Genomic DNA, 71,298 nt, shown 5'->3' with positions numbered 1-71,298 from the left:
TTAGAAGTCCCATACCCCAAAACTGAAAATAAAATGCCCGGCTGAGAATGAGACTGAACCAGAGCAGAGCTAGTGCCCCACTCTCTGTCCCAAGCAGGCTAGCCAGCAGGTACCAAGAGCTGCTCTGCTGGTGGAGGGGTAAGTAAATGAAGATACCTCTCCATGAGGTTCTTCCTATTAGAAAATTGCAAGTCCAAAATGATCTCATGAAGTGAGTTCCCACACTAGGCTTCACACCCAATCTAAATAATTTAACCCCATTCCTCCAGAAATATGGCCTTCATGAGTCAGTGTCAGTACATTTTTCTTTCCATCAGAGCCAATGAGTCTGTCACCAGGGTCCTCTCCACCCAAAAGGCAGATGAGGTCATGTGAATGATAAGATCCCTTGCTCCTCCACCTAGAAAGCAGGCTGGCAGTTGGAACACTTCTCTTTTGCTAATAACTCCCTGGTCTCACTTTCTGTTTATAAAACATTCCATTTTGTACAACTCTTCCAAGTGCCTCCCTACTTGCTAAATGGGGGCTGCCAATTCATGCTTCAAATAATAAAGCCAATGAGATTTTCAAAAGTACACCATTAAAATTTGTTATTTAGCAGGCTTGGTGGTAGCACTGGGATCCAAAGTGAGCTTCCAGCAGCATTCAGGGACCCGGAGAAACACAGACAGGTACCCAGGTTCCCATGTTTCCAAAGACTGTGGGTAAGCTCCTGGATCTGAGCTCAGCTGTGTTGGTGCTTCCAATCTGGTTGGTTTCTTTGACAAGGAGGGTCAGCTGGAGCTTACGCCCAGAGCCACCTGCAGTTTTGCCTGGAACATGCTGAGTTGACAGAAGAGTATGCCCAAAGCCAAGTCTCCAGCCTTTGAGACTACAACTCCTGGGGGGGAAACCTCAGCGAGGTTGCCAGAGAATTGGTGATGCACATAGGACCTTCTTATGGCGAGATGCAGTACTGCTAGTATATTAACGTACATGTCTGTTGTCTTATTTTGTGTAAATGAAGGCTATTACTAGTGGGATCTCAGAGGTCAAACATCCCCAAAGTTGGTGGGTGCACGTCAAGCACTAAAAGGCTGTTAAAGCCCTCACCACCTCTAGAAGGCTCCAGAAACAGGATAAGTTGGTCACCAAATGGATTCACACTAGGTCACCTGCCAACCTCAAGAAAACTTCTGGGCAACAAGGTATACTATAACCTATGCACACCCCAACCCCACAGCCTGTCCCTTGTAGGTATTACCACAGCTTCAGAAAACCTAAAGGCTTAGTTTGGAGGGGATCCTTAAATTCCATAGAGTCAAGCATACCACCTTTGGGTGTGGAGGCCGAGAAAATCAAGGCCATCCCATCTCAGGTTTAGCCTTAGCATAAGTACAGCCATCTTAGCTCAGGCAGCCATCTCAGACCCCTGTGCCCAAGGGCTGAACTTTCCCCCACCCTGCTTTAGTAACCCCCACCCTGCTTTGGTTCCAGGAAGCCCCACCCTGCTTTAGTTCCAGAGACCCCCACCCTGCTTTGGTTCCAGAGACCCCCCCACCCTGCTTTGGTTCCAGGAATCCCCACCCTGCTTTAGTAACAGGAACCCATAAATACCCCTGCCTTAACTAAGCTCTGGGCCCAAGTCCCTACTCCGCTGTGCCAGGTATACTTGGGCCCAAGCTTAAGCTTGTCAAATACACCCTCGTGTGATTGCATCGGTGCTTGGCTTCCTTGGTGTTCTCTCAGACGTGAATATTCGGGCATAACAGGGTGCATCTGCTCAGTTCACATCTAAGGACTAGAGTCCTGGAAGTTGTAGTCATGGAGCAAGATTTTTTTTTTTTAATTATTAAAAAAAAAAAAAAACAAACAAAAACCTAGAATTACAGTGGCCCCTACAGGGAACATTCCACTTAGACCATTGTTCATTTAGGAAGTGCACTTGAAAGTAAAGGTTCTTAATTTCAATAAACAGAAATGAATGCCTGTTTTAATTGGCTTGCAGAAAATTCCAAGCATCAAGATTCAAAGATAGTCTCATCAGAAGATTCACCACAATAGTCTGATAAAAAAATCTAAAATGCAACAGGTGCCTAAGAGAAAAGAGGAAGGCTGACGTAGCTCCTACTACCCCTCTACCCTTCTTCGCCTGAGGACTCAGTCTAATTTTCCATCTCAACCACCCCTCCCCTCTAAATCACAGCTCCCTTTCCAACAAAACCTCCTGAGGTCACAGATGATTCTCCTCAGAGATCTTCTACTCCTTGATCAAAGACTGAAAAAAGGGCCGTGGCAAAATAGTTCTTTAACCTAGGTAGGGTTCTCCAGAATCATTTTAATAGATTACCTGTTGAGTCCAGTAAGTCGAGGAAATAAATGTTCACATTAAGCCCTTCCTTTCCAAATCCAAACCCATCAACTACTAATCCTTTCCTGAAATAACTATCTCCTTCCTGTTCATAGCCTTTGACATCCTAAGAGCATGGTTTGTGGCTTTCTGCTGCCTGAGATATGCAGGTTGTTGGTTCTTTCTTGGTGATCTTGGGGCGTGGCTCTAGATCTGCTAAAAGTAATACCTTGGTGGATGCCTCTTGGGTCCATAAGTTTGTAGTGCCGGAAATCTCTACTGTTTGTCCCAGCTACATCCTGATAAGATACATTTAAAAATTTAGTAACTCCATGATAGAAAACTAAGCCAAATTAAAACCTGATATTCAGAGCTTGATAGAAAATGTTTTAGGCCTCCTCTCCTCATTGAAAGGTATCCAGAGGGAAAGAAGACTTTCTCATAGGTGGATGGATATGTCAGTCCTTTGATACATTTCAGGCAATTAGGACATTCCTTGAGAAACTAAAAATACCTGTTCTTGTTTTACACATCTAGTCTTTATGGGGTGAGAAGTGTGGTTCCAAAAGCAATTCAAAGACCAAGGATCTTTTTTTATCTGAAACTCCTATATGTATTCTAACCATTCTATCCTTGAAAGATCAAGTCATTCTAGAAAGGGCTTGCATTTATTCTCTGAGTCTTTCAATTGCAAATATATAGATTTCTGCTTGGTTCTTCTCCAGGAATTCCTTTCAAATGCAAATGTTAAATCCTTATCAAGTACAAAATGAGAGGGGAAAACCCATTTAAAAAGTTGACTTGCCCAGGTTTTGGGGTGGCTCAGTGGGGAAGCTTCTGACTCTTTCTGGCTTATGTCATGATCTCAGGGTCATGATCTCAGGGTCATGAGTTTAAGCCCTGTCTGGCTTTGTGCTCAGTGTGTAGTCAGTGTGTGATTCTCTCTCTGCCCCTCTCCCTGCTTGTGCTAATTTTTTTTCTCTAAATAAATAAATAAAAATCTTTTTAAAAATTATTTAAAAATTTTTAAAACTGAGTAAAACTTGACTTGTCAAGGACAAATACAAATCTTAAGTGTCTTTACCACAAGTACCTTAAAAAGAGTCTTTAGCCATCTAGACAAATCATGTTGATTTATTCTGATGAGGGAGCAGGAGGCTGGCTGAGGACAAAGCAAAAGCTGGCACCTTGCACCCCATCTCCATCCACTCACCTGGGTAATATGTGTGACATTCCTCAGGCACCCCTGACTACCATAAATGAGAAACAAATAGTTAACTTGCAGAGATCACAATCCTGCAAGACAGGAATCTCCCAACTATCTTGATGTTAATGGCTTGCTAAAAGACAACATTAATCAAGCTGGAAGACCTCTGGTATCCCAATCCAGCACCTTCCAGCACCTTAGACCTCCTTTAGCATATGAAAACTCCATTCAAACCTCCCTTTCCCTCACCTTCCCCCAACCACAGGGTACATAACCTGCCATCCCTCACAACCCAGGGCAGCAGCTCTTCCTGCCCACGGGTCCTGTCCCCGTGCTTTAATAAACCACCATTTTGCACCAAAGATGTCTCAAGAATTCTTTCTTGGTCATCGGCTCCGGATCTCAGCCCACTGAATCTCACCTAGGTTCTAGAACTTCATCATATGGTGCCCGAATGTGGGGCTGTGAGTCTTTACATTTGGACTCTGAGCTTCAGTGCAAAATTGGTGAGTACTTTCTCTCTCCTTTTCCTTTGATCTCATTTCAGGGGCTTTTCAAGGAGTATGGTCTTATTGGAACATTTGCATGTCAATTGCTCAGGCTGTAATCCTCTAGCCCGTGGCTGTTCTATGGAGAGGAGAGCGTCTGCCTTTTGGCTGTAAGTTAGTACCCTGGCCGGAATGGCAATAAGACCCAGAAACTTGATACCCTCTCTTTATTCCTGTTCTTATATAAAGTTGTCTCTCTTGGGCACGGGACAGCCATCTAAGTCACCAGGACGGCTGCCAATCTTAAGACTCCCGTGTGAGGTTTCCTCCTGATTGATCTAATGTGATCCCCGACACATCCCTGGTCTAGCCACTTCTGGCAGAGAGACCTCCACTGGGAGCCAGCCGAAACCAGGATCCGATTGAATTAAAATGCAATTGGGGACCGTTTCCTGGGGAAGTTGGCTGTAAGGACCACATGTGTTGGAATGTCGCATAGACCATGATGGATTTCAGTCTTTACTGTTTCTTGTCAGTGTCTTCTACAGACTACTTAAAGCTACAAAATTGGGTAATTTCCCCTTGCCAAACTTTTCTAGTATTTCCATGGGTTAAAATGGCAAAACAGTATGCAGTTTTCAGTACAGACGATGGCATGGCATGACACAGTATTTTGGTCCATTCACCAGGCACCCATCAGCAGCCTAGGATGTGATGGGGAAGAGGAGGGATTCAGCACACCTCCAGGGCCTTTTACAGCAGGAATGCCTTCCCGGGGAAGGCAGGATGGTGATCAATATCTTGAGGGACGCCTCTGGTTGCTTTTGACACACGAGAACCTCTGACATATCCTGCGTGGGACGCCACCCAGGAGTCAGGGGGGATTTGGTAATGGGCCTTCTTTATGTTTCTGGGAGCATGGCCTCAGAAGCCTTCTTCCATTCCCAAGGACTCTACCTTGGGGTGCCTTTTAACCCACTGGAAATAATTTGGATCACAAAACTTAGAAAAGGACTGAGCTCCTGTAACACTGCATGGCCTCAGTAGGATCTATCAGTTAGATCTCCTCTGCAGGAAACAGCAAATGGACCTAGGATACCTTCATTGCTCATACCTAGGCCTTCATTGCTCTGCACCAGGACCCCGAACTAAGGGGCTTTTGCGGAATGTGTTTGCCCAAATGAGTCAGCTAGTAAACTTCCTCCTGACATATTGGATGATAATTATGTTAGTAGGACTTCAGATAAACCCAGGTTGCTGAGCCATCACTAGCAAAGGGGACTCTGACTTTATCTCTCTCTGTTTCTCCTAATAGATGTGGGGGCTTCTCCTTTACTCATTTCTCGTGTTAATGGCTATAACTGGAGCCAACTGGGGTTAGTCTTAACTCGAGACAGAGACTGTAAAGAATATTCCCAAGCAGCTTCCGAAATTCCTTTTGTTTTGGGGAAATTTCCATCTTCTCTGGTCCGACTTGGACTGCTTAACCCCTTCCCCCCTTGCTGGTGGGAAAGCATGGCGTCTGCTCCACTGTTGGGGCTTATGAGCTCTAGAACCGGGAATCCTTTCTCTACCTCCTGGCAGCACTTTGTTTCCTCTGTTTCCTCCTTCTCATGTTTCTGCACCAATGTGCGTGCAGCCTGCATGACTAGCCTCTAGATCATGCACCATGGCTCCTTTTCTCCTCACTGTCAAGGAGCAAGAAAAGCACCCCCTGGACCTAACACACTCCACTCCAGAAATCCCCACTCGTGTCTCAGGTAAACATTCAAAGTGGAGTGGGCCCAGGTGGAACGTAAATCAGTATTGGAACTAAGTTAAGTTTGTTGGTTTAATTAAGATAGACGTCTTTTAAGTTATCAGCAGTAAATGTGAAACTTCGAAGTTTACTGAAGATCAAATAAGCTCGTGTTATTTGTTTAAATTTGTTAGCAAAGAAATGACTAAACTGATGGTTGATTGTCTGTCTCAAAGTTTTAATGGTTTATTGCTGAAGTAACTTTCAAAGTCTTTGGTAACCTGAAACTTTAAAGTTTTGGTTGGATGACAAATGGAATTAAATTATGGACATCTAGGTCTTAACAAAACAGGATAAAATGCTAAGTCATTAATTACTGGATGTAGGTTTGTGCTTTTGACTTCTTACTGCAAAGAAACTAAGAGTATTTAAATCTGTTGGTAAACATGTTTTGTGCTTAACTGATTGATAAATTTGCCATCTAAAGAATTCTGTTATAACAGTTCACAATTGGTTAATAACTGATTAAGGTGTTTCTAAGAGTACAAAATGCTAAGTGTAACTAAAACTGATGGAAAATAAGGGAAACAACTCTGGAAAAGTAGATGATATGTAAGAAAGATTTAAGGAATGGAAATGCATTTTATTAAAGGCAAAGGGTAAATTTGTCCTAAATAAGATGGTTGTTTGGAAGGAAATGACTTGGGACAAAACCTGAATGCAAAGGAAAGCTGTAGAAGCTTTGTGAAGGGAACTCTTCAGAAAAGAAATTTTAGCTATGGTCAGGACGGACTAAGATTGAAATGAATGGGTTTTAAAGGTACATTGGTATAAGACTGAAATTCTCTCTTTTCTAAAGGACAAATTTTCTTAGATTAATGGATCTGCTGTTAAGAAAATGTAAATGGTTTTCTCTTTGCCTGCCCAGAAAACCCAGTTTCTATGTTTTGTCTTATCAGGTTTTTAACGTCCCTAATTATATTTAGGCATGTGCTTTAAAACTTTATAAGATTTTAGCAAATGTTGACAAGATTTAAGTTGTAAATCTCTTTAACTCAGGCTTTTCCTTGGTATGCTAAGTTACTCATGAAGTACTGCTAAACCAATGATAAACCTTGGGTCACATTTGGGAAAATGCTATAACTATTCTAGAGATTCTATGCATTTCCTAAAGTTTTAATGTCTTGATAAATCATCACTTGATATTGTAATTATGGAAATGTTATGTGTTACAGAAATACCTGATTTCCTTGCCAGCTAAAGTGTAAACTCTCATCTCATCAGCTCTAACCATATCCATTCTGAGTTTTTGTCATTTATAATTGTTTTAATTCTCTTGTAAAATGAGTTTTATCTTCAAGGAGATTCATATAAAGGACTTTCAGGACAAATACAGATATTTGATATAGTTGAAAATCCTAAAACTGAAATGGATAAGAATTTCCAAAACTAACTAAAGCTGCATTCACCAGATTTAGTAACATGGGACTAAATGAACCAAAAGATTATAGTGTTGTGTCGCTTAATGTTTTGTCTTGTTTTAGACATTGCTGGTTTTTTAATGTTTGCTCTTCCACACTAAGGAAACTTTTTTCTTAAAATGTCTGTGACTTACAGAAATGTAAAATTATTCATTTGTAAACGAATCAAGGCATTCAACTTTTCTCTCTATCTGAACCCTCTGAAACCAAAACATCTCAATAAGTATTCTTTCTTCCTTGGCAATCAGTCATTTGCATAAGTTCAATAAGAATCTGTTCTCCTTGTAACAGGACAGCATTAGAAACTAGTTATTTTACCAAGGTTTTGACTGGATTGTCATATTTGAAAAGCCTCAGATATGACCAGACAGTTTAAAGGAACTAAGGTTGACTTCATGAAACTTGGAGCCGTAAAGCCCCTTGGAACTGTTGGCCTGATACCTTGCTTACAGAGTTCCACCAGTCCCACCAGGTGAGTAAAGAATGTCACTCCCTGGCAGGATACTTTGGGAACCTCAGAAGAGCATTTGCCCAAATCGACAGGTATTGCAGGCATGTCTGATGGCAAGTACACGGCTTGGCTTCTGGCCCAGAGAGGCTACTAAAAGTTCAACCTAGAGATCCCTTATAAGATTCTAAAGCAGATTCTAAAAGATCTATATGATCACTCACTGTTCTTGCTGAGCTTATGTAAATAATTAGGCCAAGTTTGTTAAAACTGGACTTGTTTTTCAAATGATTTAGTCCTGATTTGGCTATCTCTGGAGATGAGGGTTATTTTAGAGAAAAAAATTATGTTTTAATAACACACCTTTATGGATGTTAAATTCTAGGTTTGGTAGTATTTAAATGTTTGTTTACCTAAGCTAAACAATTTGAGGTAAACTTCAGAGAATTTGTACAATAGCTTCTTTAGTCAATCTTATTATTTTATGGAGATAATAACAAGACCCCATGGCATGTGATTAAACAACTAGAAAATGGGATTGATTCCCCATCAACTGTATAACTTAACTATCACCTTGTGTGTGGCTGGGGTAATGAAATTCCCTAAAAGCCAGCATACTGCACTCCATAGGATTAATTATGGACTTGTGGAAATAATGGATGACCCCACTTTTCTTTATGAGTGGATTGGATGATGCATGGGGGACTCCCCTTACTCTTGACAAGTTTTCTCCCACTTGCCAGTGATCCTTTGTAATTAGAATATTGTTAAGGCTGGACCACTCAAAGTGATTCTTAATGGTTTCATCCCTTAGTCATATTTATCCTAGAAGCCACCTCTGTTGAGGTACAATTGCAAACAAATATTTTAGCCAAGCGTAGAACAGCCCTCCTCATAAAAAGAGCCTCAAGGCTACTATGGGACAGTCTCTGACTGTAATAACTTCACATCAGGTCCAGATTTGTCTTAGAAACCAAAGGCCACCAATGGATGATGGAGGCTGACTTTTAAATACTGGGCTACACTTACAGATATGCCCAGGATAATACTTAAAACTTGTCAAACTTTACTTTTCATAGAAAGAATAAGAAAAGCTAGGTATGCCATAGTGCTCACTAGCACTTTGCAATTGCCAAAGCCTAAAAATAAACAACACTGACTCCAAATATGCCTTCCTGGTACAACATGCCCATGGAGCTATTTGGAAAGAAAGGGGATTGCTGTCAAGCCATAACTCCCCAATCAAATATGGGCCCAAATTACAAAACCCTCCTTTTTGCTATACTAAGGATGGTATATATCAAATCTGGGATACATATTTGTGGCTCACACCCACTATTAGACAGCTTAGTCAAAAGGCAGTTTTATGCTGGGAATAAAGAAATCATACATATGATACTTGGGCAAATAACATGACATCTAGGGTGGCTACCATTAGAAATGTGTTCCCAAATAATAGAACTCCAGGTTACTGACTGGTTTGCTACTGATTGGGCAAGGCGACCTGGCATGAGACGGTCAGATCCAAACAGAACCCACTGGATATGTGGAACTAACCTGTGGCCCTGCCTTCCTCCAGGGTGGATAGGTCGTTGTATTTAAGGATTTACCTGGATTCATGGGCACATTACTAAAACCATCACCACTCCAGCTAATCTCCCCGATTTACAAAATAGGATGGCCTTAGATGTCCTGAACAGCAGCACAGGGTGGCACATGCACAATTATCAAAGCAGAATGTTGTGTGTACATCCCAGACTATCACAAAAATGTCACAGGACTAATAAAAGATATGAATGCCCAGATTAAGGCTCTGCAAGATCCTTCTCTCTCTCTCAGTGATTGGTTGAGTTCCTGGTTTGAAGGAGGACTATGGCCAACAATTAGAAATCTCCATTTTGGGCTTCTCATCCTTATTGCCTTATTAATCTTAATATGTTGCTTTGTTCAGTGTTACTCTACTTGGTGCCGAGACTCCATTGCTGCAATGACTTCACAGCAACAGATGATCCTGACCACGCACAGAGACACTTTTCACTGTCAGCGCTGGATTCAGGTGCCTCTGCCTTTCGTAACTCCCCTATACATTCCTCAACTGATCAATGTTGACCCGAGTAGGTAGGGACAGCTCTACACCCCTATTCAGCAGGAAGAAGTTACAGAAGATGAGACCTTCCACCTTCAACTACCTTAAAGATTTAAGGGTCAAAATTGTTCAGGGGGGAATGATGAGGGAGCAGGAGGCTGGCTGAGGACAAAGCAAAAGCTGGCACCTTGCACCCCATCTCCATCCACTCACCTGGGTAATATGTGTGACATTCCTCAGGCACCCCTGACTACCATAAATGAGAAACAAATAGTTAACTTGCAGAGATCACAATCCTGCAAGACAGGAATCTCCCAACTATCTTGATGTTAATGGCTTGCTAAAAGACAACATTAATCAAGCTGGAAGACCTCTGGTATCCCAATCCAGCACCTTCCAGCACCTTAGACCTCCTTTAGCATATGAAAACTCCATTCAAACCTCCCTTTCCCTCACCTTCCCCCAACCACAGGGTACATAACCTGCCATCCCTCACAACCCAGGGCAGCAGCTCTTCCTGCCCACGGGTCCTGTCCCCGTGCTTTAATAAACCACCATTTTGCACCAAAGATGTCTCAAGAATTCTTTCTTGGTCATCGGCTCCGGATCTCAGCCCACCGAACCTCACCTAGGTTCTAGAACTTCATCAATTCCATCTGCCCAAAACAAAGAAACAAAGAAAGTAGTTCAAATGCAACTTTTATAACTAGTGAATTTGCACCTATTTGATGGCAGTCACTTAAAAACAGAAGCTGTAGGGGCACCTGGGTGGCACAGTGGGTTCAGCCTCTGCCTTTGGCTCAGGTTGATGAAGTTCTAGAACCTAGGTGAGGTTCGGTGGGCTGAGGTGCAGAGCCGATGACCAAGAAAGAATTCTTGAGACATCTTTGGTGCAAAATGGTGGTTTATTAAAGCACGGGGACAGGACCCGTGGGCAGGAAGAGCTGCTGCCCTAGGTTGTGAGGGATGGCAGGTTATGTACCCTGTGGTTGGGGGAAGGTGAGGGAAAGGGAGGTTTCAATGGAGCTTTCATATGCTAAAGAGGGCCTACAAGATGCTGGGATACAGGAGGCTTGATCAAAGTTGTCTTTTGGCAAGCCATTAACATCAAGATAGTTGGGAGATTCCTGTCCTGCAGGATTGTGATCTCAGCAAGTTAACTATTTCTTTCTCATTTATGGCAGTCAGGGGTGCCTGAGGAATGTCACACATATTACCGAGGGGAGCAGATGGAGAGGGGGTGCAAGGTGCCAGTTTTTGCTTTGTCCTCAGCCAGCCTCCTGCTCCCTCATCAAGGTCATGATCTCAGGGTCCTGGGATCAAGCCTCACATAGGGCTCTCTGCTCAGCAGGGAACCTGCTTCCCCCTCTATCTCTGCCTGTTTCTCTGCCTACTTGTGATCTCTCTCTCTCTGTCAAATAAAATAAAAATTAAAAAAATCTTTAAAAAAAATAAGGGAAGAGATGTCCCGTCCCTCCTTAAAAAAAAAAAACAAAAAAAAAACAGAAGCTGTAAAGTTCTACATCTGTCTTGTATGTTCATGTCTGTCTATATCTGTGTTGTAAATGTGTTTCTGTCTCATGAAAGTATTGCTAAAATTAATTTGTGAAAAAGCTATTTAGCTTTAATTTGTGAAAGAGCTATACAGTGGATTTGAAGACAAGCAGTTGTGAAAATTGGGCATTCTAAAACTCAAAATATAGAAACAGACCCAAATTTTGTTGAAGTCCTTGTGAATGGAATAATATTTACTATAAAAGCTAGTTTGAGATTGATGGTTTAATTAAAAACAAACATGTTTTTAGAGTTCTCAACCTTAAATGTAACACTTCTACCTTTTTTACTAACTGAATAAGTGTGCCTTATCTCGTATAAGATCCAGCGATAACAACAGCAAAACATATACGATGGTTGACTTTCTCTAATGCCTCATGTAGTCTTGTGGGTAATCTAATCATAATTGCTAAGAACAAGCAATTTTTTTCTACTTTGCATTGATTCTTATTTATAAACAGTAAGTACACTTTGAGTGTATATCATCAAGGACAAAAGAAGGAAACCAAATACAGCTACAAAGAATGGCATTTAAGATGACAAAGTGAAATGAAACAAAAAGTCTACTTGTGCCTTTGATCATTCACTGTAAGTGAGTCAGTTCTGAACCTGCTTTTCTTTTTTTTCCCCCCCTTTCAGCCTTTTTTTAAAAATTTTATCTTATTTTATTTTATTTAATTTCAGTGTTCCAAAATTCATTGTTTATGCACCACACCCAGTGCTCCATGCAATACATGCCCTCCTTAATACCCACCACCAGGCTCACCCAACCCCCTACTCCCCTTCCCTCCAAGCCCACAGTTTGTTTCTCAGTCCACAGTCTCCCATGGTTCATCTCTCCCTCCAATTTCCCGCAATTCACTTTTCCTTTCCTTCTCCTAATGACCTCCATGTTATTCCTTATGTTGCACAAATAAGTGAAACCATATGATACTTGACTCTCTCTGCCTGATTTATTTCACTCAGCATAATCTCTTCCAGTCCTGTCCATGTTGATACAAAAGTTGGGTATTCATTCTTTCTGATGGAGGCATTATACTTCATAGTATATATGGACCATATCTTCTTTATCCATTTGTCTGCTGAAGGGCATCTTGGTTCTTTCCACAGTTTGGTGACTGTGGCCATTGCTGCTATGAACATTGGGGTACAGAGGGCCCTTCTTTTCAGTACATCTGTGTCTTTGGGGTAAATACCCAGTAGTGCAATTGCAGGGTCATAGGGAAGCTCTATTTTTAATTTCTTAAGGAATCTCCACACTGTTTTCCAAAGTGGCTGCACCAACTTGCATTCCCACCAACAGTGTAAGAGGGTTCCCCTTTCTCCACATCCTCTCCAACACATGTTGTTTCCTGTCTTGTTAATTTTGGCCATTCTAACTTGTGTAAGGTGGTATCTCAATGTGATTTTGATTTGAATCTCCCTGATGTCATTAATTCTTTTACATATTTGGGTAATCCCAAGTTGGGTGCATAAATATTAACAATTATTAAATCTTCTTGTTGGATAGACCCCTTTATTATGATACAATACCCTTCTTCATCTCGTTACAGACTTTGATTTGAAATCTAGTTTGTGTGATAGAAGTATGACTACTCTGAAATTTTTTTTTTAAGATTTTATCTATTTCACAGAGATCACAAGTAGGCAGAGAGGCAGGCAGAGAGAGAGAGGAAGGGTAGCAGGCTCCCTACTGAGCAGAGATCCCGATGCGGGGCTCGATCCCAGGACCCTGAGATCATGACCTGAGCCGAAGGCAGAGGCTTTAACCCACTGAGCCACCCAGACGCCCCTGAATTTTTTTTTAACTCCATTTATGTGATAGATGGTTCTCCATCCCCTCAGTTTCAATCTGTGGGTGTGTTTAGGTGTAAAATGAATCTCTTTTTAGCAGCATGTAGGTGGGCGTTGTTTTTTCATCCATTTGGACACCCTTTGTCTCTTGGTTGGAGCGTTTAGTCCATTTATATTCAGAAGGATTGTTAATAGATATGAACTTAGTGTCATTTTATTACTTGTTTTGTCATTGTTTCTGTAGATTTTCTGCTTCTTTCTAGTCTTTGTTGCATTTGATCTTTCCAAAAGAGTCCTCTTTAATATTTTTTGTGGGGATGGCTTAGTGGTCACAAACTCCTTTAGTTTTTATTTGTCTGGGAATCATTTTATCTCTCCTTCTATTCTGAAGGACAGCCTTGGTGGATAGAACATTCTTGACTGCATATTTTCCCATTTATCACATTGAATATGTATCATTCCACTTCTTCTGGCCTGCCACATTTCTGTGCACAGATCTGATCTGCTGCTAACCTTATTTGTCTTCCCTTGTAATTTAGGGACTTCTTTTATCTTGTGGTTTTTATTGTCGCTGTTAGGATTGTTTCTTTATATCTATATTTTGTAAATTTAACTATGATTGTCTTGGTGTTGGCCTGTTTTTGATATTTTGATGGAAATTCTCTGTAACTCCTGGATTTGAATATCTGTTTCCCAGATTAGGGAAATATTCAGCTATAATTTACTCAAATAAAGCTTCTGTCCCCTTTTCTTCTCTTCTTATTCATATAATTTTATAATACAAATTTTATTGTGCTTCATGGAGTCACTGAATTCTCTAAGTTTCCATTTCTGATCCAATATTTTTCTTTCCCTTTTCTTTTCAGCTTCAATATTTTTCATAATTTTATCTTCTATATCACTTCTTCATCCCTCTGTTTCTTCCATCTTTGTGGTTATTACATTTAGTCAGTTTTGAATCTCAGTTATAGCACTTTATTTTCAGCCTGACTAGATTTTAGGTATTTTATCTCTAATGTAAGAAACTTCCTGGTTTCTTCTATGTTTTCTCAAGCCCAGCTAGTATCCTTGTGATTTTTGCTTTAAATTTGGGATCAGGGAGAGGAGGAGTCAAGATGGCAGAGAAGTAGGAGGCTGAGATGACATTAGGTAGCAGGAGATCAGCTAGATAGCTTATCTAACCGTTGTGAACACCTACAAATCCAACGGGAAATCAAAGAGATGAAGGGAAACAATTCTAGAAACAGAAAATCGATCACTTTCTGAAAGGTAGGACCTGCGGAGAAGTGAATCCAAAGCGATGGGAAGACAGACAGCAGTGGGAGGGTCCGGGTCCCTGCAAGCGGCAGAGCAACAGAGCACTAAATCAAGACTTTTAAAAGTCTGTTCCACAGAGGGACATCGCTCCAAAGGCTAAACGGGGGGAAGCCCAGGCGGGGTCAGTGTAAACCCAGGTCCCACGGGGTCACAGAAGGACTGAGGGTGTCTGAGTGCTGCAGAGCTCGCAGGTATTAGAGCGGGAAAGCCGGCTATAGCGACAAAGCCAAGGAGTGAGCTCTCAGCCCGGGGTTACCTTGAGCTGGTCACAGGCTGGTTGGGCTCGGAGCATGGCTAGAGGCCATGGAGATGGAAGCGACCGGGCACTTTTCTCCAAGTGCCAGCAATTGACTGCTTTCCTCCAGGTGCGACCGGAGGCCAGGGAGGCAGGGGCGGTTGGGTGCTTTTCTCTGAGGGCTCACTGAGGAGCGGGACCCCAAACTCTCGGCTCCTCTGGGCCAGAGATTGGGAGGCCGCCATCTTCATTCCCGTCCTCCAGAACTCTACAGAAAGCGCTCAGGGAACAAAAGCTCCCGAAAGCAAACCTAAGCGGATTACTTAGCCCGGTCCCTGGCAAGGGCGGTGCAATTCCGCCTGTGGCAAAGACACTTGAGAATCACTACAACAGGCCCCTCTCCCAGAAGATCAGCAAGATCTTGGCTGGGTTCAGCCAAGACCAACTTCACTCACCAAGAACAGCGGAATTCCAAGGAGGAGAAACCAAATCTTATCTGGAAAAAATGACAAGGAGGAAAAACTCACCACAAAAAAATGAACAAGAGGCAGTACCGAAGGCTGGGGACCTAATCAATATGGACATTGGTAATATGACAGATCAAGAGTTCAGAATGACGATTCTCAAGGTTCTAGCCGGGCTCGAAAAAAGCATAGAAGATATTAGAGAAACCCTCTCTGGAGAGATAAAAGCCCTTTCTGGAGAAATAAAAGAACTAAAATGTAACCAAGTTGAAATCAAAAAAGCTATTAATGAGGTGCAATCAAAAATGGAAATCTTACTGCTAGGATAAATGAGGCAGAAGAAAGAACTAGTGACATAGAAGACCAAATGACAGAGAATAAAGAAGCTGAGCAAAAGAGAGACAAACAAATACTGGACCACAAGGAGAGAATTCGAGAGATAAGCGACACCATAAGATGACACAACATTAGAATAATTGGGATTCCAGAAGAAGAAGAGAGAGGGGAGCAGAAGGTATATTGGAGAGAATTATTGTAGAGAATTTCCCTAATATGGCAAAGGGAACAAACATCAAAATCCAGGAGATGCTAAGAACGCCCCTCAAAATCAATAAAAATAGGTCCACTCCTCATCACCTGATAGTAAAATTTACAAGTCTTAGCGACAAAGAGAAAATCCTGAAAGCAGCCCGGGAAAAGAAGTCTGTAACATACAAGGGTGAAAACATTAGATTGACAGCAGACCTATCCACAGAGACCTGGCAGGCCAGAAAGAACTGACATGATATATTCAGAGCACTAAACGAGAAAAACATGCAGCCAAGAATACTATATCCGGCTAGGCTATCATTGAAAATAAAAGGAGAGATAAAGAGCTTCCAGGACAAACAAAAGCTGAAAGAATTTGCAAACACCAAACCAGCTCTACAGGAAATACTGAAAGGGGTCCTCTAAGCAAAGAGAGACCCTAAAAGTAGTAGATCAGAAAGAAACAGAGACAATATACAGTAACAGTCACCTTACAGGCAATACAATGGCACTAAATTCATATCTCTCAATAGTTACCCTGAATGTTAATGGGCTAAATGCCCCAATCAAAAGACACAGGGGATCAGGATGGATAAAAAAACAAAACCCATCAATATGCTGCCTACAAGAAACTCATTTTAGACCCGAAGACACCTCCAGATTTAAAGTGAGGGGGTGGAAAACAATGTACCATGCTAATGGACATCAGAAGAAAGCTGGGGTGGCAATCCTTCTATCAGATCAATTAGATTATAAGCCAAAGACTATAATAAAAGATGAGGAAGGACACTATATCATACTCAAAGCGTCTATCCAACAAGAAGACCTAACAATCTTAAATATCTATGCCCCTAACATGGGAGTAGCCAAATATATAAACCAATTAATAACAAAATCAAAGAAACACATTGAAAATAATACAATAATAGTAGGGGACTTTAACACTCCCCTCACTGAAATGGACAGATCATCCAAGCAAAAGATCAACAAGGAAATAAAGGCCTTAAATGACACACTGGACCAGATGGACATCACAGATATATTCAGAACATTCCATCCCAAAGCAACAGAATACACGTTCTTCTCTAGTACACATGGCACATTCTCCAGAATAGACCACATCCTGGGTCATAAATCAGGTCTCAACTGGTATCAAAAGATTGGGATCATTCCCTGCATATTTACAGATCACAATGCTCTGAAGCTAGAACTCAGTCACAAGAGGAAATTTGGAAAGAATGCAAATACATGGAGATTAAACAGCATCCTTCTAAAAAATGAATGGGTCAACCAGGAAATTAAAGAAGAATTGAAAAAATTCATGGAAACAAATGATAATGAAAACACAACGGTTTTTGGAGAGGAAGATATATAGCAGTACAAGCCTTTCTCAAGAAACAAGAAAGGTCTCAAATACACAACCTAACCCTACACCTAAAGGAGCTGGAGAGAGAACAACAAAGAAAGCCTAAACCCAGCAGGAGAAAGAAATCATAAAGATCAGAGCAGAAATCAATGAAATAGAAACTAAAAAACAATAGAACAAATCAACGAAACTAGGAGCTGGTTCTTTGAAAGAATTAATAAGATTGATAAACCCCTGGCCAGACTTATCAAAAAGAAAAGAGAAAGGACCCAAATAAATAAAATCATGAATGAAAGAGGAGAGATCACAACCAACACCAAAGAAATACAAACAATTATAAGAACATACTATGAGCAACTCTATGCCAACAAATTTGACAATCTGGAAGAAATGGATACATTTCTAGAAACATATAAACTACCACAACTGAACCAGGAAGAAATAGAAAACATGAACAGACCCATAACCAGTAAGGAGATTGAAACAGTCATCAAAAATCTCCAAACAAACAAAAGCCCAGGGCCAGACGGCTTCCCAGGGGAATTCTACCATACATTTAAAGAAGAATTAATTCCTATTCTCTTGAAACTGTTCCAAAAAATAGAAATGGAAGGAAAACTTCCAAGCTCACTTTATGAGGCCAGCATCACCTTGATCCCAAAACCAGACAAGGATCCCATCAAAAAAGAGAATGACAGACCAATATACTTGATGAACACAGATGCGAAAATTCTCACCAAAATACTACCCAATAGGATCCAACAGTACATTAAAAGGATTATTCACTATGACCACGTGGGATTTATTCCAGGGCTGCATGGTTGGTTCAGCATCCGCAAATCCATCAATGTGATACAATACATTAATAAAAGAAAGAATAAGAACCATATGATACTCTCAATAGATGCTGAAAAAGCATTTGACAAAGTGCAGCATCCCTTCCTGATTAAAACTCTTGAAATTGTAGGGATAGAGGGCACATACCTCAATATTATCAAAGCCATCTATGAAAAACCCACTGCAAATATCATTCTCAATGGAGAAAAACTGAAAGCTTTTCCGCTACGATCAGGAACATGGCAAGGATGTCCGTTATCACCACTGCTGTTCAACATAGTACTAGAAGTCCTAGCCTCAGCAATCAGACAACAAAAAGAAATTAAAGGCATCCAAATTGGCAAAGAAGAAGTCAAACTATCACTCTTTGGAGATGATATACTATATGTGGAAAACCCAAAAGGCTCCACTCCAAAACTGCTAGAACTTGTACAGGAATTCAGTAAAGTGTCAGGATATAAAATCAATGCACAGAAATCAGTTGCATTTCTTTACACTAACAAGAAGACAGAAGAAAGAGAAATTGAGGAGTCAGTCCCATTTACAATTGCACCCAAAACCATAAGATACCTAGGAATAAATCTAACCAAAGACTCAAAGAATCTATACTCAGAAAACTATAAAGTCCTCATGAAAGAAATTGAGGAAGACACAAAGAAATGGAAAAATGTTCCATGCTCATGGATTGGAAGAACAAATATTGTGAAAATGTCTATTCTACCTAAAGCAATCTACGCATTTAATGCAATCCCTATCAAAATCCCATCCATTTTTTTTTCAAAGAAATAGAACAAATAATCCTAAAATTTATATGGAACCAGAAAAGACCTCGAATAGCAAAAGGAATATCGAAAAAGAAAGCCAAAGTTGGTGGCATCACAATTCCAGACTTTAAGCTCTATTACAAAGCTGTCATCATCAAGACAGTATGGTACTGGCACAAAACCAGACATATAGATCAATGGAACAGAATAGAGAGCCCAGAAATAGACCCTCAACTCTATGGTCAACTAATCTTCGACAAAGCAGGAAGGAATGTCCAATGGAAAAAAGACAGCCTCTTCAGCAAATGGTGCTGGGAAAATTGGACAGCCACATGCAGAAAAATGAAATTGGACTATTTCCTTACACCACACATGAAAATATACTCAAAACGGATGAAGGACCTCAATGTGAGAAAGGAATCCATCAAAATCCTTGAGGAGAACACAGGCAGCAACCTCTTTGACCTCAACCGCACCAACTTCTTCCTAGGAACATCACCAAAGGCAACAGAAGCAAGGGCAAAAATGAACTATTGGGATTTCATCAAGATCAAAAGCTTTTGCACAGCAAAGGAAACAGTTAACAAAACCAAAAGACAACTGACATAATGGGAGAAGATATTTGCAAATGACATATCAGATAAAGGGCTAGTATCCAAAATCTATAAAGAGCTTGTCAAACTCAACACCCAAAGAACAAATAATCCAATCAAGAAATGGGCAGAGGACATGAACAGACATTTCTGCAAAGAAGACATCCAGATGGCCAACAGACACATGAAAAAGTGCTCCACATCACTCAGCATCAGGGAAATACAAATCAAAACCACAATGAGATACCACCTCACACCAGTCAGAATGGCTAAAATTTACAAGTCAAGAAATGACAGATGCTGGTGAGGATGCAGAGAGAGAGAGGAACCCTCCTACACTGTTGGTGGGAATGCAAGCTGGTGCAACCACTCTGGAAAACAGTGTGGAGGTTCCTCAAAAAACTGAAAATAGAGCTACCCTATGACCCAGCAATTGCACTATTGGGTATATATCCTAAAGATACAAACGTGGTGCTCTGAAGGGGCACGTGCACCCGAATGTTTATAGTAGCAATGTCTACAATAGCCAAACTATGGAAAGAACCTAGATGTCCATCAACAGATGAATGGATAAAGAAGATGTGGTATATATACACAATGGAATACTATGCAGCCATCAAAAGAAATGAAATCTTGCCATTTGCGACGACGTGGATGGAACTAGAGGGTATCATGCTTAGTGAAATAAGTCAATTGGAGAAAGACAACTATCATATGATCTCTTTGATATGAGGAAGTAGAGATGCAATGTGGGGGGGGGTTGGGGGGAGGTAGGAAAAGAAAAATGAAAGAAGATGGGATTGGGAGGGAGACAAACCATAAAAGACTCAATCTCAAAAAACAGACTGAGGGTTGCTGGGGGGAGGGGGGACGGGAGAGGGTGGTGGGGACATGGACATTGGGGAGGGTATGTGCTATGATGAGTGCTGTGAAATGTGTAAACCTGGTGATTCATAGACCTGTACCCCTGGGGATAAAAATATATTATATGTTTATTAAAATAAATAAATTAATTTTTAAAAAAATTGGGATCAGGCCTATTACTTACCTGTTTTGGTTCACCCCTAGCTGTGACCTTTTCTTGTTCTTTCTTTTGGGATGAATTCCTCCATCTTGGCATTTTGTCTAGGTCCCTGTCTTCTTCTGTATGTTCTGAAAGCTTGTTATGCTTCCTGCTCCTGAGAGTAATGACTTTATTAACAATAGATCTTAAGCAGTCCAGGATCTGGTGCTTCAGAAAGTGTCTCTGTTGTGTGCTATGTTCATCCTACTACCGTGTTTTGGCTGCTCTCTCCCTCAGGCCAGTCATCTGCAGAGGATCTCCTTGCCTGCAGTGGGGAGTATTTATACCTTGTCTAGAGTGTGGCAAGTTTTAACTAGGTGTTCAGTGATCTGCTTGTTAAATGAAACCTGATGCAATTTCCACTAGAAATGAAGCTCTGCAGAACCCTGTGGTCAGTAGATGCTGCACATGTGGAAGTTTCTGCTGGCCTTTTAGGGAGAGGCCCACTGCTCTGGTTCTCAGGCACACTTGTTTGCAAAGCAGTACCTGCAGAGCACTGAGGAGGGGGAGGGAGGGATTGATGAAGTGGTTTAGGCCACCACGGCTGCACTTGTCTGCTTACTGATGTTAGTTTATGCTGAGGGGCAGGGGAGGGAAATGGTACCAGCCTCATCCACAGAGAGGGGTTCAGTGCTTACTGCTCTGTGGGAGGCACTCAAGAAGAGCGAACAATCTCCCCTCACATGTCCTAAGTGTCCCTTAGATCTATGCCTTCACCCTGTGTCCAGACCATCTTCTCTCTGGCAACGCAGTGCCCAGTGTTCTAACCCAGCAGGCTGGCTGAGTTTTAAAATTCCAGACTTGGAACTGGCATGGTGCTGACTCTTGCTGTTCCTTGGTGAAGGTCTCACTGGGCTGGAACTGCTTCAGATTTGTTCTAGAATGGCAGTCACACCAAAGCACAGGGATGTGGGTTTAGATTAAAGTGCAGCAAATAGCTGGTGTCCAGGTAAAGAACCCTCTGCAAGTGTCTCTAACCCTATGCTTTGATGTGGGGAAGGGTAATGTTGCCCCCTGCTCGGCTTATTTGTCCCTGGAGATGCAGTGCCACCTCTCCCAGATGTACTCCAAGAAGGGGAACCATTTCTCCCTGAGTGTCCCAGGGTAGCCTCAGGTCATACCATCTGCCCTTGGGCTACTGCCCTCCTTCTCCACAGGAGCACTGCAGTGCCTGCCAGACTCCACACTGGCCAAAGCACCAACTTCTAAAACTCCAGTCTTTCAGCCCTACTGGTTGTAACAACTCATGAAAATCAGCCTCTCTCCATTTAGTCAGTGGCACTGGGGAAGTGTTTTCATTGGTGATCTCCTGTGGGTTCCTCTCTCTAACTCTTTCTCTCTCTCCCCTCTCTCAATGACCGGGACTTCTACCCCTCCACAGAACCCGTGATCTGTGTCTACCCAAACCACAATTCCATGCCTCCTACCTTCCATGATGTGACCTCCTCTCTCCCTAAGTTGTGCAGTTTGTTCTTCCAATCTTCAGATCAATTTTTGAGTATTCGATATGATTAGATATTTATCTAGTTGTGTTCAAGGGAAGAACAAGCCTGGGATCCTCTTACAACTCTGCCAACTGAGCTCCTCCCTCCTGACCCTCTTCCTTTTTTTTACTTTTCTTTTATGTGTCTTGTGGTGAGACACTTGGGATCTACCTTCTTGGCAAATTTCACATATACCATTTCCCTACCTCCTTGCAAGCAGATTTCATCTTCAGGGTTGCTTCTCTGGTGCTGAAAAATATACAATAGTTGTTTCAACTGTTATACCCCAAACCTGATCATCCAGGCAAAGAGAGAGCATCTCATTCCTCTCTATCAGTGGTAAACATCAGGCTCTCTGTGACCTGTGCCACCTGGAGCAGGTGACTCGATTGATCACTCTTTGTGAGGTCTAATGGCATCTACCTGATGATTGGCCTGAACTGGAAGTCACCTGCCCATCCTTCAGCCTATTCCATTGTCATGGTCACCTTCTCCTGATGGCCTCAGGCTGATCAGAGCCCGGGGCTACAACGAGAGGGGAGTCAACCAACCAAAAATCACATGGCAGTTATGCAAGGGTGATAGGTGGTCTGGAACATAGAGAAGCAGTCATAGTCTGATCCAGGTGAGGAGATTCTGGTAGTCCCGTGATTTTCTCTCCCCCCCTCCCATTTTTTCACCTTTGCCACCTCTCCCAACAAAACGTTATTTTCTAGAAATGTCCACATGTGAAGTGGTGGAAGCTTACACACGGTCCCTCTGGATGTTCTCCTGCACTGAGACCCTCCTCAGCCTCTAAACAAAGTAGAACAAAGTGCCTTTCCCCTACATCAATGCAAATAAGATACTGTACTAACTGGATAGAAGCAATGAAAACCATAATCAAATCAGAAAGCAAAATTTTCAAGCTCCAAAAGTAATGATGACCTTTTCCTCCCCACTACTTGACACTCAGAATGTCCCTGCTGCACTGGGCTTGAGAATGGTTTGTTGAGTTAATTAATGAAACTGAGAGTAACTGAAGTCCAGCCATGGATGTCTCCATTTAAACTGCCATAGCGTCTTTAGTCACAAAGGATCCGTCTTCATTACTCATGGAGTCTGTCTGTGCTGATTGACCTACCTACTGACATTGATTTGTAACCCCCAAACACATGCGCTCACCATTGTTCATGGACATGTAGAGTGGCCTGACATGTGTCACCCGCTATATGTGTTCTCAGCTGAGGCAGAACCAGGTGCTGCTCTGCCTTCTTGTTTTAATTCCTATACTGTAAACATGTGTCCTATTCATGGTCCAAATGGTGCCACATTTTCTGCATTTACATGTTCTTTCTTGGTTATTTCAGTGTTCAAAATGGTCCTGAAACCAGAGATACAGGGCTGACTGGTGTTCCTAAGGAAAAAAAAAAAAAAGAAAGAAAGTAGCATATGCTTCACAAACAAAATGCCAGTGTAGGTAATGCTTGCTCAGGCTTGGGAATCAGAGTTGTGGGCCATGAATTCAGTGGTAATAATTCAAAAATGTAATGAATCCAGTAAAAGGAGCAGGAAATTTGTGAGGTTTATGTGGATCATGTCACAAAGCAAAAGAAAATAAAAACCTATGAATTTGGCATATATCACCCACATTTTTATTGAGGAAATATTCCATGCAATGAGACATTTGGCAAAGATAGAAATATTTAAAAGACATGGACATTGTTCTCAAAAGGCCTAAGAATTAGAAAGCAAAAGGAACCTAATGGGACCAACAAGGGTTTGGGGGCAGGAACAGATTAGCCAAAGTGGAGGTCAAGGTAGTGGTAGTCTCACAAAGGATACTGAATCTACTTGTGAATCACGGAATTCTCACTGGAGGAAGTGATATCTGATTCTCGTGACCCATAGAGGTCACTGGTAATTCATTTTACTCTGAGTTCAGTTTTGAGATTAAGTTGCAAACCAAGTCAGAAAAACAAACCCAGCTAAATTACACTGGGCTTAAATTGTGAACTGATCATTAAGCACGAATGAAACATAAAAGTTGCACAGGAAGAGTTGCAAAGACATCGTTGTTGAGCTGGGTTTAAGAATATCCGGGTCCCTGGGCTGCTGATTTCTCATTCCAGTGGGAGGCCAGAGCATTGAGGTCTCCAGTGTGTTTTCCTAGAAGGAACAGAGAAGGAGTCATTTTGCAGCAGGCTGAGGTGAGGAATACATGGTGGGAATGACAACAGGGGCAGGAGGAGTGAGGACAGACTGAAAGGTGGGGAGCCATCTGAGAAAGACAGGAAGACTCCATAGATTTACCTGTGTTTCCAGAGCCACAAGGTGAGAACTCCCAGAAGCACCAGGGGCACTATCACTTCCAGGAAGACCAAGCCTATGGGTTGATGCTTCTCTGTGGGTTTGGTGCAGAGATTGTGTCATTTCCCATTCATCCAGGGTTGGACTGTACCTCCCTGGTCCTCTTTGGTCCTGTCACCCTCTGCCTCACCAACTGTCCTTCTTCCTCTCTCTTCTCCCATCCCTCCCTAGAGATGGACCCTTCACCAACCCTTTGCACCACCCACATTTACAGGACTCTCACCCTCAGCTCTTCCATTTCTTGGATTACTCATTTTTGTCCTTTTTGGAACGGAGTCCCTAGCAACCCCAATTTTTCTTCTGGTTCTCCTGCTCTTCTAGAGAAATACCCATCCCCTTTCCCAGCTGGGTCACAGCTCTTTCTCACCCCAGTAAAGGACCATGTCCTGGCCTCCAAGACTGCTGTGTCTCACCAAGCATGACAGGCCAGAAGCCTCCATGGTTTTCACATCCAAGGACACCTGAAGATACCATGTCCCATCACCATGGGGCAGAACATCACTTCGCTGGGTGCCCTGTTGCTCCTGCTCACCCCGCATCCACATCACCCGCACAGGCTTTGGGTAGAAGCCAGAGACATGGCACACCAGCAGCAGATGGCCAGGACCTGGACTGGGGCCAGTGGATAGCCAGGCCTCTGGCCTCACTGCAGAGACAGGACAGGTATTCACAAACTAAGAGGTTAATTTTTCACATCACTTTAAACAGACGTATTTTTCTACCTCTAGAAATTTGTCACTGTCAAACTCTCTTGACTCCTTCTCACCCTGAATTTGGGGGAATGGTGCAAATTTATGAGTGCAGGGTAGAGAAATCTTAGAGGAAGGGAGCAGGACTGACCTTGTCGCTGCAGATGTGTCTTCCCTGCATCAAGAAGACCCAAGAGGAAACGGGGACAGGTGTCACTGATATGTGTTTGTAGTCTTACATTGATCACATGGTACTGATTGAATAGTCTGGAGACCAGCTGAGCCCTTCTTCCTCCCTTTGGAGATGGCCACCATGACTTGTTCTGGAAGATCACAAGATCTGATCCTTGATAAGCAATCCGCATGAATCCTACTGATGGTTCCCCAAAGTGCAGTTCACAGCCTTTTGCTGCCTGTACCTGAAAGGGATCTGAGGAAGAGATACTGTGAATTTCAGGACAGGGGGAGAGAAAGAAATGAAATTAGATCAGTGGAAGACAAGTATAGTAGAAAGCAGAGGGAGAAGTTCAGGGGACTGAAGGAAATGGAGCAAAGTTTGGTTTGAGAGGAGGTTCAGCCAAAGGAGAAGTGTTGGTTGTTGGAGGCAGAGAAAGAGGTGAAATATTGAGGAAGGAGCAAATGTTGGAAGAAGAGACATGAGAGGTCTGGGTAGAGAATAGAGAAGGGCTCAGAGAGAGAGCTGGGGTAAAAAATAATCAAGGGAAAGGGAGTCCTTATAGGGTACAGGGAACACATAGACAGACATCACTAATGGGATTCAATGGGGAGAAAAGAAATGTTCAAGGAGCCAATCACAGAGTGAGGGAGCAGGTGTGCCTGGATGGAGGCCAGGAAGAGGGGTTGTCATGGGAGACACAAGTAAGAGAAAGTGAGGATAACCTGTAGTCAATAGGAGGAGGGGAAACTGCAGAAGACACGAAGCTTTTCAAGAATTGGGGTCTGGCTTACACCACCTCACATGAAAGATATAATTCAGTTTCATAATGGGGAGACATGGTTCAGAAGCCAGTGGAGTCTCTTTTCTAGAGGAAGAAGGAACTCAAGGAGACATACACACAACTGCCACCTCCATCTCACCACTGAGGGAACTGAACTCACATTCAAGCGTCCATTCACTGAAATGGTCCTGAAATATCAGAGGAAATCTAATGGAGAATGTATGGAATGACCTTTCCTCTTCCATCAGCTCCTTGTTGCTGAAGTTTCCCTTGGACCAAGGCCACAGGCATGTGAAATTGCCAGAGTCACTGTCCCAGCCGTGAGTCTGCAGTTCATCCAGCCATGCTGAGCCTAGTTTTTGTGTCCAGGAATCATTGTAAAAAGATGTGGTCAGGATGATTTGGAAGGAGGTCTCCTGGAAGTCTGTGAAAAAAGGACAGATAGACTACGGAGAAGGAAGACATTGGGAAGGAGAGAGAATGCAGAAGGTGCCAGAGAAGAGAACCAAAATCCAGATGACAGGGAAGCCATAGCTGTCTCAGGATATATGTGCTGCCCCAGAGCCCTGAGCTTTGTATCCATCCTTCATTTGTATCCGCCCTGGTGTCACCGAGTTCAGAAAGGAACCAGGCTGACACTCTCCTTTCTCATGTATGTGCTGGGGAACCCACACCACAAGTGCACACACAAACACATACACATACACACATGCACCACAGATGCACACATGCACAAAAACCCTACAGAACCATAAAAAAATCACACATTTGCACACTCTTAAAGAAATGAACATGCAAAGACACACAGGCACTAAAGTATACAGACACAGAGACACATATACACACATGCACATATGTACACACACATTCACATGTTAAAATACACACATAGACATACAAACATATGCGCGAGCACACACACACACACACACACACACACACACACACACAATTGCACCCAGTGGCAGGGTCAGAGTTCTCACCATTTTCACTGTCACCACCTGAAAGGAGAACCACCAGCAACACAAGTTGCAGGAACAGCATTGTATTTGCAGATGTTCTGTCTCTTACAAAGTCGGTCTTTGACAGTTGTTCTAACAAACCTACCCCACACACCGGACCTCTCTTCTGACTTCCTTCTCCACACACAAGCTTTCCCTGAGTCTCTGCTAAAATGCAAATGTGCTCCTCCCCCAACGCTGAGACCTACTCAGACTCTCACTTCCCATCCTGGTCTGACCCTCCTCTCAGGCATCCAGCTTCTCCCTGCCATTGGCTTCCATCCTGCTCCCTGTTCCCTATTTCAGTTGCTATGGAAAAAAATCTTGTGTGGCTTGGAAAAGTCATCCCACCTCTCATTCCTTTCCTTCTCATCCAGAGAGTAAACCATAAAAACACATGGCTCCCAGCACCCAGCCCTGGACCTACTGTTACTCTGTCCCTCCTGCCCTTGTGAAACTTCTCATGTATTTCCTTCCCTGTCTTGCCCCCACCCCAGCTCATTCGCACCTCTGACATCGCACTGCTTTTCCTAAAAAACAAAATCAACCAGGTAAATTCGACGATCTAATTGGTATTATTAAGTGATTGAAGAAACTGGCTGCATCCCATCTGGCAGGTAGCAGGATTCCACCTGCTGAGAAAAAGGCAGGAATGATTAGAATGTCCAGTCCCCAAAACTGAAAAACAAAGCGCCCGGCTGCAGATGAGACTGGACCAGAACAGAGCTAGTGCCCGACTCTCTGTCCGAAGCAGGGTAGCCAGCAGGATACCGAGAGCTGCTCTGCTGATGGAGGGGCAGACGTCTGAAATATATCCCCATGAGGCTCTTCCTCTTTAGAAAAAGAAAATCCCAGGCCCCAAAAATGGTGTCATGTAGACCCAGTTCCCACACTGGGGCTTCACACTGAGGTTTCAAATCCAATCTAATTACGGTTTCAACCTCCCCCAGAAATTCAGCCTTAACCAGGCAGGCAGGAAACTTTTCTTTCCATCAGTACCAGTGAGTCCGTCACCTGGGTCCTCTCCATTCCCAACAGACAGATGAGGCCATGTGTATGATTACACCTCTTGCTTTTCTCTAAGAAAACAGGCCTGATTCCTGGAACAATGCCCTTTTGCTACTAACTCCCTGGTCCCAACCTCTCTTTAAAAAAACCTTCCATTTTGTACAACTCCTTTGAGAGAACCCCTGCATGTCAGATAGGATGTCTCCTGATTCATGGATCATTTAATAAAGCGAATTAGATATTCACATATATGTGGCTGACTTTCCTTATTGAACAGTTCTGAAGTTTGACTCTGGGTGATTAAATGTAGACATGAAAAAGGAAAGAGCTTGCAGGAGGAGATGATTCCTGATATCTTACATGTCTGCACACAGAGCTGCTTCTCATATTTGTTGGAACCACTCTCAGGATATGTTTACCAGACAAATAGAAAAAGCTAAATATGTGATGAAATGAATGAATGGATGGATGACTGTGTCAAGAAGAATTCTATGGAAAGTTTCTTGCATTTTGAGTACTTAACTGCCATTGGCATGACACATCCTGATTTATTACATGCTGAGGCAGCTTGTCCTTTCATTGGTAGGAAAACCTTGGAGTATAAATATTTGCCAGTCACTCACCAGCAGCAGACCCAGCACCTTGATTCCTGACTGGTAGTTTGTTAGATATCCATGAAAACACCCATGACAGGGATTGCTCCAGATGTCAGAGTTAACACACAAGACAGGGAAGTGTCACAAGATGAGAACACATGGAAAAAAATAAAATAAAAAGCAAACAGGCAAGAAAAAAAAAAATAGAGGAATACTTTCAAGAATCAAAGGACAGGAAGGACAGGAAGAGGGAGGTGAGGAGGAAACTTGCAAGCAAGGGAGACATTAGCCCAGCTACTGTAGCCAGTGGGGCCACATCCACCACTGTCACAGGGGAGCCACCAGTCACAAAGGATAGAAATGCACTTTATTAGGCTGAAGTCATGTGGGAAGTGTATTGGCTGATGGAACTGGGGAGCCCAGGGTCATTGGGGCTCCAGCCCCTTGTGTGGGTCTATGTGTCTGCCTTTGCTTTTCTGACGCCTTGATTTTGTTGTTGCTACTATTTTCTGCTTCACTGGTATACGATGATAGATGAACATTGGACCTATGGACAGTGTGCAACTTTCCAGCCTCCCAGGAAGGAAGGTTGGGAGGCACCATGGGCCATGTGAGTCCTCGAGGGCTCTAACAGGTGCAACAGAGCCTGTGACATGACATGAATGAAGGTCTTCCTGGAGAAAGTCCTTCAACAACTTCTCAGAGAGGATGGTCTGAAGAACCACAGGAGCCTGGTACACATGGAGCCTGCAGGGAGCTGCAGCTGAATGCCCACGTCCTTACCTGTAGTGCCTCCAGTGAGGGCACACTGCATTTCAGAAGGAAAATGCAGAATTGGTCAAGAAAACTTCTATTGAAGCAAATCATGAACATTAATATTTTATGTAGCATTCATCACATGTTGGAATACTTTTATTTGCTGGACAATAAACTCTGTTTTCTTTTTAAAAATATAAAACAAAGTAACCACTTGACGTTTTAGTGTATGTGTACATAGAGACATGATGCCCACAATGAGGACAATTAACACAGCTACACACTTCACATCCTAACCCTCTTCTTTCATTTTTCATTTTTAAAAATTTTTATTCAAGTTCCAGTTAGTTAACATACTGTGAACATTAGTTTCAAGTGTGGAATTCAGTAATTCATCACCTACTTACAAGACCCAGTGCTCATCACAAGTGGCCTCCTTAACGCCCATCCCCCATCTAACCCATCCCCCACCACATCCCTCCTTCCGTCCTCAGTTTGTCTCTATCTTTAAGAGTCTCTTCTATGGTTTGCCTCTCTCTTTTCCCCCCTATGTTCACCTGTTTCATTTCTTAAATTCACATATGAATGAAATATGGTATTTGTCTTTCTCTGACTGACTTACTGTGCTTAGCATAATACCCTCAAGTTCCATCCACACCATTTCAAATGACAAAATTTCATTCCTTATTTTGGCTGAATAAACTTCCATCATGTGTATAGATGCTACATCTTCTTTATTGATTCATCAGTTGACAGACATTTGGGCTCTTTCCATAATTTGGCTGTTGTCAATAAATGCTGCTATAAACCTTGGGGTGCTTATGTCCCTTTGAATTAGTATTTTGTATCTTTTGGGTAAACACCTCGTAGTGCAATTATTGAGTCATAGGATAAGTTCTATTTTTAACTTTTTGAAGACATCCATATTGTTTTCCAGAGTGGCTACACCAGTTTTCATTCTCATCAACAGTGCAAGAATGTGCCTCTTTTTATGCATCCTCACCAATATCTGGTGTTTCCTGTGCTGTTAATTTTAGCCATTCTGACAGATGTGAGATGATATTTCATTGCACTTTTTATTTGTATTTCACTGATGATCATTAATGTTGAGCATATTTTCATGTGACTCTTGGCCATCTACATGTCTTCTTCAGAAGAATGTCTACTCATGCCTTCTGTCCATTTCTTAACTGGATCACTAGTGTTATTGGTGTTGATTTTGACAAGTTCTTCATAGATTTTGGATACTAACCCTTTATCAGATATGTCATTTTTCAAATATCTTCTTCCATTCCAAAGGCAGCCTTTTTCTTATTGTTCCTTTCACTATGCTGAAGGTTTTTATCTTGATGATGTCCTAATACTTTATTTTTTTTTATTTTATTTTATTTTTTCAGTGTTCCAATATTCATTGTTTAGGCACCACACCCAGTGCTCCATGCAATACGTGCCCTTCTTAATACCCACCACCGGGTCCTCCCAACCCCCCCCCAAAACCCTCAGTTAGTTTCTCAGAGATCACAGTCTCTCATGGTTCATCTCCCCCTCTGATTTTCCCCAACTCACTTCTCTTCTCCTTCACCCAGTGTCCTCCATGTTATTACTTTTGCTCCACAAATAAGTGAAACCATATGATAATTGACTCTCTCTGCTTGATTTATTTCACCCAGCATAATCTCCTCCAGTCCCATCCATGTTGATTCAAAAGTTGGGTGTTCATCCTTTCTGATGGAGGTATAATACTCCATTGTATATATGGACCATACCTTCTTTATCCATTCATCTGTTAAAGGGCATCTTGGCTCTTTCCACAGTTTGGCAACTGTGGTCATTGCTGCTATGAACATTGAGGTACATATGGCCCTTCTTTTCACTACATCTGTTATCTTTGGGGTAAATACTCAGTAGTGCAATTGCAGAGTCATAGAGTAGCTCTATTTTTAATTTCTTAAGGAATCTCCACACTGTTTTCCAAAGTGGATGCACCAACTTGCATTTCCACCAAGAGTGAAAGAGGGTTCCCCTTTCTCCACATCCTCTCCAACACTTGTTGTTTACTGTCTTTTTAATTTTGGCCATTCTAACTGGTGTAAGGTGGTATCTCAATGTAGTTTTGATTTGAATCTTCTGATGGCTAATTATGATGAACATTTTTCCATGTGTCCATTAGCCATTTGTAAGTCTTCTTTGGAGAAGTGTCTTTTCATGTCTTCTGCCCATTTTTTGACAGATTATCTGCTTTTTTGAGGGTGAGTTTGAGGAGTTCTTTATAGATCTTGGATATCAGCCCTTTGTCTGTAGTGTCATTTGCAAATATCTTCTCCCATTCCGTGGGTTGCCTCTTTGTTTGTTGACTGTTTCCTTTGCTGTGCAGAAGCTTTTGATCTTGATAAAGATCCACTGGCATTTTGCAAAGTGCTGGAAGAAACAACCCTAAAATTTGTATGGAACCAGAAGAGACCCCAAATTGCTAAGGAAATTTTGAAAATGAAAAACAAAACTTGGAGCATCATGTTGCCTGATTTCAAACTTTAATACAAAGCTGTGATCACCAAGACAGCATGGTACTGCCACAAACCAGACACATAAACCAGTGGAACAGAGTAGATAGCCTGGATACGGACCTGCAACTGTATGGTCAACTAATCTTCAACAAAGCAGGAAAAAATATACAGTGGAAAAAAAGATAGTCTCTTCAATAAATAGTGCTGGGAAAATTGGACAGCTATGTGTAGAAGAATGAAACTTGGCCATTCTCTTACACCATACAAACAATAAACTTGAAATGGGTAAAAGACCTCAATGTGAGGCAGGAACCTATCAAAATCCTAGAGGAGAACTTAGGCAGTAACTTCTTCAACATCAGCCACAGAAACTTCTTTCAAGATATGCCTCCAAAGGCAAAGGAAACAAAAGTGAGAATGAATATTTGGGACTTCATCAAGACCCAATATTTTATTTTTCTGTTCTTTCCCTTGCCTCAGGGGACCTATCTAGTAAGAAGTTTCTACAGCCCATATTAATGTGGTTGCTGCTTGTTTTCTCCTCTAGGGTTTTCATGGTTTCCAATCTCATATTTAGGTCTTTCATCCATTTTGAATTTATTTTTGAGTATAGTGTAAGAAAGTGATACATTTTCGTTCTGTATGTTGCTGTTTAGTTTTCCCAACACCATATGTTGAAGATTCAGTCTTTTTCCACTGGATAATCTTTCCTGTTTTCTCAAAGATTAGTTGGCCATAGAGATGAGGGTACATTTCTGGGCTCTCTATTCTGTTCCATTGACCTATGTATCTGCTTTTCTTGCCAGTACCTTACCATCTTGATGACTACAGCTTTGTAATACAGCTTGAATTCCAGAACTGTGATGTCTTAAGCTTTGCTTTTTTTTATTAATTTATTTATTTTAATAAACATATAACGTATTTTTATCCCCAGGGGTACAGGTCTGTGAATCGCCAGGTTTACACATTTCACAGCACTCATCATAGCACATACCCTCCCCAATGTCCATATTTTTTTTTTTCTTTCAAAATTGCATTGACTATTCACGGTCTTTTCTAGTTCCATACAAATTTTCAGTTTGTTTGCTTTAGTTGTGTGAAATATTGGTGGTATTTTGATAGGGATTGCATTAAATGTGTAGATTGCTTTGGATTATATAGGCATTTTAACAATATTTGTTCTTCCAGATCATGAGCATGGAACATTTTTCCATTTCTTTGTGTCTTCCTCAATTTCTTTATCACTGTTCTATTGTTATCAGAGCCCAGGGCTTTTCCTTCCTTGGTTACGCTTATTCCTATATACCTTATCGGGTCTGGTTCAATTGTAAATGGAACGGATTCCTTGATTTCTCTTTCTGCTGTTTCATTATTGGTGTGTAGAAATGCAACAGATTTCTGTACATTGATTTTTGTATCCTGTGACTTTACTGAATTCATATATCATTCTAATAATTTTTTAGTGAAGTCTTTCAGATTTTCTCTATAGAATATCATGTAGTCTGTGAATAGTGCAAGTTTGACTTCTTCCTTGCTAATTTAGATGCCTTTTGCTTATTTTTGTTACGTGATTGATGAGGCTAAGGACTTCCAGTGCTATGTTAAGTAAAAATGGTTAGAGTGAATATCCCTGTCTCATTCCTGACCATAGAGGAAATGCTCTCAGTTTTTTGCCATTGATGATGATTTTAGCTATAGGTCTTTCATATGGTCTTTATGATGTTTAGGTATGTTCTTTCTATCTCTACTTTCTTGAGTTTGGTTTTTTGTTTGTTTGTTTGTTTTTTGTTTTTAAATCAAGAAATGGTACCATATTTTGTCAAATGCTTTTTCTGCATCTACAGAGGTCAAAACAAAAGATATTTCCTATCCTTTCTTTTATTAATATGGTGTATCATGTTGATTGATTTGGGAATTTTGAACCACCCCTGCAGTCCAGGAATAGCTCCCACTTAATTGTGGTGAATGATTCTTTTAAAGGACTGTTAGATTCAATGTGCTCATCTATTGTTGAGAATTTTTGCACCTATATTCATTAGGGATGTTGGCTTCTATTTCTCCTTTTAACTGGAGTCTTTTTCTGGTTTGGGAATCAAAGTAATGCTTGCTTCATGGAATCAATTTGCATTCTTGATCCCATTTCTATTTTTTGGAACAGTTTGAAAAGAACAATTATTAACTCTTCTTTACATATTTGATACAATTCCACTGGGAAGCCAGCTGGTGGTGGGCTTTTGCTTATAGGGAGATTTTTGATTACTGATTAAATTTCTTTGCTAGTTATTGGTAGGTTCAATTTTTCCATTTCTCCCTGTTTCATATTTTGTAATGTGTACTTTTCTAGGAATTTACCCATTTCTTCCAGATTGCCCCATTTGTTGGCATATAGTTTTTCATAATATTCTCTTAAAATTGTTTATATTTTGTGATCTCCCCACTTTCATTTATTATTTTGTTTATTTGGTTCCTTTCTCTTTTCTTTTTGATCATTCTGGCTAGGGGTTTATCAATTTTACAGTTCTTTCAAAGATCCTGCTTCTGGTTTCTATGATCTGCTCTACTGTTATTTGTTTGTTTCTGTATCCTTTATTTCTTCCCTAATTATTATTATCTCCTTCTTCTGCTGGCTTTAGGCTTTGTTTGTCACTCCTTTTCTAGCTCCTTTAGGTCTAAGGTAATATTGTGTATTTGAGACTTTCTCACTTCTTCAGGTAGGCCTGTATTGCTACATACTTCTTCTTTATGTCCACTTTGCTGCATCCCAAAGCTTTGGACAATCATTTTCTCATTTCATTTGTTTTCATGTATTGTTTTATTTCTTCTTTAATTTCCTGGTTGATCCATTTATTCTTTGGTAAGATGTTCTTTAATCTCCACATATTTTTGGTCTTCTCAAATTTTTTCTTGTGATTGACATCAAGTTTCATAGTGTTGTGGTCAGAAAATATCTGTCATGTGATCTCAATTTTTTTGTACATATAAAGGCCTGATTTGTAACTCATTATGTGGTCCATTCTGGAAAATTCCCCATGTGTACTTGAAAAGAATTGAAAAGTGTATTCTGCCGCTTTATATAAAATGTTCTGAATATTAAGTTTATCTAGTCCAGTGTGTCTTTCAAAGCCGTTGTTTCTTTGTTGATATTCTACTTAGGAGATCTGTCCATTGCTGTAAGTGTTAAAGTCCCCTACTAGTATTGCAGTATTATTAATGAGTTCTTTCATGTTTGTAATTAATTGATTTACATATTTAGGTACTTCCAAATTGGAGGCATAAATATTTATAATTGTTTGATCTTCTGTTGGATAGACCCCTTTTATATGATATAGTGCCTTTCTTCATCTCTTGTTACAGTCTTTGGTACAATATCTACTTTCTCTGATATAAGTATGGTTACTCCAGCTTACCTTTGACATCCATTAGTATGATAAATGGTTCTCCATCCCCTCAATTTCAATCTGTGTGTGACTTTAGGTCTACAATGGATCCCTCATGCCAGCATATATAGACGGGTCTTGTTTTTCATCCATTCTGACATCCTATGTCTTCTTATTAGAGCATTTAGTCCATTTGTATTCAGAATGATTATTAAATAGATACGGATTTAGTACTATTTTATAACTTTTTTTTTTCTGGTTTCTGGAGGTTTTCTCTGTTTCTTTCTAGTATTTGTCACACTTGATCTTTCTCAAAGAGTCCCCATTAATATTTCTTGCAAGGCTGGCTTGGTGGTCATTAACTCCCTTAGTTTTTGTTTGTCTGGGAAATTCTTTATCTCTCCTTCTATTCTGAATGACAGCCTTGCTGGATAGAGTATTCTTGGCTGCATATTTTTCCCATTCAGCACTTTCAATTTATCATTCTACTTCTTCTGGACTGCCAAGCTTCTGTGGAGAGATCTTCTACTAACTTTATCTGTCCTCTCTTGTAAGTTAGAGACTTCTTTTGTCTTGCTGCTGTTAAGATTTTTTTCTTTATATTTTGCCCATTTAACTATGATATGTCTTGGTGTCGGCCTGCTTTTGTTGATTTAGATGTAAATTCTCTGTGCCTCCTAGATTTGGTTGTCTATTTCCTTCCTCAGGGAAGTTTTCAGCTATAATTTGCTCAAATAAAACTTCTGCCTCCTTTTTCCTCTCTTCTTCTTGGATTCCTAAGATATGAAAGTTTTTTACACTTTATGATGTCACTGAGCTCCCTAAGTTATGATCCAATATTTTTCCTGCCCTCTTCTTTTCAGCTTCATTATTTTCCATAGTTCTGTCTTCCATATCGCTTCTTCATTCTTCTGCTTCTTCCATTTTTGTGGTCATTACATCCATTTGGTTTCATATCTCATTACAGTGCTTTTTGGCCTGATTAGTTTTCAGGTCTTTTATCTCTGCTGTAAGGGAGACTGGGTGTCTTCTATTTTTTGGCCCGAATAGTTTTTATGTCTTTTATCTCTGCTGTAAGGGACACAGGGTGTCTTCTATGATTTTCTCAAGTACAGTTAGTATCCCTATCTTTGTTGCTTTGCATTCTGGATCAGGCATATTACTTATCTGTTTCAATTAGTCCCTGACTATGACCTTTTCTTGTTCTTTCTTTTGGGATGAATTTCTCCATCTTGGCATTTTATCTAGGTCTCTGTCTTTCTTCTGTGTTTTATAAAATCCTGTTATGTTTCTTGCTTTTCAGAGTAATGGCCTTATGAAGAAGATATCATATATTGTACAGGGCCTTTTGCTTCACAGAGTGTCTCTTGTATGTGCTATGTGTACTCCGCTACTGTTTTTTGACCACTCTTCCCCTCAAGTCAGTCATCTGCAGTGGATAACCTTGACTGTAGGGGAGCAATGTTTGGACCTTATTCAATGTGTAGTGAGTTTTCGTTCTGTGTGTTCTGGTCTGCTTGTTAAATGAGACCTGACGTTATTCACTAGAACTGAAGTTTTGCAGAACTCTATGTGCAGTTGAGATGGTGAGTGTGGAGATTTCTGCTAATCTTCTGGGGGAGGAGCTTACTGCTCTGGTTCTCAGGCACACTTGTCCAAGAAAGAAAAGCACTTGCAGAACATAAGGGGTGGGATGGGTGCAAGCAGTATAGGCCTCCACTCCTGACACTCTTCTGCTTACTGAAGTTAGTTTATGTTAGTTAGTTAGAGGCAGGGTAGGGGAAAAGGTCCAGCCCCACCCCCCATCCATAGAGAAGGGATTCCCTACAACTGCTATCAGGGAGCACTCCCAAAAGAGTGAACATTCTCCCTTGATATGTGTCAGGTGTCCCTGAGATCCCTCCCTTCACTCTATCTGAACTTCTACCCACCAGGCAGCACAGTGACCCCTGTGTTCAATTCTAGGCATTAAACCTCCAAACATTAGTGACCTGGCATGTCAGGGACTCATGTTGTTTGTCTGGGGTAGAGTCTTGCCACACTGGGACTGGTACAGGTTTGTCCTAGAGGGCAGTTGCACCAAGGCACAGGGACATGGAATGTGTGGTAAAGTGCAGCAAATAACAAGCGTCTAGGCTAGCCACCCTAGGAAGTGTCTCTGTGCCTATGCTCTGTGGTGGGTGTAATGGTGCCCATTAGCTCTTTTGTTCCCAGAAAGACAGTGCCACCTCTTTCATATGAACTCCAAAAGGTGAGACAGTCTCTCCCACGTGTCCCAGAGAATCCTCAGATCACGCTATCTGTTCCCAGACTTCTTCAATCTTTCTTCACAGGAGCACTTCAGTGCCCACTGGACTCAACATCCATACTCACAGCACTGACCTCTAAAACTCTAGTCTTTGAGCTCCAATGCTTGTAAATTTCACAAAAATCAACTGCTCTTGCTTTCCTAGTCAATGGCTGTGGGAAAGTATTTTCCTCCTGTGATACTCTGCCTCTCTCTCTCTCTCTCTCTTCTCTTTGTCTCTCTCTCCTCTGTACATGAGCAGGGCTCCCTCTTCTCCACAGAATCTATAATTATATCTCACCAAAAGCATAACTCCCCATGTCCTACTTTCTATGATGCGGGTTCTTGTCTCCTTCTAGTTGTGCAGTTTGTTTTGTCAGTCCTCAGATTAATATCTTGTCTATTCAGAAGGATTTGATATTCATCTAGCTGTGTTTCAGGATTGAAGCAAGCTTAGGGTCCTACTGCTACTCCACCAACTTAGCTCCTTCCCACCAACCTTCTTTTTTTTTTCTCTTTTTCTTTTCTTTTCTTTCCTTTTTTTTTTTCTTTTCTTTTCATCTTTCTCATGCTGAAAACACTTTGGATCTATGCTCTTATCAAACTTCACATATACAATTACTCTGCCTTCTTTCCTGAGGATTCCATCCTCAGTCTTGTTTCTCTGGTGCTAAAAAATGGATGGTACTTGTTTCCATCCTGCATTCCATCCCACCATGCACCTTCTCATTCAGGAAGGATAGAGCACCTCCATTGACCATAAGAATCAGTTTTTGTGGAACTTGTGCCACCTTGGGCAGTTGTCTGGCCCTGAACCATCACTCTCAGTGAAGATGAGAGGCATCTGTCTAATGACTGGCCTGAACAGCAGGTTACCCATCTATCCTTCAGCCTGTCTCATTGTCAAGGATGCTTCTCCTGATGGCCTCAGGCTGATCAGAGCCCAGAGCTACACATGATGGTGGAATCAACCAACCAAAATCCACATGGAGGCCATGTGAGGGTGACAAGGTGGTCTGGAAGTGAGAGAAATCGCCAGCAGTCTGATCCATGTGGGAAGATTACAGACATCTCATGATTTGCTTTCCCCATTCCCATATTTTCACCTTTGCCACCTTTCTCATTTCAATGTTATTTTCCAGAAATGTCCACATACACAATGCTGAGAGACTGCTTGTGGTTCCTATGAATGTTCTTCTGCTCTGGGTTCCTCTCTCAGCCCCTAAAAAAGATAGAATTAAGTTCCTTTCCCCAGTTCAACACAAAGAACCTTTTTTTTTTTTAATTCAATTAGCCAACATGTAATACATGATTAGTTTTGGTGTCGTGTTCAGTGACTCATCAGTTGCATATACACCCAGTGTTCATCACATCATGAGCCCCCCTCAGTGCCCATCACCCAGTTATCCCATCCCCCCCACCCACCTCCATTCCACAATGCCAGTTTGTTTCCTATGGTAAAAAGTCTCTTGTGCTTTGTCTCCCTCTCTCATTTCTTCCCATTTACTTTTCCATCCCTTCCCCTATGGTCCTCTGTGTTATTTCTTATATTCCATGTATCAGTGAAACCATACAATAATTGTCTTTCTCTGTTTGATTTATTTCACTTAGCATAATACCCTCTGGTTCCATCCATGTTGATGTAAATGGTAGGTATTCATCCTTTCTGATGCTGAATAATATTCTAATATATATATATATATATATATACATATATATATGGGCCACATCTTCTTTATTCATTAATCTGCCAAAGGATATCTCAGTTCCTTCCACAGTTTGGCTATTGTGAACATTGCTGCTATAAACATTGGGGTGCAGGTGCCCCTTCTTTTTATTACATCTGTATCTTTGTGGTAAATACTCAGTAGTGCAATTGCTGGGTCATAGAGTAGCTTTATTTTTAACTTCTTGAGGAACATCCATATTGTTTTCCAGATTGGCTATACCAGCTAAGAAACTAGATAGAAACACAGTGAAAAGGGTAAACACTTCAGGAAAGCAAAGCTTTCAAGCTCCAAAGACACTGAAGACGTTTTCCACCCCAATACCTCACACTCAAAATGTCCCTGCTGCATTTCTGGGCTTGAGAATGGTTTTTGTGTTAATTAATAAAACAAAGAGTAATTAAAGTCTAGCCATGGAAGTCTCCACTCTCACTGCGATGGGGGTCATCAGTCACAAAGGTCCATCTTCATTATTCATGGAGTCTGTCTGTGCTGATTGGCCTATTTGTGGACATTGATTTATAACCCCCAGACACTATTTGCAGAGGCAGAGAGAGAGGCCTGAAATGCATCACCCACTTTACATGTTGCCTAGTGAGGCTGGACCAGGTGCCCCTCTGCCTTCCTCTGTTAGTTCCCACACTGTAAACTTGTATCTTGTTCATGGTTCATTTGGTGCCACATGAACAGACACTTCTCCAAAGAAGACATATAAATGGCTATCAGACACACGAAAAAATGTTCATCATCATTAGTTATCAGGTAGATTCAAATCAAAGACACATTGAGATACCACCTTACACCCGTTAAAATGGCAAAGATTAACAAGATAAGAAACAAAAAATGTTGGAGAGGATGTGGAGAAAGGGGAACTCTCTTACACTGTTATTGGGAATGTAAGTTGGTACAGCCACTTTGAAAAACTGTGTGGAGATTCCTCAAAAATTTAAAAATGGAGCAGCTTTATGACCCTGCAATTGCACTACTGGGTATTTACCCCAAAGATACAGATGCAGTGAAAAGAAGGGCCATATATACCCCCAATGTTCATAGGAGCAATGTCCATAATTGCCAAACTGTGGAAAGAGCCAAGATGTCCTTCAAAGATGAATGGATAAAGAAGATATGTCCACAAATACAATGGAATATTACGCCTCCATCAGAAAGGATGAATACCCAACTTTTGCATCAACATGGATGGGACTGGAGGAGATTATGCTGAGTGAGATAAGTCAAGCAGAGAAAGTCAATTATCATATGGTTTCACTTACTTGTGGAATATAAGGAATAACATGAAGGATGTTGGGAGAAGGAAAGGAAAAGTGAATTGGGGGAAATTGAAGGGAGAGACAAACCATGAGAGACTGTGGACTCTGAGAAACAAACTGAGGGTTTTGGAAAGGAGGGGGGTAAGGGGGATGACTGAGCCTGTTGGTGGGTATTAAGGAGGGCATGTATTGCATGGAGCACAGGGTGTAGTACATAAACAATGAATCTTGGAACACTGAAAATATAAAATTAAATATTTTTAAAAAATTTCTTAATTATATGCCATTTCTTGGTGATTTCGGTGTTTAAAAAAGCCCTGAATTCCAGAACTGTGGGGCTGACTGGTGTTCCTGAGAAAAAGAAGGTTGTATGTGCCTCATGACAAAACATCTGTGTAGGTAAGACTTGATCAGTCTCCTCATGCAGAGCTGTGGACCATGATGTCAGAGGTAATGAATTATCAATGCAGTAAATCCAGGAAAAGGAATAGGGCATTCATGGCATCTACATGGAGCCACTCCAGAGAGTGCTAAATAAGATCTGGGACACTATGAAGACATCATGGAAAAGGTGGTAAAGAGCTATATATGTGGATTTATGAGATGTAGACTGTTTCCTATTTGTTTGCTTCTAAAAGCATTGTGGGAAGCATAGCTGTGGGGCTGAAAGCCAAAGACCCTGGCAATCATAGTACCCAAGCTGGGAAATGTTACAATTTTGAACTAATATTTCACCATAGGGATATATGGCACAAGACACTATCTTTAATCAGAAACACATATGAAACCAGGCTGTGTAGTCTTCACCTGGCAAGTGTTGTGAGCAGAAGCTCCTAGGAGCAGAGGCTCCCACCCTCATAGTCCCCCTAGGAACAATGGCACAGCCCCTCACTGACTGTAACAGAGCAGCCATGAATTCCAGGAGGCACTGTATGCACTCTCCTTGCTGGATCCCCATTCATTCCTGAGCACAATATGCTTTTTTTTAAATTAACATATAATGTGTAATTTCTTTCAAGGGTACAGGTGTGTCATTCATCAGTCTTACATAATTCAGAGCACTCACCATAGCACATACCCTCCCCAGTGTCCATAACCCAGTCACCCCACCCCCTCCCCTCCAGCAACTCTCAGTTTGTTTCCTGATATTAAGAGTCTCTTATGGTTTGTCTCCCTCTCTGATTTCATCTTATTTCATTTTTTCCTCCCTTTTCCTATGATCCTCTGTCCTGTTTCTCAAATTCCTCATATCAGTGAGATCATATGATAATGTCTTTCTCTGATTAACTTATTTTGCTTAGCATAATATCCTTTAATTCCATCCACATCGTTGAAAATGACAAGATTTCTTTTTTTTTTTTTTTTGATGTCTGCATTGTATTCCATTGTATATATATACACCACATCTTCTTTATCCATTCATGTGTGGATGGACATCTAGGCTCTTTCCATAGTTTGGCTATTGTGTACATTGCTGCTCTAAACATTGGGGTGCACATGCCCTTTCGGATCACTACATTTGTATCTTTAGGTTAAGTACCTAGTAGCCTGAGCACAATTCTCTTACTCTCTTTCCCAGAGCATCTGTTTTTCATTCAGGGACACACTTGCACTGCTCTCAGGCCTCACCTGTATCAGTGCCTCTCATATTTTATTTACCTGAGAATTCCTTGCTGATTTTGCTAAAATGCAAAGTGATTCAGTGGGTCTCAGCTAAGACCAAGACCTTATATTTCTAAGAAGCCCTAAGGTGACAACTCTGCTGCTGTCCCTGAGCCCCAGAAACATTAAGGCCCTGAACCCTGCCTTCCACTTTTTATTCAGAATACTTGGAGCAACAGGTCCACTCCAATAGGTGTCTATAGTAAACAATTGGATGGTCACAGGTAAAACTGTTTCTCCTCACCATGTCAGAGATGAAACAAGGAGCCATGAGGGTGTGAAGTCCCTCAGCCAAATGAGAGGACTTTTAACAAGGAGAGCACTAGACATCTCAACCACTACAAACATATCAACAAGGAAAAGAAGAAGAGAGCCTATAAATTTGACAAAAATTCAACACAGTTTTTTTTAATTTTTTTAAAAGATTTTATTTATTTATTTGACAGAGAGGGATCACAAGTAGGCAGAGAGGCAGGCAGAGAGCGTGAGAGGGAAGCAGGCTCCCTGCTGAGCAGAGAGCACGATGCAGGACTTGATCCCAGGACCCTGGGATCATGACCTGAGCCGAAGGCAGCAGCTTAACCCACTGAGCCACCCAGGTGCCCCCCCAACACAGTTTTTATTGAGCACATATCCCATGTAAGTGAGACACCTTACCAAGGAGATATATATATATATATATGTATGTATGTATATGGACACGGACTTTGCTCTCAAAAGACCTAACCATTAGAGGGCAAAAGGGATCCAAGTAGGAACAGAAAGGGCTAAGGTTCAGGAATAGGAATAGGTTGTGAGAATTCTCACTTAGCAGGGACTTCTTCCAATTGTAAATCAGGGAGAGTTCTGGAGGAACTGACATTTAATGCCTGATGCCGCATGGAGTTTCTTGGACTTCATTTTATCCAGAGTTAAATTTTGAATTTTAAAGTTCCAGAATCAGGCCCCAACAACGAACGTCACTAAATTATATTTAGATTATACTGACAACTGATCATTAAGAAAACAATGAAAGACTAAAGTTGCACATGGACAGTTGCAAGGATATCAGCGCTATGCTGGGTTTAGGTAGGTTCTGGCCCCTGGGCTGCTGGGAGGTCACTCCAAAGGGAAACCAATGCACTGCGGTCTCCAGTGTGTTTTCCTGCAAGGAACAGAAGAGGAATCATTCTGCACCTGGAGGTGAGGACTGCTGGGGGGAAGGGCACTGGGACCAGGAGGGGTGAAAATGGACTAAAGTTGGGGAGACACATGGGAAAGAGCAAGAAGGTGGCTTCAGAGACTTACCAGCGCTTCCAGAGCCACAACACCAGACCTGCCAGAAGCACCAGGGGCACCATCACTGCCAGGAAGATCAAGCCCGTGGAGCGGGGTTGCTCTGTGGATATGGTGAAGAGAAGGTATCATTTCCATTAAACCAGATTAAAGTGTACCTCCTTCATCCTCTTTGCTCTTTTCATCTTCTACCTCACCAGCCACCCTTCTTCTCTCTTCTCCCATCCCTCCTCAGAGATGCACCCTTCACCAGACCCTCCACATGACCCACATCTGCAGGACCTTGACCCTCAGCTCTTCCATTTCTTGGGTTAATGATTTTTTGTCATTTTTGGTCTGGTGTCCTTAGATTCCCAAATTTTTCATCAGGCTCCCCTACTCTGCTCTAGCCCTACCTGCCCCCTGTCCCGTCTGGGTCCCAGCTCTTTCTCACCCCAGTAAAGGACCATGTCCTGGCCTCCTAGACTGCTGTGTTTCACTCTACATGACAGGCCAGTAGCCTCCTTGAGTTTCACATCCAAGGACACCTGAAGATACCACGTCCCATCAGTATGGGGCAGGATGTCACCTCGCTGGGTGCCCTGTTGCTCCTGCTCACCCCGCATCCACATCACCCACACAGGCTTTGGGTAGAACCCGGAAACATGGCACACTAGCACGAGATGGCCAGGACCGGGACTGGGGCCAGTGGACAACCAGGCTTCTGGCTTCACTGCAGAGAGAGGACAGGTATTCACAGACTGAGAGTGTAAAGCTTCACATCATTTCAGATAGACACATCGTTCTACCTCTAGAAACCTTTCACCACTCTCCCTTCTCCCTCCTGACTCCTCACCCTGAATTTGAGGGAATGGTGCAAATTTATGAGTGCAGAGTAGAGAATTCATGGAGGGAGGGAGCAGGACTGACCTTGTTGCTGGAGATGTGTCTTCCCTGCATTAAGAAGACCCAACAAGAGCCGGGGGCAGGTGTCACTGAGAAGCTTCTGTGCTATTTCATTGCTAACATGGTTCTGATTGAGTAGTCTGCAGACCTGTTGAGCCCTTCTTCCTCCTTTTGGAGATGGCCACCATGAGGTGTTCTGGAAACTCAAGTGGTCTGTTCCTTGATAAGCAATCCGCAGGAGGCATAGTGATGCTTCTCCAAAGTGAGAATCACAGCTTATTACTGTCTGAACCTGAAAGGGATCTGGGGAAGAGAGACTGTGAGTTACAAGACAGGGACAGTACAAGACAGGAAATGAGATGAGTGGAGGGAAGTTCATGGAGGGAAGAAGCAGAGGGAGAAATTTAGGGGATTATAGGAAATCGAGGGATTATAGAGAAAGATTTGTTTGAGGAGTGGCTCAGACAATGGAGAAATGGTGGTTGCTGGAGGCGGAGAGAGAGGTGAATGTTTGAGGAAGGAACACACATTGGTAGAGAGACATAAATGAGGTGGGTATAGAATAGGGAAGGCTTCAGCAGGAGAGCTAGGGTAAAAAACACCCTAGGATGAAGGGAGTGTGGTGGATGCGGGAAACACATAGAAAGGCGTTGCTGACGTGACTGAATGGAGAGAAAAGCACAGTTCAAGGAGTCAGTCACAGAGTGAGGGAGCTAGTGTGCTTTGTTGGAGGCCAGGGAAAGGGGTGGTCATGGGAGACGCACGTGGGAGACAGGAGAGCACAGCCGACAGTCAGTGAGAGGAGTGGGAAGTAGCAGAGGACATGAAGATTTTCAAAGATCAGGATCTGGATTCTACCCCCATATGGATGTGATTCCATTTTATGGCGGAGAGAGGTAAGGTTCAGAAGTGAGTGGAGTCCATTTCCCACAGGAAAAAGGAACTCAAGGAGACACAAGTGCCTGTCACCTCCATCCCACCCAGAGGGATCTGAACTCACATTCAAGCCACCAATCGCTGACATGGTTACGACATGTCGAAATAGTTATAATGGAGTATCTGTAGAATAATTTTTCCATTTCTATCAGTTCCTGATTGCTGAACTTGCCCTGGGACCATGGCTGCAGGTAGATGAAAGCGCCGGTCTTGTTGTCCCAGGCATGAGTCTGCAGCTCATCCAGCCATGCTGAGCCTTGATTTTGTGTCCAGGAAGGGTTGTAAAAGGATGTGGTCAGGATAATTTGGAAAGAGATCAGCTCCTGGAAGGCTGTAGCAAAAGAACAGAATAGGGAGGAGTACGAGGGCATTGGGAAAGAGGAAGAATGGAGAAGAAGGTGCCAGGGAGGGGAACCAAAGTCTGAGGACAGGGAAGCCATAATTGTCTCAGGAAACAGGTGCTGCCCCAGAGCACTGAGCTTCATACTTATCCTTCAGAAGAGTATGGGTCCCTGAGGTCAGAGATGCTCAGGTGAACCGGGCTGATACTCTTGACCCCAAATATGACTGCACACAGAGAATGACACAAATGCACATATGTACACACACCCACACACTGAGATTATACAGATGCACACACATATGCACTTACATAAGAACAGATATGCAGATACACACCTCCACATGTACACCCACAAACACACACAGAGATGCACTTAGGCACCTAAATACATAGACACATAATCAAATGTGCACAAACGCATGCACACACACACACACACACACACACTCACATGTACAAAATTGCAACCCATTGAGCAGGGTCAGAGTTCTCACCATCTTCACTGTCACCATCTGGGAGGAAAACCGCTAACAACAAAAGTTGCAGGAACGGCATTGTATTTGCAGATGTTCTTTCTTTCTCTTATAAAGTTGGCCTTTGGTGTTTGTTCTAACAAACCTACCCCACACACAGCCCTTTTCTTCTGACTTCCTTCTCCACACACAAGCCTTCCCTGAGTCTCTGTGACAATGCAAATGTGCTCCTCCCTCAACACTGTACACCTACTCAGCTCTCCTTCCTCTCTTGGTCTGGCTCTCTGGCTTCTAGCTTCTCCTTGTCACCAGCTTCCATCCTGCTCCCTGTCCCCTAGATCAGTTGCTACAGAATGAATCCTATGTGGCTTGAAAATGACCCTACATCTTGTGCCTTTCCTTCTCATCCAGACAGCAATCGATGAAAACACATGGCTTCCAGAATCCCACCCTGGATCCTATCATTCTTTCCCTCCTGCCCTTGTGACACCACCCTGCATCTCACCCTCAACACAGCTCATTCATATATTTGACTTCTCACCGCTTGTGTTAAGAAACTAAATCAACCAAGTAAATGTAAAGTTCTGTTTGGTTTTATTAAGTGATTCAAGAGTCAGGCAGCATCTCATCTGGCAGGTAGAGGGGAGGTTTGTGGAGTATTGTAAATGGCAGGTTTTTGTAGGAGGGAAGTTGGCAAGAGACAGAAGTGCTTCAGGGAAGTTCACCTTCCCTTAATTGGGAGAGCAGGGAAGGGGCTTACCGTGTAGATGACTTCCTCTCCTTGGGGATGGAGAGGACACATGGGACAGAGTACCTCACTGATGCTGACCAGAGAATTCATTGACAGGTGCACATTTCTGAGAGAGCTGGGAACTGTAGTTATGTTAGGGATTCATTCAGCAACTTTGGAGGACTTGGCCTTGCCCCAGGTGCCATTTTAGGCAAATGGATTTCTTTTAACAGTTGCTCTATTTGTTTGTCCAGATTCCCCCATGATTGCTAGTCCAACAGTCTCAGCAACCACCAGTCTGCGATAATTCTTAGGGAAAAGCCACTATCATCACAGAGACCACAGGATATTGAAACATCTGAAAAATATCCCCTCTGTCTAACTTACATTAATATATATTGACTCACCAAACAGTCACTTATCACCTGCCTGGATCCAAGCACTGTGCTGCACTCATGAAAATACAGTGTTCACAGTGCAGTCACCTTATGCAAGGAGTTTTAGTCTACTTGGGAAGTACAACACATATACCAAGAACTATACATTTTGGTGCACTGAGTTTTTCATTGGTTATTTTTTTTTTAATTCCACTATAGTTAACATACCATGTTAATTAGTTTCTGGTGTACAATATAGTGATTTAACAATTCTATACATTACTTAGTACTCATGAACATAAGTGTAATTTTAATCCTCTTCACCGGTTTCCCCCATCCCCCTACCAACCTTTCCTCTGGGAACCAGCAGTGTGCTCTCTATAGATAAGAGTTTGTTTGTTTGTTTGTTTGTTTTTTCTTTTCCACTTTGTTCTTTTGTTTTGTTTCTTAATCCCACCTATGAATGAGACCATATAGTGTTTGTCCTTGTTCAACTGATTTATATGACTTACTATCATGTTCTCTAGCTCCATTCATGTTATTGCAAATGGAGAGATCAGTTATTTCTATGTCTGAATCATATTCCATTGTGTGTACATATCACATCTTTTCTCTTTATTCATCTGTCTGTGGACGCTTGTGTTGTTTTCATATGTTGGCTACTTGGTAAATAATGCTGCAGTTTCTTTTCATATTAGTGTTTTCACATTTGGGGGCAAATATCCAATAATGCAAAAAAAATCCAGTAGTGAAATTGCTGGATCATATAATAAATCTGGTTTTAGTTTCTTGAGGAACTTCCACAATATTTTCCACAGTCGCTGCACCAGTTTACATTCCTATCAACAGGATACAAAGTTCTTTATTCTCAACATCGTCCCCAAGACTTGATTCTGTGTGTGTGTGTGTGTGTTAAATTAACCAACATAACAGGCGTGAGGTGATATCTCATTGTGATTTTGATTTGCATTTCCCTGACGATGAGTGATGCTGAACATCTTTTCATCTGTGTGTTGGACATCTGGATGTCATCTTTGGAGAAATGTCTATTCTTCATTCAGAAGACCTATTTTTTAATTGGATTATTTCCTTTCTTGGGTGTTGAGTTGTACAAGTTCCTTATATACTTTGCATACTAACCATTTACCACATACGCTGTTAACAAATACCTACTCACATTCAATAGATTGTCTTTTAGTTTTGTTGCTTGTTTCTCTTGCTTTGCAGAAGCTTTTTATATTGATGCAGTGCAACAGTTTCTTTGTTTTGTTTTTGTTTTTGCTTTTGCTTTTGTTTTCTTGCTGAGGAGACAAATCTGGAAAAATGCGGCTATAGCTGGTGTCAAAGAACTTAATACCTCTGCTCTCTTACAGGATTTTTATGATTTTAGGACTCACATTTAGATCCTTAATCCACTTTGAGTTAATTTTTTTCTATGATGTAAGAAAGTGGTCCAGTTTCTTTCTTTTGCACATGTCTCTAATTTTCCCAACACCATGTGTTGAAGAGACGTTCTGTTTCCCATTGCATTTTCTTGCCTCCTTTGTCAGCTTTTAATTGACCATAAAATTGTGTGTTTATTTCTAGGTTCTCTACTCTGTTTCATTGATGTATATGTCCATTTTGTGTCAGTACCATACTATTTTGATTACTACAGCTTTAGTATAACTTGAAATCAAAGGACATTGGGAGAAGGAGAGAAGTGATTTGGGGGAAATCAAAGTGGGAGACAAAACATGAGAGACTGTGGACTCTGAGAAACAAACTGAGGGTTTTGGAGGGACGTGGGGTGGGGGTTGGGTGAGCCTGGTGGTGGGTGTAAAGGAGGGCACGTATTGCATGGAGCGCTGGGTGTGGTGCATAAACAATGAATCTTGGAATACTGAAAAATAAAGTTAAAAAAAAGCACGTGTATTCAGGGTTTTGGGATGGAATGTTTTGAATATATCATTTAGATCTAACCTAGTCCAATGTGTCATTCAAAGCCACTGTTTCCTTACTGATTTTCTGCTTGGATCCATCCATGTAAGTGGGGTGTTAAATTCCCCTACTATCATTATATTACTATTGATTAGTCCTTTATGTTTGTTTTTAGCTACTTTATGTATTTGGGTTCTCCCATGTTGGTTGCATAAATATTTATCACTGTTGTATCTTTTTATGGATTTTTCCTTTTATTGTTATGTACTGTCCTCCTTTGTCTCTTGTTAAGTCTATCTTCTAAAGTTTATTTCGTCTGAGACAAGTATTATTACCCTGGCTTTCCTTTCACATCCATTTGCTTGATATGTGCTTTTCCAACCCTTCACTTTGAATCTCCATGTGTCTTTACATCTGAAATGAGTCTCTTATAGGCAGCATTTAAATGTTATATCCATTTCTTCACCCTATGTCTTTTGATTGAAGCATTTAGTCCATTGCATTCAATATAATTATTGACCAGTATATACTTATTGACATTTTATTACTTGTTTTATGTTTGTTTTTGTAGTTCTCTATTCTCCAGTGGTGAACTGGCTTTCTTTAGTGACCTACATGGATTCTTCTCTCTTGATTTTTTGCATATGTATTACTAATTTTTAATCTGTGGTTATCATTCACTTTGAATATAAGAGCTTCCATCTATAGCAGTCATTACTAAGTTAAGGTCACTAAGTTTGAAATCATTCTTACTCATCCCCACCCCCCAATTTTTTGAAATATGGTGCCATACTTTGCAACCTTTTATTTTGTGGGTCCCTTGACTGATTTTTATGCATTCATATATTACTCATATATTATTTTACTGCTTTTCTGCTTGCTTTTCTTTTCATTTTTCCTTTCCTTTCCACTCAGAGTCCCCTTTAACATATCTTGTGCTGAGTTAGTGTTCAGGAATTCCTTTCACATTAGTTTGTCTGGGAAACTCTATATCTTTCCTTCTATTCTGAATGACAGTCTTGGTGGATAGAGTATTCTTTGCTGTGGACATTTTTCCTTTCGGTACTTTGGATATATCATGATATATCATGTTGTATTCCTTCTGATCTATAATTTCTGCTAAAAAATCAGCTGATGCCTCTATAGGTTTCTTTTGCATGTAACTTTCTTTTCTCTTGCTGGTTTTAAATTCTCCTTCATTGCTACTTTTTGTTATTTTAACTAATATGTATGATGGTATAAACCTTCATGGATTGATTTTGTTGGGGGCTCACTGTGTCTCCCAAATCTAGATTTCTGTTTCCCTCACCAGTTTTGCATATTTTCACCTATTATTTCTTCAAATAACTTTTTGCCCCCCCTTCCCTTTCTATCATTTATACTGCAAATATTTTTATGTTAGATGGGTTGCTGAGCTCCCTAAGCCTATTTTCTTCTGTATTTTTCCCCTCTCTCCTGTTCAAATTGATTGCTTTCCATACTCTCTGTTCTAGATCACTGATCTGTTCTTCTGCTTCTTCTAGTCTCCTACTCATTCCATCTAGTATATTTTTAACTTCTGGTATTAAGTTCTTCAACACTGATTGGTTCTTTTTTATGTTTTCTGTAAAGGACTAAGGTCCTTTACTCTTTTCTCAAGTCTAGAGAGTAACTTCATGACCATTACTTTAAATTCTCTATCAGGCATATCATTTATCTCCTTTTCACTTAGTTCTCAGACTGTGATTTAGTCCTGTTTTTTCATTAGGGACATAATCCTCCATGTCCCCATTTTGTTGAAGTCTCTGGTCTCTTTCTGTATGTTCAGAAAGTGAGCAACATCTTCTGCTCTTCAAAGTCATTCCTTATGAGGAAGTTCTGATGTTCTGCTGTGTGGTGTCTCCTGTTCACCAGAGCCTGGCACTTTAGGGTTATCTCCTATGAGTGTTGCATGTCTGTTGTGGAAGCTAATCCACTTTTTGCTTTGCTGTCATTGCCTGTGTGGTTTGAGTTTGGTCCCTGTGTTCTTAGTGGCTTATTCAGCAGCCTCCTTAGTCTTAAGTTGTGTCATATTAGGTGTTTTCCAGGGGCAAAGTAGCACTGAACTATAGGGCACATTCCCTGTATTGTCCCCTGTGAATTTTCATTGGTGGAAGGGCCCTGCATCAGAGCAGATGTCTACCTAGCCCACTTGTAGAGCCTCAGTCAGAATGTTCTGTGTACTCATCTTTCCCTCTCCTCAGGGCAAGATTCACTTTGTAGTAGAGTGGTCCCTGTCAGGAATGCTTGGGCATTACCAGACTTGTGGCACCACTTTGGAATCTTGGCACACACCAAGATTCGAATGGAGTGAGCAGAACCTCAGAATAGCATGAGGGTGGGTGTCATGGTGTTAGCAGGGTTTCCACAGGTCTGCTGTTGGAGCAGCCTGCACTCAATGGGATGCAGGCAGTCAGGCTTGGAGGGGGAAGATCCAGAGCAGCACACTGGGTCAGCATGCCCAGTGTTAACAAGGTTTGCACAGATCAGTTGTGGGAAGGGACCTGGAATTAAAGGTCTGGCTGGAGGGAATATGCCTGCAGAGGAACATGGATATGGGGCATGCTGAAAGCAGGTTAGTGAGTGTTGTCTCTACATGGGTTCCTACAGTGTCTGTGTGCTCACACTCCGGGGAAGAGAAGGAAAATGACACCTGACAGCATCTTTATTCCTGGAGGACACCCCCAGCGATTTCGTCCCTTTGGAGTACACCATGAGATTAGGAAATAACTCTCCCTCCTGTAGCCCCAGGCATATTTCAAACTGTGGTTCCTATGCTGTAACTCTGTGGGACTGTATGTTATGTTACTGCTTTAAGAGTGTGGGGACTCTTTCCTCCTGACATCCAACTCTCCCAGAGCCGAGCCTGCCAATTTTTTATGTTCCACGTGTAGGCCCCATGGTTCATAAGGACTCCAGAAACCATGATTTTCAAAACCAAATATTATGGGAATTCATCTTCCCCAGTGGGCTCCTTATATGAATCTATTTCTATCCCTTCTCTCTGGCTGCTGTGTCCCTTCCATCTGTGGACATTGTGTGGGTCCCTTTACCCTCTACCACACCTCCACCCATCCTGCCCTGTTCAATACAGTCTCTTCTCTACATTTAGCTGTGGAAAGTTAGTTCTGCCAGTCTTCAGATCAATATCTGGGTTATTTACACTGATACGGGTGTTATCTAGTTGGAAGAGTTGGATCTTGGGGCCTTTCTATGGCACCATTTTCCCCAGAACTTTGTGTGCTGAGTTATATTATAATGTACAGGCTCTGCCTAACAACATGACTACTTGAAATAATATTTTCTAAAAATGACCCTTAACTAATGTTTGCCCACTTGAAATTATGACTTCATTGGTTGCCTTTGGGTGTTAGATATACATTACTCTTAAAATGGATAACCAACATCCAAATGAGGGCCTGTAAAGTGGTAGGTGTTCTATGATTATTCTTGAATGATTGAATAATTTGGTTCAGGCATCCAATTATTTTAAATATATAGATATCTACAACATTAAAATTTCTTAATCTTCAGAAAGCACTACTTATAACCCTATTTGATGGAATAGAGTCTTACACTATTTTCTATAGGGTACAAACATATGCTAATAATCATGAAGTTCACACAGAGAGCCCTACTGAAAATCTTCCATTACCTATAATAAGAAACCAGTGAGGATTTATAGCAAATAGAATTAAGAGAGTGTTCTGGAATCAAGTCTCCAGATTCCCTTCTTACTGTTTCTGCTGGAATGTTTTATGCTTATCTTACATGAGCTGGCCTCTGCTGGACGTGCTGACCTTCTATTTCAATGATGTTTGTAACTGTCAAAGGTTCTTCAATATTTGTTTGTGCTTTATACATTCTGGATATATGTGTTTGGTTTATTTGCCTTGCTATTTCTTGGTTGACCAGTAAACAGAATTATACTCAGTCTAATGAATGGAAGGAAATAATTTTTTAGAAAGTCAAGATTGGAACATAGAAAGCAGAGGATCTACTCCTCTACTTAAGATTATGAAAAGCTGGATAATCAAAGTCATTTTTTAATGCATCACAAAACGGAAGTATCAGGTCAACTTGTTAACCTAAAATCTAAGGAAAAACAAACTCCTCCAAGGAAACAGGGCATCTGTAGAAGCCACTTCTAGGTAACCAACCTGAGCAATTGAAATCTGAATAAGGTAGAAGGGCCCAGCATGTACCGCTACCTCCTGGGTGAGTAAGAACAGGCCCATTAGGTTACCCACCTTAAAATATCCATAAGCTCTAGCTGAGCAATGTGTTACTTACCCCCAGACACAGGTACCAAAAAAGGAAAATTCCATATATTCTAACACCTACTCAACTTCTGCATTGACTACAGTCTCCCATCACTGCCTCCTCCCAGAGAATCACTCCTTTGACGTCCTGCCCACAGCTCACAGACAGTGTATTCAATAAACTTCAGTCTTCTTGTTCAGTCTTTGGTGAACTCTTCTAGTACCTGTGTCACTGACCTCCCGCTGATTGAGTCAGCCCAGATTTGGGGGCCCTAAGGTGAAGATTTGGCTAGCCCTGTGACCTCTCCAGATTCTCCAAGAATTTCTTGGGACTGTTCATCAGTGGACAGATTCTAGTACTCCTTAGAGAACTGATGTCCTCTAGCCAAGGTTACTCCTTGGTAAAGATACAAAGCCCTAGGCAGAACCAGCCAGATCTCCCTTGCCCAAAGGGTGAAGGATTTTTCCCTCTTGCCCATCGGAGGGATCCGTCGGCACGTCTCCATTCTCTCTTTGGCCCTGGAAAGCTTACCTTTAGAATTTCCCAGATAACTGAAAATCTCTGGCCAACAGTGTTTCCCAGTGCAAACTGAATGTCTAAGAACAATCAGGTCAAGCTTCCATGCCTGTGAGGGTGAAGGACCCCTTTTCCTCTGCTCTCCCACTCTGTCCTCCTGAGGTCTCCATTCCCAATGTGTAGTACACTTGCCAGTGACAGCTTATACAGGGCAAATCCTCACACATTACAGACCTGTTGGGATGCTTTCCTGATGTTAGCTGACTATCAGCTACCTTACTTCTTTCAGCTCCCACCCCTTTATTCCTCTGTTCTTGTGGGTCCACTCACCAACTTGATCTACAGGCAGGATACATTCCTACATAAATGACTGGTGAGTCCTCACCCTCATTTTTTTGACACTATTCAGTCAACTGATGTCTGTCTCTCCTTGTTGCATGGGTAGTCCACCAGTAATTGTCATTGTTATTTGTCCTGGTGCTTTTAATGTAGGGACTCTGCATCACATTCAGTGACTCCATACACATCAGGTTCTTTCTGAGGTCAGTAGGGTACACTGACTGAAATTACAACCAAGATTCAGGCCTCCATTCCCTTTATCATGATGGCTCTTTGGGAATTGGCAGCTGGTCTTCCTCACTATGGCACAAAACCTCTATTCCTTCAGACTCACCATGGGCTGCATTCTTAGAAACTGAATCAAAATTGAACCCCCCAAGTCCCATGGAAACATCTCATCATTTTATGTAATGTTTCCTGTCCTCAGTACAAACTTCCAGATCAAGAGGGAAGACTACTCCATGGAACTCTTTCTTATAATATTATATTCAAGCTTTACCTTTATTCCAGAAATCCCCCAAAGGATTGGAGGTCTCAAATGTGCAGCCTTAATGACATTATTCCAAAACATTGGCCTTCACAAAAATTGTAGAATGTGTTTTGCTCATTTTCATAGCCTGTCTGAGGCTGTCCACTTTTTAGATGATGCATTTTTTATTCCACCCCATCATCTTATCCCTTCCTCTGAACATCCAGAGGCTCCCTGATCCTCCTCACACCCTAAGGGCCCCTGCTATTGCCGTCATGCCACCACCCAACCAAGGTCCCTTCTCCCCATCCCACACCCAGTCTGGCACTAACTATGAGCCTAAGAATCTGACTTCTGTTTCTCCACAGAGAAAGTCATGTCCCTTTGTAAAGTAAAGAATGAGGATACAAGGATCATTAGGGTCCCTGTCCCTTTTCCAATGTCTGTTTTGTTCCAGATGGGAAAAATCTTGACTTCTTTAGCCAAGCTTCTTCCCATTTCACTGAGAAGTTCGAGAGCCTCATGGTTGTTTTTGATCTCACCTTTCAGGACATTCACATCATCTTTACTATATTCTGCACAATTAGGAAAAAAAAAAAAACTTGTATATGGTCTTTGTCTCAGAACTGGGCTAATGGGTCCCACAGCCATGCCCATGAATGTGCTCTGGTGTGGCCCCAAAACCAATCCTAGTTGACATTATCAAGGAGTAAAGCCTGGTATAATTATTTCAGATTACATGATACCTTGTCTAATTGAGGGTATAAAAACAGTGAATTATGCACAACTTAAAGAAATAACTCAAGGCTGAAATGAAAATCCCATATGATTTCATTCTTCTTTAGTCAGGCCTGGGAAAGTACACCAACCTACATCCTGAAGGCCAGGAAGGCAGTGAAGTGTTTTATCATCCAGGGCTCCCTTGCTATCAAAAAAAAAGTTTCAGAACCTCAGTCAGGGACCTCAGAGCTTTGTCCCCACATTTCTATATATGGCTCAGGGTCTTCAATAACCAAGAGGTAGTCATGAATGCCAGAAGGGAACAGAGAGACAAGGGGCAGGCCCAATATGCCAATCAGGACATCTGCCCAGGCGTGTCTAATGCCCCCTTTGTCAGGGCTTCACCTGTCATGGCAACAACCAGGGCATTGGACATGGGACTGCCACTCCTTCCCATTAACAGGAAGGTCATCCCATCCCCAAAGTCTAAGCCCAAGCTGTTCCAGGTAATCACCGGCCTCAGGCCAAGGACACTCCGGGCAATCTGCAGCTGCCCTTAGCTCTGTACAATGAGAAGCCCAGTGGAGGAAGGGTGGAAATTCTCTTCTCCTTTGACTGACAGGGTGCAAAGACTTCAGGCTCCCATATTCTCCATCATTACAGCAGAGCCTCAGGTAATGCTGGATGTGGCATGAGACACAACTGAAATTTCTACTATATACAGGAATCACTTATTCCACCCTTACCAAATACTCAGGCATCATCTTCCAGTCCTAGACTCCTCATCCACATAGATGGGTCCCCAAAGAGTGAACATTTCACTACCTTTTTATTTCTTGGAGGGTTAAATACCTTTACCCATTCCTTTCCTGTTTTACCTGATTGCCCAACTCCATTACTTGGAAGGAAGATAATGACAGAGTTACAAACTAATCTTTGTCTTTCTGAGACTGACCAACACTTGCTGGCATTTTTGTCCTCTGAGCCCTCCCCCAAGTACAGCTGCAAGCCAGTTGAAGATCAACATGTGTTATTCAAAGGCGACTGGGAGGATGCACACCCTGAGGCCTAGAGGCCCGTGAATCTGCACCATTGCCAATCTCCACTCCCCTGTATTCAATCATTCTAAGATATTATCTTAGAAAAACTCCCTAAATACTTTCCTCCCCAAACTCTTATGATTTCTTCTTCCCAATTCCAAGACTACATTCTCAACATTTTCCTACAGTGTGAACGAGAGTAAGTACCTGGTCAGAAATTGTAATGTACCTGGGGCTCCCCCATTTCCCCACCTTGATATCCTGTTTTCACAATACAATCAGTAGCTGTTTTAGAATTATCTTTGTCCTTCTCATCTAAAACTCCTTTGGCTTCCTTCCTCCAGGACTGTGAAAAATAAAGATGGTTTTCCTGGGATGAAACCTGGCAATGGCTCTCCTGGCTACTTCCTTTCTTAGGACCCCTGTCCTCAACACTCATACTCCTAATTATTGGCCTCCCTTTATTCGGTCCCTTTGTTAAACTTGTCTCTTCTAGAACCCAACAGTTCCATATATGAATAAAATAGTCCAATAGAGTTTGCAGTCTATATTGTCAAGGGGTCCCCTCCCCTTAATCCCGTGGATCAGGCCATCAAAGAATTTCACTCAAATCACCTATCAGCACTTTAGTATAACACTATGCTCTTGTCTATAATTGCATAGAAAACTTGATGGACTGAGTTCGGTGGGGACCCCTCTATGCTGCCCTCATTCAGAAGGAAGAAGCAACTGCAGATGAGACCTCTGGGCAAATGCCAAAGATTTGTCACTGTCAATAGGTGGGTGGAATGTAGAGGCCACTAGAAGGCACCCAATTCGAATGAAGAAATCTGAGTCAGGAAGAAGGACCCACAGTGGCCACCGCCCCCTGCTGAGTACAAATAGGTCCATTAGGCAACTCACCTCAAAATATGTTTGGGCCTACAACAGGACACAGGTACCCATGAAGGAAAATTCCTTATGCTCCCACACTTGCTCACCTTCCTCCTTAACCAAGGCCCCTGTCACTGCCTCCTGGCAGACAGTATTTCCCTCCTGTTCTGCCTGCTGCTCCCTTGCGGTGTATTCAATAAAGTTCTATCTCCTTTTCTCCATTTTGGGTAAATTCTTCCACCACCTGAAATACCATCCTTCACCTGATCAGGCTGATGAGGGAGCAGAAGGCAAGCTGAAGACAAAGCACATGCTGACACCCTGCAACCGCTGCCCACCACACACACACACACACACACACACACACACACAGTCCTGGGGGGATATGTGAGACATTCATTCAGGAAGCGCCCAAATGTCTTAATTTTAATGCCTTGCTAGAGGGAAAAACAACCTTAACTTGATAATGGCAAGGTCTCCAGTATCCTGTGAGTCTTTAATATATGAAAACCCTTTTGAAACCTCCCTTTTCATTACCTCCTCCAACTCCCAGGTATATATGTACTTAGCCACTGTTCTTTCTGCCTACAGGTCCTGTCCCCACGCCTTAATAAAACCACCATCTTGCACTAAAGACATCTCAAGAATTCTTTCTTGGTCCTCAGCTCTGGACCTTACCCCACAGAACTTCACCTATATTCTAAAATAACATCAAGAGCACCCCACAGTGTTGTACCTGAGTTCTCGCATCCGAGAGACCACCAAGGAGCCAACACTGATGCAATCCACAAGGGTTTATTCGACAAGCTTAAGTTTGGGCCCAAGTACACCCGACACAGCGGAGTAGGGACTTGGACCCTGAGCTTAGTTAAGGCAGGGGTATTTATGGGTCTTTAAAGAGGCTGGGGGGGAGGAGAGAAAATTTACTAAAGCAGGGTGGGGGTCTCTGGAACCAAAGCAGGGTGGGGCTTCCTGGAACTAAAATAATGTAGGGGAAAGTTCAGCCCTTGGGCACAGGGGTCTGAGATGGCTGTACTTATGCTAAGGCTAAACCTGAGGTGGGATGGCCTTAATTTTTCTCGGCCTCCACACACAGTATGCAAACTCTTGCTTGCTTAGGACAGATGCCTGATGCTTTACAGCCAGAAAGAAGAATCCCACTGAAATTGTTAACAAATTGCTAACATGAGTACCAGGAGTCCCTGAGAGTCACAGACTCAGGAAATTCTCTGTATGTCTAGGCTTTTTGCCACTGACCTCACCAGGAGCTCCTGATAGGCTGGAACCCAGGATACAGACCAGAGAACTGCTTTATTGTGGTGGTGTATGGTTCAGGTCTGAGAGGACCTGCTGCCTGAGAAGGGCAGAAGGCCACCATCTCCCACACAGAAAGAAGCCTTAACCAGGTGTAGGAAGGGCAGGGAACCAGGTGTGGGAAGGACAGGGAACCTGCCTCGGGACACAGGTGAAGCCACACTACAGCTGGGGGAAAGGGCCAGTGGGGTAAGAACAGTACCACACCCTGTCCTAGACTAAAAAGTTCCATCTACTGAAGGAAAGGGAGGAACCCTTAGAAGACCCAATCCCAAAACTGAAAGACAGAGCAGCTGACTGAGAATGAGACAGCTGACTGAGAATGAGACAGCTGACTGAGAATGAGAATCAGAATGGAGATAGTGACCCATGCTCTGTCCCAAGCAGGCTAGCCATCAGGATACCAAAAGTATCTCTGCTGGTGGAGCGGCAAGTGTCTGAAGGTACATCCCCATGAGGCTCTTCCTCTTAGAAAAAGAAAATCACAGGCCCAGAATTGTATCACTTAGACCCAGTTCCCACACTGGGGCTTTACACTGGGGCTTCAATCCCAGTCTAATTACAATTTCAACCACTGCCACCCCCGCCCTCCATCCCTGCCCAGAAATGTAGACTTAACCAGTCATGCAGGAAATTTTTCTTTCCATCAGAGCCAATGAAGTCTGTCTGCTGGGACCTCTCTGTCCCTTAAAAGCAGATGAAGTCATGAGTATGATAAAATCCCTTGATTTTCTCCCAAGAAAACAGACCTGTCCCTGGAACAATCTTCCTCTTTTGCTACTAACTGTCTGGCCCCACCCTCCCTCCACAAAAACCTATATCGCAAGGCTGTAATCATCAAGACAGTATGGTAATGGCACAAAAAAAGACACACCAAGTAATGGAACAGAAAGAAGAACCCAGTAATGAATCCTCAACTCTGTGGTCAACTAGGCTACATCAAAGCATAAAAGAATGTCCAATGGAAAAAGACAATCTCTTCAACAAATGGTGTTGAGAAAATTGGACAGCCACATGCAGAAGAATGAAACTGAACCACTTTCTTATACCATACACAAAAAATGGACTCAAAATGGATGAAAGACCTAAATGTGAAACAGGAATCCATGAAAATCCTAGAGGAGAACATAAGCAGCAACCTCTGTGACCTCAACTGCAGCAATTTCTTGTTAGACACATCTCTAAGGCAAGGGAAATGAAGGCAAAAATGAGCTACTCAGACTTCATCAAGATAAAAAGCTTTTGCATGGCAAAGGAAACAGTTGACAAAACTAAAAGGCAGCCAACCGAATGGGAGAAGATATTTGCAAATGACATATCAGATAAAGGGCTAGTATCCAAGATCTATAAAGAACTTATCAAACTCAACACCCAAAACACCCAAAAAACAAATAATTAAGTCAGTAAGTGGGCAGAAGACATGAACAGATATTTCTCCAAAGAAGACATACAGGTGGCCAACAGACACATGAAAAAAAAATGCTCAACATCACTCAGCATCAGGGAAATACAAATCAAAACCACAATGAGATACTACATTACACCAGTCAGAATGGCTAAAATTAACAAGCCAGGAAAAATCAAATGTTGGCAAGGATTTGGAGAAAGGGGAACCCTCTTACACTGTTGGTGGGAACTCAAGCTGGTACAGCCACTTTGGAAAACAGTGTGGAAGATCCTCAAAAACTTAAAAAGAGCTGTCCTAAGTCCTAGCAATTGCACAACTGCATATTTACCTCAAAGATACAAATGTAGTAAACTGAAGGGGCATCCACATCCCAATGCTTTTAGCAGCAATATCCACAATAGATAAACTATGGAAAGAGCCCAGATGTCCACTAACAGATGAATGGATAAAGAAGATGTTATATACATATGGATATATATATATATATATATATATATATATATATATAATACTCAACCATCAAAAAATGAAATCTTGCCATTTGCAATAATGTAGATGGAACTAGAGAATATTATGCTAAGTGAAATAATTCAATCAAAGATAGAATTATCCTATGATTTCATTCATATGTGGAATTTAATAAACAAAACAGAGGAGTATAGGGGAAGGGAGGGAAAAATAAAGCAAGACAAAAATCAGAGATGGAGACAAACCACACAAGACTTTTAGTCATATGAAACAAACTAAGGGTTGCTGGAGGGGAGGGAGGTATGATGATGGGTTAACTGAGTGATGGGCATTACGGAGGGCACATGATGTAATGAGCACTGAGCATTGTATGTAAAGGATGAATCACTATACTCGACCTCTGAAACTAATAACACACTATATATTAATTAATTGAATTTAAAAAAAAAAAAGGAACAAGGAAAGTGTGAAGACCTTGGCCAAATGAGAACACTTTTACAAAAGGAGCATCAGACAATCAGACATCTCAACTACTACCTACCTGTCAGGAAACAAAAGAAAAAGAAAAACATGTAAACATGACATAAATTCTCCCAGATTTTTATTCCATGAAGGTGAGACTCCAGGCCAAGATACAAATATTAAAAAGACATGGAGTTTGCTCTCAAAAAGTCCAAGAACTGTAAGGGGAAAAGAAATGTAACTGGGGACAAAAAGGACTAGGAGACAAGAATAGATTAACCAAAGTGCACGTTAAAGTGGTGGAAGTTCTCACCAGGCAGAGGCTGTTAACACTTAGAATCAAGAAAGGCTCACTGGAGGAAGTGACATCTGATACTTGTGACCCATGGACTTTGCTGGGACTTCATTTACTCTGACTTAAACATGGAAATTTATGTTCCAGAACCAACTCAGAACAACAAATCCTGTTATATACTTAGCTAATATTGATAATTGATCATTAAACAGTCATGAAAGACAAAAGTTGCACACAGAAATTTGCAAGGACTTCACCGCTGAGCAGGGTTTAGGTAAGTACTGGAGACTGGGCGGCTGAATTCTCACTGCAAAGTGAAGCCAGTGCATGGGTGTCTCCAGCGTGTTTTCCTGGGAGGAGCAGAGGAGTCACTTTGCAGCAGGTGAAGATGAGGACTGCAGGGGGGAAGGGAAGGGGAAGGGACTGCATTGGAAGCAGGAGGGCTGAGGACAGACTGAAAGGTGGGGGAGACATAGGAAAGAGCAGGAAGGTGACTCCAGAGACTTACCAGTGCTTCCAGAGCCAAAGTGCAAGACCTGCCAGAAGCACCAGAGGCACCATCACAGCCAGGAAGACCAAGCCCATGGAGTGGGGCTTCTCTGTGGGTTTGATATACAGAAGTTGTTATTTCCCATCTACCCTGGGTTGAACTGCACCTCCCTGGTGCTCCTTCCTCATGTCAGCCTCTGCTTCACCAACCATCCTTCCTTCTCTCACTTATTCCATCCCTCCTCAGAGATAGGCCCTTCACCAACCCTCCGAATCCTCCCGCACCTGCAGGATCTTCACCCTCAGTTGGTGGATTACGGATTTTATGTCCTTCTTAATCTGGAGTCCCTAATTTCCCAAATTTTTTAACAAGATCTCCAGCTGTGCTGGAAGACCACACATTCCTTTTCCCAGGCAGACCCACATTCTTTCTCACCCCAGTAAAGGATGATGTCCTGGCCTCCTAGACTGCTGTGTCTCACCCGGCATGACAGGCCAGCAGCCTCCCTGGATTTCACATCCAAAGACACCTGAAGATGCCACGTCCCATCAGCATGGGGCAGGACATCACCTCGCCGGGTGCCCTGTTGCTCCTGCTCACCACGCATCCACACCACCCACACAGGCTTTGGATAGAACCCGGAAATGTGGCACACCAGCAGCAGACGGCCAGGACCTGGACTGGGGCCAGTGGACAGCCAAGCTTCTGGTCTCACTGCAGAGACAGGACAGGTATTCACAGACTGAGAGGGTAGATCTTCATATCACTACAGATAGACATATCTTTCCACTTCTAGAAAACTTTCACCATCCTTCCTTCTCCCTCATGTCTCCATCTTATCCTGAATTTAAAGGAAATGTTGCAAATATATGATTGCAGGAGAGAGACTTATGGAGGGAGGGAGCAGGACTGACCTTGTCGCTGTAGATCTGCTTTCCCTGCATCAAGAAGACCCAGCAGGAACCGGGGACAGGTGTCACTGAGGTGCCTGTGTATTCTTAAGTTGATCATATGGTACTGATTGAACAATTTGCAGACCTGCTGAGCCCGAATTCCTCCCTTTGGAGATGGTGACCATGACATGTTCTGGAAACTCACTAGATCTGATCCTTGATAAGCAATCCGCATGTAGCCCACTGAAGGTTCTCCAAATTGCAGGCCACAAACTTTTGCCATCTGTACCTGAAGGGGATCTGGGAAGAGATACCATGAATGACAAGACAGGAGAGTGATAGAAATGAAACAAGTGGAAGCCAAGGATGGTGGAAGCCATAGAGAGAAGTTAAGGGTATTGAAGGGAATGGAGCAACATTTGGTTTGAGGGGAGGCTCACAAAAGAGGAAGTAGTGGTCACTGGAGGAGGAAGAGGTGAACGATTTTAGAAGGAGCAAATGTTGGAGGAGAGACATGAAGGATGTGGGCAGATAATAAGGAAAGTGTCAACGGGAAAACTGGCGCAAAAACAATCTAGGGAGAAGGAAATGCAGGGGATGCAGAGGACACATAGACATCGGTGATGGGGTCGAATGGGGAGAAAAGCACACGATTCAAGAAGTCAGTCTCAGAGTGAGAGAGCAGAGGGTGCCTGGTTGGAGGCCAGGGAGAGCGGTGGTAGTAGGAGACAAAAGTGTGAGACAGGAGAACACAGCCTGTGGTCAATTGGAGGAGTGGGAGAGAGCAGAAGATGTGAACCTTTTCAAGAATCAGGGTCTGGCTTCTACATCTTGCTTCAGTTTTATGAGGGGAAGATAAGAGGTTCAGAAACCAGAGGAGGCTCCCCCCGTGAAGAATAAGTAACCCAATAAGATACACATACACCTGCCACCCCCATCCCACGCCTGAGTGAAATGAACTCACATTCAAGCTGCCATTCACTGAAATGGTCCTTAAATATCAGAGGAAATCTAATGGAGAACGTATGGAGTGCCTTTTCCTGTTCCATCATCTCTTCCTTGCTGAAGTTGCCCTTGGACCAAGGCCACAGGAAAATGAGAGCCCCAGTCTTGCTATTCCAGCCGATAGTCTGCAGCTCACCCAGCCAAGCTGAGGCCAGATTTTGTGTCCAGGAATGGTTGTAGAGGGATGATATCATGATGACTCGGAAGGAGTTTGGATCTTGGAAATCTGTGGGAAAATTACAGATAAACTTTGGAAGTGGGGAGCATTGGGAAGGAGAGAGAATGGAGAAGAAGGTGGGAGGAAGGGGAAGCAAAATCTGGAGGCCGGGGAAGCCATAGTTTTCTCAGGAGACATGCGCTGCCCCAGAGCCCCGAGCCTAAACCCATCCTTCAGAAGAGCACAGAGCCCTGGGGCTGGGATGCTCAGGAAATGATCAGGCTGACACTCTTGTCCCAGAATATGTGCTGGGGAATGCATTCCACAAGTGCACATAGGCACATGTACACAAACAAACACCCATACAAACGTATAGATATTTATACATTCTCACATGAATGAATACACAGATATACACATGTGAACAAGTATACAGACACAGAGACACAAATACAATCATGCAAGGACATGTGCACACATGACACACACACGGACTGGCACACTTGCACCCACAGGGCAGGGCCAGAGTTCTCACCATCTTCACTGTCACCACCTGGGAGGAGAACCACCAGCAACACAAGTTGCAGGAACAGCATTGTATTTGCAGATGTTCTTTCTGTCTCTTACAAAGTTGGTCTTTGATGGTCGTACTAACAAATCTACCCCCCACACAGCACCTCTCTTCTGACTTCCTTCTCAACACACAAGCCTTCCCTGATTGTCTGCAACAATGCAAATGCTTCCCTTCCTCAACCCTGGACAGCTACACAGACTCTCACTTCCTCTCCTGGTCTGACCCTCCTCTCTGGCTTCCAGCTTCTCCTTGTCACCAGCTTCTACCCTGTTCCCTGTCCCCTGATTCAGTTGCAAGAGAATGAGCCACGTGTGGCATGGAAAAGTGACCCTACCTTTCCTGCTTTTCCTTTTCATCCAGACAGTAACTCCTGAAAACGCATGGCTCCCACCACCCAGCCCTGGGCCTGTTGTCACTCTGTCCCTCCTTCCCTCGTGACACCCCCCATGTATTTCCTTCCCCATCTCACTCCTACCCCAGCTCATTCGTATCTCTGACTTCTCACTGTTTATGTTAAAAAATAAATTAACCAGGTAAATTTGAAGATCTAATTGATTTTATTAATTGATTGAGGAATCAGGCAGCATCCCATCTGGCAGGTAAGAGGAACTCCAACAAGTAGTGCAAATGGGAGGTTTTTATAGGAAGGAAGTTGGCAAAAGAAGAGAAAGGAGCATTTCAGGGAAGGACACCTTCCCTTAATTGGGAGAGCAGAGATGACCTCCTCTCCTTAGAGAATGGAGAGGACCCATGTGACTGAGTACATCCCTGGTGCCAACCAGAGAATTCGTCCCTGATGGGTGAACATTTTGGGGGGAGGTGGAAACTGCAGTTGGGTTAAAGACTAAGCAAAGTTTGGGGACTTGGTCTGGCCCAAGGTGCCATTTTTTCCCCAAGCGTTTCTTTTTAAAAGTTGCTCTATTTGCTTGTCCAGATTCCCCCATGATTGCTTATGTAAGAGTATCAGCAACTACCAATTCAGTATTATTCTTAGGGGAGGAATCAGAAGCCTCACAGAGACCACAGGACATTGAAACATCTGAAGCATATTCCCTCCATTTGACCTTCATTAATATATATTCACTCAACTAACAGTCACTTAGCCTAGATCCAAGCACCATGCTACACTCAAGAAAACTTAGTGTTCACAATGCAATCACTTTATGCAAGGAGCTTTTAGTCTACTTGGGAAGAAAAACGCATAAACCAAGAACTACACATTTTGGTGTGCTGATTTACTTTTTCTTTGGTTGTTTTGTTTGTTTGTTTGTTTGTTTGTTTGTTTTAATTCCACTATAGTAACATATCATGTTATACTAATTCCAGGTGTACAATATAGTGATTCAGCAATTCTATACATTACACAGTACTCATCAATATAAGCATAATCCTAATCCCATTCACCTGTTTCCCCCATTTTCCTACCCACCTCCCCTCTGGGAAACTGTAGTGTGTTTTCTATAGATGAGTCTGGTTTTTCCTTTGTCACACCATTCTTTGTTCCTTTCTTTTGTTTCTTAAATTCCAATTTTGAGTGAAACCATAGGTATTTTTCTTTCTCTGACTGACTTATTTCACTTCATATCATACTCTCTATCTCCATCCGTATTGCTGCAAATCACAAGATTTGATTTATTTTTATGGCTGAGTAATATTCCATTTTGTGTATATACCACATCTTTTTTTCTTTATTCACCCCCTGATGGACACCTGGGCTGCTTTCCTAATTTGGTTTTTGTAAGTAATGCTACAGGAAACATCAGAGTGCATATATCTTTTCTTTATAATGTTTTTACATTCTTTTTCTTTAATGTTCATTTTTGATACTTTTTTCTAGATTTTAATGAGATGTAATAGACATATAATATTGTATAATTTTAAGGTATACAACATAATGATTTGATACATGTATATTTTGCAACATGTTTATCATAAGACAACTAATTAAAATTCATCATTTCACATAGTGCCAATTTTTTCCTTCCATGTAATGAGAACTTTTAAGGTTTTCTCTTAGCACTTTTCATATTCACAACCAGTATTGTTAACTATAGTCATTGTGCTATATTTTATTTATTTTTATTTTGATTTGGATTGTGCTATGTTAGTCACCATACAATATATCACTAAGTTTTGATGTAGTGTTCCAAGAGTCACTGTTTACACATAACACCCAGTATTCCATGCAATACCTGCCCTCCTTAATACCCACCACCAGGCTCACCCATCCCCCCCACCCATACCCTCTAAAATCCTGTTTGTTTCTCAGAGTCCACAGTTTCTCATGGTTCATCTCCCCCTGCAGTTTCTCCTTCTTCAGTTTTCCTTTCCTTCTCCTAATGTACTCCGTGTTATTCCTTATGTTCCAAGAGTAAGTGAAACCATGTGAAAATTGACTTTCTCTGCTTGACTTATTTCACTCAGCATAATCTCTCCCAATCCTATCCATGTTGATGCAAAAGTTGGGCATTCATCCTTTCTGATGGCTGAGTAATATTCCATTGTATATATGGACCACATCTTCTTTATCCATCCATCTTTTGAAGGGCATCTTGGCTCTTTCCACAGTTTGGCAATTGTGGACATTGCTGTTATGAACATTGGGGCACAGATGGCCCTTCTCTTCATTACATCTGTATCTTTGGGGTAAATACCCAGTAGTGCAATTGCTGGGTCATAGGGTAGCTCTATTTTCAATTTTTTGAGGAATTTCCACACTGTTCTCCAAAGTGACTGCACCAATTTGCATTCCCACCAACAGTGTAAGAGGGTTCCCCTTTCTCCACATCCTCTCCACATTTGTTGTTTCCTACCTAGTTAATTTTGGCCATTCTAACTGGTGTAAGGTGGTATCTCAATGTGGGTTTGATTTGAATTTCCCTGGTGGCTAATGGTGATGAACATTTTTTCATGTGTCTGTTAGCCATTTGTGTGTCTTCCTTGGGGAAGTGTCTGTTCCTTTCTTCTGCCTATTTTTTGACTTGATTATCTGACTTGATTATCTGTATTATGGGTGTTGAGTTTGAGAAGTCCTTTCTGTTTTTAACCTTTTGAGGAACCTCCATACTTTTTTCCACAGTAGCTGCACCAGTTTGCATTCCCACCAACAATGCAGGAGGGTTCTTTTTTCTCAACATCCTCCCCAACTCTTGTTTCTTGTGTGTTTTCCTTTTAATTTAACAAATGTAACAGGTGTACAATGATATCTCATTGTGGTTTTGATTGGCATTTCCCTGATGATGAGTGATGTTGGACATCTTTTCATGCTTGTTGGCCATCTGTGTTTCCTTTGGAGAAATGCCTATTCAAGTCATCCATTCTTTTTTAAACTGGATTATTATTTTTTAACATCTTAATTTTATTTTACTTTTTTCAATGTTCCAAGATTCATTGCTTATGCACCACACCCAGTGCTCCATGCAATATGTGCCCTCCTTAATACCCATCACCAGGCTCACCCATCCACACAACCCTTTCCTCTCCATAACCTTCAGTTTGTTTCTCAGAGTCCACAATCTCTCATGCTTTGTCTCCCCCTCCAGTTTAAACTGGAACTTGTTTTTTCAGTTTTGAGTTTACTAGTTTGTTTGTTTTTTTTAATAGTTGGATATTAACTGTTTACCACACATGTCGGTAACAAATATCTCCTCACATTCAGTAGTTTTTTTTTTTTTTTCAGTTTTCCTGCAGGTTTCCCTTCACTGTACAGAAATATTTTATTTTTATGTAATCCCAATAGCTTAACTTTGTTGTTGTTTTTTTCCTTACCTTAGGAGACATACCTGGAAAAATGTTGTTATAGCCTATCTCAGAGCACTCACTGTCTGTGCTCCCTTCGAGGATGTTTATGTAATTTCAGGTCTCACATTTAGGGCCTTAATACACTTTGAGTTTATTTTTTATATAGTATAAGAATGTACTCCAGCTTCTTTCTTTCATATAGCCGTCCAGTTTTTCCAACAACATTTGTTGAAGAGACTATTTCCTACTGCATATTCTTGCCGCCTTTGTCGGATGTTTAATTGATCATAAAATCATGGATTTATTTCTGGGGTCTCTCCTCTGTTCCGTTAATGTATGTGTAATTTTGTTCCAGTATCATATTGTTTTGATTGCTATAGCTTTGTAGGATAACTTGAAATCTGGAATTGTGATACCTTCAGCATTGTTTTTCTTTTCCAAGATTGTTTTGGCCATTCAGAGTGTTTTGTGGTTCCATGTAAATTTTAGGATTGTTTGATCTCATTCTGTGAAAAATGCTGTTGGTATTTTGAAGGGATTGTGTTAAATCTGTAGATTGCTTTGTATAATATGGGCAAGCTAACAATATTTGTTCTTCTAAACCATAAGCATGGAATATCTGTCCATTTCTTTGTGTCACCTTCAATTTTTTCATCAATGCTTAATAGTTATAATAGTACAAGTCTTTCCCCACTTTTGTTAAGGGTATTCTTAGGTATTTTATTATTCTTGGTGTAATTATAAATGGGATAGCTTTCTTAATTTCTCCTGTTGCTGCTTCATTATGTGTATAGAAATGTAAGGGGTTTCTGTATATTAATTTTGTATCCTTAGACTTACTGAATTCATTTATCTTTTATACTAATTTTGTGGTGGAGTTTTTAAGGTTTAATGCAAAGAGTGAAAATTTCACTTCTTCCCTGCCAATCTGGATGCCTTTTATTCCCTTTTCTTGTCTGATTACTGAGGTTGATATTTCAAGTATTATGTTGAATGAAAGTGGTGAGAGTGAGCATTCTTGTCTTGTTCCTGACCTTAGAGAAAAGTTCTCAGTTTTTAACCATTAAGTATGATTTTAGCTATGTGTTTTTTATAGTGACCTTTATTACATTGAGTTGTTACCTGTAAATCTATATTGTTGAGGGATTTTATCATAATGGATGTTATACTTTTTCTGATGAATTACAACCATTGAAATGATCATAGAGTTTCCTCCTTTCTCTTGGTGGTGTCATATATCTTGTTGATTGATTTGTGACTATTGAACCACACTTATAACTCAGGAGTAAGTTCCACTTCATTGGAACTTGGATGAATGATTTTTTTTATATATTGTTATATATATATTTATATATATAAAATATTTTTTATATATTGTTATATTCAGTTGCTAATATTTTGTTATGGATTTTGCATCTTTTTCATCAGAAATATTAACCGTAATTCTCTTTTTTGGCAGTATCTTCATCTGTTTTTGTATGAGGGTAATGCTGGCCTCATAAAATTAATTTGGAAGCATTTTTTCCTCTCCTAATTTTAACAGTTTAAGAATAGGTAACAACTTTTGTAGAAATGTTTGGTAAAAACCACTTTTGAAGCCATCTGGTCCTGGACTTGGTTTGTTAGAAATTTTTTCATTACCAATTCAATTTCATTGTTAGTAATTGGTCTGTTCAAGTTTTCTATTTCTTCCCAATTCATTTTGGGGAGTCTATATGTTTCTGGGAATTTATCCATTCCTCTTAGGTTGGCCATTTTCTTGGCATATATTTTTTCATAATATTTTCTTACAATTATTTTTGTAAGAAATTTTCAATTTCTTACAATTCTTTTTATTTCTGTGACATCAGTTGTTGTTTCTTATCTTTATTTCTGATTTCGTTTATTTGAGTTCTCTCTTTTTTTCTTTTTTAAAAGATTTTATTTATTTATTTGAGAGAGAGATCGTGGGAAAGAGAGCATGAGTGGAAGGGAGAGGCAGAGGAAGAGGGAAAAGCAGACTCCTCACTGAGCTGGGAGCCCAATGCAGGACTTGATCTCAGGTCCCAGGATCATGACAAGAGCTGAAGGCAGACACTTAAACTTCTGAGCCACCCAGGCACCCATTTTTTCTTTTTTTGATAAGTCTGACTGAATCTTTGTCAGTTTTGCTGATCTTTTCTAAAAACTGCTTGGTTTCGCTGATCTGTTTCAGGTTTCGTTTGTTTGGTTTAGTTTATGGATGATTTATTTCTGCTCTAATCTTTATTCTTTCTTTTCTTCTACTGGTTTGGGGTTTTATTTGTTCTTCTTTTTCTGAATCTTTTAGTTGTAAGGTCAGGTTGTTTATTTGAGATTTTTCTTGCTTCTTGAAGTGTGCTTGATTTGTTATAAACTTCCCTCTTAGAATACCTTTGCTTGCATCCCAAGGATTTTGGACCACTGTATTTTTATTTCCATTTGACTCTATGTATTTTTCTATTTCCTCTTGGATTTCTTGGCTGACCCATTCGTTGTTTAATAACATGTATCTGTGCTCTTTCCAGATTTTGCTTGTGATTGATCTCAACTTCCATAGGGTTCTAGTCAGAAAAGGTGTATGGTTTGACTCTTATCTTTTTGAAATTATAGAGACTTATATTGTGGCCTAATACATAATCTATTCTTAAGAATGTTCCTTGTGCACCTGAAAAGAATGTGTATTCTGCTGTTTTAGGATGGATTGTTCTGAATATATCAATTAGATATATCTGGCTCAAGTGTCATTAAGAATTATTGTTTCCTTGATTTTCTTTTCTTTTTTACTTGTTATTTTGTTTTTTATTACATTCAGTTAGCCATTAGTTTTTGATGTACTGTTCATTAATTAATTAGGTGCATATAAAACCCAGTGCTCATCACAACATAAGCCTTCTTTAATACCCATCAACCCGCTACCTCACCACCCCTCTTCTGTGTCTCTCGGTTTGCTTCCCAGAGTCAAGAGTCTCTCGTGGTTTGACTCCCTAACTGATTCCTTCCTGTTCAGTTTACCCTCCTTCCCCTATGGTCCTCCACACTATTCTTTATGTTCCACATATGATAGAAACCATATGATAATTTTCTTTCTCTGCTTGACTTATTTCACTTAGCATAATCCCCTCCAGTTCCATCTGTGGTGATGCAAATGGTGGGGATTCATCCTTTCTGATGGCTGAGTTTTACATATATATAAATATATATTTATATATATTATATATATATCTCCTTTATCCATTCGTCTGTTGAAGGACATCTCAGTTCCTTCCACAGCTTGGCTATTGAGGACATTGCTGCTATGAACATTGGGGTGCATGTTAGGTCCTTCTTTTCACCACATCTGTATCTTTGGGGTAAA

General features: G+C 41.6%; 3 protein-coding genes across 7 annotated transcripts; all 3 read right to left on the bottom strand.

Annotated features, from left to right (window-relative positions):
• Window positions 1-23,384: 23,384 nt before the first annotated feature.
• Window positions 23,385-26,958, bottom strand: LOC308356352 (T-cell surface glycoprotein CD1a-like). 3 transcript variants are annotated; one of them, XR_013968072.1, is made up of 6 exons: window positions 26,757-26,897; window positions 25,934-26,197; window positions 24,966-25,244; window positions 24,539-24,771; window positions 24,069-24,159; window positions 23,385-23,924 (listed from the first exon to the last, which is right to left on the bottom strand). XR_013968072.1 is itself a non-coding variant. In XM_080825265.1 (6 exons), the coding sequence occupies exons 1-6, from the start codon at window positions 26,815-26,817 to the stop codon at window positions 23,879-23,881; spliced, it is 1,020 nt and encodes a 339-aa protein (XP_080681391.1). In that variant the 5' UTR covers window positions 26,818-26,958; the 3' UTR covers window positions 23,385-23,878. The 3 variants fall into 3 exon arrangements, 2 of the variants coding, with proteins under 2 accessions (XP_080681391.1, XP_080681392.1); XM_080825265.1 differs by having other exon boundaries at window positions 24,493-24,771; window positions 26,757-26,958; XM_080825266.1 differs by having other exon boundaries at window positions 23,391-23,924; window positions 24,493-24,586.
• Window positions 26,959-42,378: 15,420 nt separating this feature from the next.
• On the bottom strand, window positions 42,379-46,149 carry LOC308356351 (T-cell surface glycoprotein CD1a-like). Of its 2 annotated transcripts, none has more exons than XM_080825264.1 (6): window positions 45,893-46,149; window positions 45,120-45,386; window positions 44,144-44,422; window positions 43,833-43,946; window positions 43,247-43,337; window positions 42,379-43,103 (listed from the first exon to the last, which is right to left on the bottom strand). In XM_080825264.1, exons 1-6 carry the CDS (start codon window positions 45,951-45,953, stop codon window positions 43,058-43,060), a joined length of 858 nt encoding a protein of 285 aa, XP_080681390.1. In that variant the 5' UTR covers window positions 45,954-46,149; the 3' UTR covers window positions 42,379-43,057. The 2 variants fall into 2 exon arrangements, with proteins under 2 accessions (XP_080681390.1, XP_080681389.1); XM_080825263.1 differs by having other exon boundaries at window positions 43,668-43,946; window positions 45,893-46,043.
• A 14,324-nt stretch (window positions 46,150-60,473) lies between these two features.
• LOC308356350 (T-cell surface glycoprotein CD1a-like) lies at window positions 60,474-64,354 on the bottom strand. Of its 2 annotated transcripts, none has more exons than XM_080825261.1 (6): window positions 64,164-64,348; window positions 63,431-63,697; window positions 62,488-62,766; window positions 62,009-62,287; window positions 61,592-61,682; window positions 60,474-61,433 (listed from the first exon to the last, which is right to left on the bottom strand). In XM_080825261.1, exons 1-6 carry the CDS (start codon window positions 64,222-64,224, stop codon window positions 61,388-61,390), a joined length of 1,023 nt encoding a protein of 340 aa, XP_080681387.1. In that variant the 5' UTR covers window positions 64,225-64,348; the 3' UTR covers window positions 60,474-61,387. The 2 variants fall into 2 exon arrangements, with proteins under 2 accessions (XP_080681387.1, XP_080681388.1); XM_080825262.1 differs by having other exon boundaries at window positions 60,912-61,433; window positions 62,227-62,287; window positions 64,164-64,354.
• Window positions 64,355-71,298: the final 6,944 nt, after the last annotated feature.

Source organism: Martes martes, assembly GCF_963455335.1.
Source record: "Martes martes genome assembly, chromosome: 15".
NCBI lineage: Eukaryota > Metazoa > Chordata > Mammalia > Carnivora > Mustelidae > Martes > Martes martes.
This window is presented reverse-complemented; position numbering and strand designations above follow the sequence as displayed.

Excerpts from the sequence above, each read along its gene's own strand:
- LOC308356352 (XM_080825265.1), bottom strand. The coding sequence starts at position 26,817 with ATGCTGTTCCTGCAACTTGTGTTGCTGGTGGTTCTCCTTTCAGGTGGT. Across the intron at positions 26,198-26,756 it reads AGGTGGTGACAGTGAAAATG|ACTTCCAGGAGACCTCCTTC; the intron begins GTGAGAACTCTG and ends CTTTTTTCACAG. Across the intron at positions 23,925-24,068 it reads TTGTGGCTCTGGAAACACAG|GAAAACACACTGGAGACCTC; the intron begins GTAAATCTATGG and ends TGTTCCTTCTAG.
- LOC308356351 (XM_080825263.1), bottom strand. The coding sequence starts at position 45,953 with ATGCCGTTCCTGCAACTTTTGTTGTTAGCGGTTTTCCTCCCAGATGGT. Across the intron at positions 45,387-45,892 it reads AGATGGTGACAGTGAAGATG|CCTTCCAGGAGCTGATCTCT; the intron begins GTGAGAACTCTG and ends CTTTTGCTACAG. Across the intron at positions 43,947-44,143 it reads GACACATCTCCAGCAACAAG|TGAAGCCAGAAGCCTGGTTG; the intron begins GTCAGTCCTGCT and ends CTCTCTCTGCAG.
- LOC308356350 (XM_080825261.1), bottom strand. The coding sequence starts at position 64,224 with ATGCTGTTCCTGCAACTTGTGTTGCTGGTGGTTCTCCTCCCAGGTGGT. Across the intron at positions 63,698-64,163 it reads AGGTGGTGACAGTGAAGATG|ATTTCCAAGATCCAAACTCC; the intron begins GTGAGAACTCTG and ends ATTTTCCCACAG. Across the intron at positions 61,683-62,008 it reads GGACATCATCCTTTACTGGG|AGAAGCCCCACTCCATGGGC; the intron begins GTGAGAAAGAAT and ends TCAAACCCACAG.